General features: G+C 40.1%; 2 long non-coding RNA genes and 1 pseudogene across 2 annotated transcripts; all 3 read left to right on the top strand.

Annotated features, from left to right (window-relative positions):
• The first annotated feature begins 41,448 nt into the window (after positions 1-41,448).
• Positions 41,449-53,853, top strand: LOC146686380 (uncharacterized). The gene is made up of 2 exons (XR_014916854.1): positions 41,449-42,248; positions 50,433-53,853. It is a non-coding gene; the product is annotated as an uncharacterized LOC146686380 (long non-coding RNA).
• Positions 47,195-49,280, top strand: LOC146686382 (uncharacterized; annotated as a pseudogene).
• LOC146686381 (uncharacterized) lies at positions 49,336-49,745 on the top strand. Its single transcript, XR_014916955.1, has 2 exons — positions 49,336-49,480; positions 49,571-49,745. It is a non-coding gene; the product is annotated as an uncharacterized LOC146686381 (long non-coding RNA).
• Positions 53,854-72,089: the final 18,236 nt, after the last annotated feature.

The following is a 72,089-nucleotide window of genomic DNA, read 5'->3' as shown; positions in this document are numbered from 1 at the left end:
TCTTTAAATGGTAAATGTAACTACCTTTTCAATACAGAAAGAGCCTCTATTGCTGTGATACTGAACAGGACCCTGAAACGTTTCTGTCAGTGATTTCCTGCCTTTTCTCTTTTACTCTCTGACAAAACAACAGAGAATGTGAAAGTTGATCTGATTCCATCCCCAGGTATTTCACTTCCAAGAACTTTTTGAAGGTACAGAAAAAGTACAGAATGCCCAGTAGAGGAAGCAACACCAATTTGATGCTGTCCATGGTCCTGAAAGTACCCTTTAATTGATAAAACCCAGACAGCTACGTATGTCACATCTTTCATGCCTTAGGAAAAGCCCACAGGCCTTCTTCACAGACCTTCCTGGATCCCTAAATCCTTTAAAATGTATGTGCATTGTATATTTGACAGATCGTCTTGCCTTTTGAAAGTTTTTATGAAGCAAACTCTTGGTTTTTAACTGATCTGGCATAAAAAAAAACATTCACAGGTGGCTGAACACTAAAGTAACATCCATGTTGGGCTTTGCTGCAGAGTTGCCAGACAACATAGTATGTGGTGGGTTGCTGAAAGATCGCTTTTAGCACTGCAGTGTGGACGCAGTACACAAACACACAGCTCAGTGTTTACTGTGCATGTGAAGGCTTGTACCTGTCCTCAAACAAACCTGCCAGATATAGAAAAATATAGTGTGGTTTTGGGGAAAAAAAAGTGTCACGCATGTGCAACCGCCTCTCCCTGTCCATGTTACATAATAGGACTGTTGATGGCTGGCATCATTATCGGCCCTGTCTATGCCAGTCTAAAAATATGGTTCAGGGTTCCAACAGTATGTGGCATTTATGTAAGTGAAGAGAACAGGAGAAGGGTTTGGATCACAAGCCGTTTCTGTGACAGTCCAGAGCCGATGTGACAGAGAGGACGAGCGAGGAGAAAAGATTCAGACTTGAGTATAAAGGGAGCGGGAGGTAGCGTGTGGGAGTGTGTTGAGCAGAGAGCCACAGAGAGAGTAGCGGTGGGGGTGTGGAGGCGGCGGAGGTAACTCAGCTCCATTATCATGCACACTTCAGATATCCCTGCAAGGGCCACCTGCAAAGAAACTTTCACCCATCTGCAGCGAATTTCTTCAAACTGTGATTCATCTATTACAACACTACGCTGCATAAACAGCCTTGTGCTGTTTAATTTTATAGTCCTTAAAGGTATTATTCCAATAAAGCGTATTAAAAACTAATACTACTCTCACAGATATTGAGAGAGGAATTCAATTAAATTTGAACATCTAAGAAAAGTTTCACAAATTAAAGGAAGAAGAAAATGAAAAATTACAATCTTTGCTTTTAAAGCCCCCAAAAAGCATTTTTCTCATTCAGCTTCTTTTTCTCTTAGTTTCATCTACGTCTACAACTAATGAAGAAGTCCCCCCCCCCCCCCTTGATTAAACAAGTAAAGCATTTTTTATTATGCCTAAACCTTGTGAAACTTCCTCCACCTGTCAGAGTTTAGCATCAGCTGAACCATGGTCCTGCAGCTGTGTTGTGTGCCTAGGACACTTCAGGCATTAATCACATCTGAACAAAGCAATCCAGACAGTTACTGAATTATCAGATAGTAATACTGACATTGAACTTTCCAAAACACAAACTGGACGGTGAATTGTGTATGTGTATTGCCATTTCAACCTTTCTCAAAGTACAAAAAACACAGGTGCAGAGATGTAAGATACAGGTTAAAGGTTATGTTTGTTGGATAAACACTACAGGAAAGTAGCAGCCTAACAGTACTTGCAAAGCCAAAGAGCACAGTTTTTACCTACTCCATTATTTTGTTGTATCCCAGATTACACCCATCTCCAACAAGGGATAACCTCTATATTTCTGATTTGTTCACAATATCACAAATATTAGGTGTTAACATGACAAACTTCATTCTTATGAACATGTTTGAATTGGGGAGGATTTTACGCCATATGCTCTTACTAATGCAACCCTCCCTATTTATCCAGGGTTCGGCTTCGTCACTGGGAGTAAACTGTCCCCCCGCCTCCTGTAGCTGCGTTTATTAGAGGGTTTGTGTGACAAAGGAGTATGCTAGGGATAAGGTGAGATGGAGGCAGATGATCTGCTGTAGCAATCCACAAAGGAAGCAGCGGAAAAAGAAGAAGGAGGAGGCGAAGAAGAAAGGTAAACTTGGCAAATCTGATCTGTGATTCAAGCTAAAACCTCATCATTTTACCTTATGGTCATTTCTCTGCAAAGAAAGTAAAAGAGAAAGTAATTTCTCTGCATTGTTTTCTGACATCATCACACATACAGTAAATCGTCACCATCAGGTAGCAGCGTGCAGATATGTCGAGGTAATTCCTTGTTTATCAGAGTGACAGTCTTCTCTGCTCCCTCAGCTGTGTTGTGCTTACAGATCAGACTCCTTGAAGGGAATCTACTTAAGATTAGAGCAGCATTGTTGGCTGAAAGTTTCCCTTAATTAGCATGCAGTTAAAGTCAGTGATAAGACCTTACTGTCACTGCAGCATCCCTAAGCCCTGAAGATGTTTTCCCTACAGTTAGTGTTTTGTGAAGATAATAGGGATGATTTACCTCCTGACTGACTCCCTGATTGGCTCATTCTGCAAAAAATATTTGACAATTCACACACAGTTACGCATATTATCAGCTTTTTATTTGAATCTTGGTATTTGCAGTCCTTTGGAGGGCAGCAGCGCAGGAAGTTATCATAGACTGTCTTGCACGTGTTGCAATACCACATTTTAACATACAGAAATCTGCAAAATGCTACTCAAGGAAATATTATCTGCAAACCCGAATCGTTAAAATACAAAAAAACACCCCAAACAAACAAACAAACAAAAAAACCCAACAACGACTTATCACAGCTGAAAATACAGAAGAAAAGCCTGGACTGTCTTGTCTTGGTCTCGATGACATCTCTTCCATGGCCTGATGTAGTGATGCCACACTGAACATTGAGCCCTATCGGCTGTAGCACGCCACTGAGGTGGAAGGGCGCACGCTCTGTGTAGAATAGAGTTACCCATTCTTGACAAATTACACCTGGTAAGCAAGTCTGAAACACGTTACCTCAGTGTTTGTAAGATTTATGAGCACGTCTGCATCCACATCTAATTCACTTGGATCTGGCAGACACGGCAGAAAGTCAGCAATGAAGAAAAAAAAAGGAGATTTCCTCAACAGTTTTTTGTGAAGACGTGTGCACTTCCCCCATCATTCAAAAGAGGTTGTAAAAGTTAACAACCTCTGCATATAATAGGAGTGCAGTAAACATACTCTGACATATGGCAGGTTATGCTGATCAAAGCCTTACGCTGGGGTGTAGACGAGGAGGACATTTAAGCTTTTTTTTGTTTGCCCTTTGCTCGTTTAAAAATTAGGAGGAAGGATTTAATACCACTCTAATCAGGCTGTAACATACAGATCTAAGTATCACTGCACACAGGGTGCAATGCATTGTCCATATGAAGCGATTCACTTCTCCGGCTGCACAGAGCCCATATACTGCTGTTGTTCTGCTCGTGTTATCAGAGCTCAGTGGACTTGGCTGAATTATTCAACGCTCCCAGCAGCATCTCTCTCGCTCGCGCTCTCTCTCTGCACCGACCTAGTTTACATCAGGAGTTTACACACTGGGCAGGGGGCTGAACACTTGCAGCTCTGTAGTCTGGACTATAAGGAAGAAACTCCTGCATTCACCGCTCTCTTCTGACAGCCTTTTTTTCAGCTAGAATGTAGAATTCAATTTTATTGAACGTGTCATATCCGTGGAACACTGAAGATTCCTAAACGTATCCATCATAGTTGATATAACAATAGCGCTCATGGTGACAAAAGGCAAATAGGTTGCAGGACTTAACTTTGAGCTCCATCCAGAGGCACAGTGTTGGTTCAACCACCTGCCAGGCTGACAGAGGATAAATGTTACGCCTGTTAAACAGACCACCAACATCCCAAAAGCTCTGCTCAGTGACAAGTCTGATGGTGCTTACAGCTCTGCTTTGACCTGCCAAGACTGTTGAGCCCAAATGAGCTTAAAACGCAGCGTGAAACACAGGCTGTCGACGCTCGTCTGCGAGCGGGAGGCTGCTCTCCGCGAGCTCTGGATTCATGAGTGTTTGAGAAGTGACAGTGCAGATCTGTCACGTAAAAAGTCATATTTTGGAAGTTGTCAGAACCGCACATGTAAATTTAACCTTCTCACATCCCTCTGAGTACTGACAGAGTGCCGTTTGGAAAAACGATGTTGACTTTAGCCGTGTTTTCTTTTTTGCCCCTAACTAAACTGCGGGTAGGACCGCAGATGCCAACCACTGGAAAAAAAAAAGAGTTAATGAAATTTTCCCTAGAGAGAGAGAGCGAGAGAGAGACATGAGAATCCAACAGAGTAAAATTGAATTGGGCAGCTCTGAGTTCAGGGAAGCCAAGGTTAAGGAAATGCAACAAAGTAGTGTAGTGTTTTCATAGAAAATCAATACTGTGCTTCTCATTATTGTCCTCATACTGCTGTGTACAAGGCGAGTCAGATTCACTGAAGGAAAAAGCTCAAACCCAGTGCAGCCAGGTTGTACCAGAGCACCTGGCAGCCACTTCAGGCCAGGAAAGGGAAAAAAAAGGTCTGTTGTTACAAAAACAGCAGTTGGGGACATTATTTATATTTTCTCCATTTAATGCGCTCCTTTAACTTCAGACTTTCCACAAACTATGTTTAGTTTTTGGAGACATTTGGAAACGTCATTACTCTCACATCCCATATTTCATGGCATGGCTCACACTTTCTTTTAACCTCTGGCTGACCTCCCATTACCTTCAGCTCTCACAGTGTGACACGGATATCACGCTTCAGGTTAATATTCAAATCACATCTTGAATGTGGTGAAGCGGTCTATCCTGCCAAGTGTCTGCTAATCTATTCTGGGCAAAAATGAAGTCTTTTCCACTATTTGCCAAAACACACACACACACACACACACACACACACACACACACACACACACACACACACACACACACACAAATAACAATAACTACATAAAAACACACAAATGTTATTATGTAAGTATATAGATATTATAGATTATACACTATTCAACAACATATTATTGTTGTTGTTATTACTAATAATATCATTAATAATAATACCACCACCACAGCTACTATTACTACTTCTTAATAATCAGAAGAACATAAAATAAAATAAATAAATGAAGATAAATGACAATATTATTGAAAATAAAAATAGAAATAATGATAAAAGGGATAGCAGGAAGCTGGGAAAACTATGACCTTGGACTGTGGGGATGGCACAGTGTGATCCTCATCAGGGTTACCGTTTCATAGCGTTTATATGAAAGGTAATTTTCAAAGATAAGGGATGTTCACCAAGTAAAGTTTTATAAATGTAAATTTAAATCATACACATAGTGTCCTGATTTATTTTAGAGATTTTAATTTAGATATTATATCTACATAATGTTGCTGAATTATGCTTTTGTAAAATGCCTTCTTAGAACCAAACTGAAGGATATTAATTTTGTGTTAGTCAAAGGTTTTATGAAAATGAGCTCGGCAGCTTGTACAGTTTGGTGAAGGCTTAACTGGTTAGTTTCCCGTATTGTGATTACGTTTCCTGTACTGCACAGGCTTTTGGACAGGATGTGGTATTCACAGTCAGTATTAGGTTACATCAAAGGTACCAGACAACCAAATGTTAAGATGATGGTGTTGATTAGATTCACATAACCAAATGTTACCTTTTATACCAGCTTTATAAAGCAGGGCTTCATGAGCCTTCTGACTTTTGGGGTTTTTCCCTGAGAGGTCAAACCTACTGCAACTTAAGAAATATTAAAACGCTGCTAAAGCACACAAACACAACAGAAGTTCAATAAAACAGAATGGAAAAAAAACTAAACTAAAAACAAACAAAAACACAACAATTCACAAAACAGAAGTGTTTTTGGTGACACAATATTGTGATGGAACAACTGCAGAAGTGACAGGTTAACAGTAACAAGCTAACATTAATGATCTGATTGAAACACACAGTTCCTGCATCTTTTTCGCCCTCACAACACCGATGAATCATCGGCTTCTTTTAAGAGTGTCCCAGCTGTTCTGTTACGTTATTGTTGCCCCAAAAATAATTTTGTTTTTTTTCTACTTTGAAGCATTTTTGATTCATTGGTGTTTTCTTAAGTTGCAGTGTGTTTGACCTCTCAGGGCTAACCTAGCTTTAAGTAGGAGGTGTCAGAAAAGTTATCACAAGGATAATCGACTAGCAAACCCAGTTTTTGATGTCACCTCTTGCTGTGAAGCAGAATTCACCAAGCATTAGTGTTACGGCCCAATGGCCACCAGGAATATGGACTCAAATGCAGACAGCACACGGAAGCATGGGGAATGGGTGAAAGCAACACTTTATTTACAATTAGTGAACGAGCAATAGTGTAACTTAAACTACACAAAGGAGTCTTAAACATGAGCGATGATGGCCTAAACTAACTGAGGTTAGCAGACAATCTGGCGAAGAATGATTGTGAGCGCTGGTCTTAAAAGCCAGCAGCCAAATTACTTCCAGGTGCAGCCTGTCAGTGATGATGCGTGACTCCGCCCAGAGGAGGAAATCACTGGCACTGTGGAAAAAGCCAACACTCACCGGGACCATGACAGTTAGATTGTTCACCCACTAAAAGGGAACATGAGTGACCTGGGTTTAGACAGTCCTGAGGCCCATTAGTTTTACTCTAGTGATGTATGTTTATTTATATAAGACCAACAGGACTCAACCCAACAAAACCATTAAAGTATATGTAGACAAAATTTATAATGTAAGTGCACAAAAGCAACTAGCATGTTTTGCTAATGCCATTCACATGTATTGTTATTCTGCAATTGCCAATGCAGGTTGACGGCATAATGAGCAACACCTCTGCTGCTAATAAACACAGCTGAAGGTCAAACTACCCCTTGTGCTCACGTCTCAAAACAAAGGACGACATGTTACCTCTTTAAGTGCAACCAACAATATGTCACACTAAATTAAATTTCCGATCCACGAAGGCCGGAGCTGCTGCTTGAGCCCCCTCAGACACTGACCCTCTTTGCCGGTCAGTGCAGCCAGCTCGGGGAATGAAGTGAACGAGCCCCAGCCGCAAAAGGCCAGCCCTGCTTAGCTCTGATCTGTGCTGCCAGAGCTCACATCAAAAGGTGTTATTACCATATAAATGAGATAAGGTCTGTGGTAATTGCTGTCTGAAATTAAAGCGAAATGACCGGCTGTGGAGACAGTTTGTCTGCATGGGAGGAAATCGTGATGCTTTACAGTAAAGTGACTCCTAGATTAACGCTCTTTTTTCTGCAGCTATTTGTTGAAACATGTAGAAATCTACTGTACTACGTGAAGCATCTTGTTAGAATATTTACATAAATATGTTTCTATTCTAAAATATTAACCATTAAATGACAACATTAACGCTGGTAAACTGTCAATCCCACTGAAAGACCAGTCACATTCAACTTAGTCCCCATATTAGCAGTCAGTAAATTAGAGCTTTTTTAAGTGCTAAGTGCTTGATAAGTAATTACATCTCCTCTGAGGTGTGTGTCATTCACTGATTTGTTGTGTCAGAGTATGTTATGGTGCTTTGGTGCTGAGAGAGGGGCATTGGCATTTATTGGTTGATGGAATAGCCCACCTGGGATAAAAGCAGCCATGACATTTCAGCAGTGGAGCAGGGCAATTACCCCGGGTGTCAGCAGCAATAGAGCAAGCAACAGCCTTCTGTTGTAGTTCAGCTCATCTAGTCTTTGATTTGTACATAGATTTCTCTTGTTGGACATAAAAGAAAATCATTTTTTGTTGTATTTTTAGGCTAAAAAAATGAACAATTTAGCTGTATCTACTGCTTTTTCAGCATCATACCAAAAAAATATACATTTCTTATTTTTTTGAATATGTACTTTGCTAGCATGTGCAAAAAGGGGCTAGCTGTTTGCACAAATTTCTATTCTTCATGGGAAAAAAACAAACAAAACAAAAAACTCCAACATTAAACATAATTAAAATAAATAAACGTATAAGAAAACACAACATTAATATGTAAAAAAAAATTACAAAAAGTTTAAATAATTTAGTTTTTCATGGTTTTATGTTTGCCCTTCTCAGACGTGAGAAGGGTTTTTTATTCCAGCTAAAAAAATAGACTCACTGTAGAATAACCTTACTTAACCCTGACTTAAGGCTATGCCTCCAGAGGAGTGAATACATTTAAAAACATTAGGAGCCCAGGCAATTCAGGCATTTGACTATCTCTTGATAAGAAGCAAGCTGTGAACTATTGATCATATAAACTTTAGTTCCATATAAGGTCAAAAACAATTTCCCAGGACAAGTTACGGGATGTTTAACACTTTAATTGAACCGTATCTTTAATTTTTAAAATCTAAATCTTAAAATCTTTCACTTTTTGCAGTGTTTTCTACCTGTGATACAGATTAGACGTTACATTGTAGCCTTGCAAGGCCTAAGATCTAAATGAATAACCCTGGCTTTTTTGGCGACCTTTCACTGCCATGAAGCCAGGAATAAATACTTCCACTAATCATGGCCCCATGTTTCAATTACCTCCACATCATAACGCTGCGCTCCTCTTCCCAGAATTCTGAAGGTCATGGCAGCTTTTTACTACCACATGCTGTCTAGGACTTTTTGTGCTTGACCTTTCACTGTCTGTCACTTTGCAGGATAACACCAATCACTCCGATTGCATGTAAGGTTACAAAATGAAACCTTAACTATATTTTGCATGGTATCCATGGTGTAGTGGTTTACATATTTACATCACAAATAAAGGTTCCCTGGTTTGGTCTCGGGAGGAGACACCAAACCTCTTTGAGGTTGCATCAGGAAGGGGATCCTGTGTAAAAAAAACATGCAAAGCTATCTGCTGTGGTGACCCCTTGTAAATAAAGGAGCTGCAAAAAGTAGCTTCTTTATGTTAGCCACACAGTTCACCTTCAGTGTTGAGTCTATCATTGACAGACTGAAAGAAAGACAAGTTAGCATGTTTTTTTTTAAAAAAGCAGGAAAGAAAGAAGGCAAGAGACTGATTGTGCCTGTGATGAGCTTTACTTGACTGATTCCCTCCTGACAGGATCTACTCATTAATCTTTTACATCTTGCCTGCGGTTATCATTACTAAGAAAATCGTAAGACTGTCTTCCCTTATTTTGACAGAGACACTTACTTTCATCTTCACTACAAGAGACTTGTTGTTTACCAGCATCCCACCCACCTCTGAATTTCTGCTGTGTTTAGCAAGTCCTCCACTGAGAGACGTCTGGACTGACAAGCACCTCCTCTCTACTTTTGTTTTTGGAAAATGGGAGCTACAGCTTTATGCCCTGATTGCACCAAAAAGTCATGCATTTGAACGTGTGTGGATAAAATCAACGTTGGCATTAAAGCATTTTTTTTTAATTAAATAAGCTGACATTAAGGTCATGATTCTATGATGTAAAGATGTAATCTTTTCATTTTACTCATGGCAAAAAACACTCACAAGCCAGGTTTAGTTTACCTCTCCTGCTAAATCCCTAAACTACGCAGTGGGATGCTGTTCAAGACAAATAACATCAATGAAGGCAAAATAAAATAAAATTTGATAATATGATTATTTTTCCAAGCGCTTAAAAGTACAATTTCACACTTATCTAAAGTATTGCGTTATCGGTCCTTCTAATGAGCTACACCGGCTAACCCAAAGAAATGTGCAGCTAGCTAGCTAACATTAAACTTCAGTTGAAGGGGATGCCATTAATGTTTACATCCTGTGGCAGTGTAACAAGTTCTCATCACAGTTAGACGCAGGTTTCCTTCTGCAGTTGGCAGATGTCGTTTGGGAGAAATATAACCCCTAAATGAAACTCACAACAAAGTTTGTGAATTCTTTTCTTTGAGTAACTGGGTCATTATTTCTGGAGAGAGTGATTGCTGCTAAGCTTTTAAAATGTTTTTCTTTTTTTTTTGTTTTCGGTGCTTGGAGCACCACAAGTCCATTTAGTTCCATTAAATTCAAGAGGGAGGCCGACATTTCTACAGCCAATATCTCAAAAAACTGGGAAACTCACAACAAAACCATATAGGTGCATAAATAGCAGAAGGAGTCAGAGAAAAATACAGTACTGTGCCAAAGTCTTAAAACCACCCCCCATTTCTTTTCCAGTACACCAAAAAAAATGGGAAATAGGTGCGATGACTTGTTGAAACATGTGCGAACATACATGGAAATATGGTAAAATAAGGCAAAAACAGAATTTGTAGACTTCTTGAAAGTCTTATGATCACTTTTTTCTTCAACACAGCCTGAGCCCCCTTTTTAGTTTTCTCGTAGTTCTTTAAACAATCTTCAGGAATAGTTCTTCAGGCTTCTTGAAGGACATTAAAACCTTTTCTTTAGATCTTGGCTGCCATTTGTTTCATATTCTGTCAAGATGGTCTCACTGTGCTTTAATAATATTGAGGTCCAGGCTTTGGGGGGCCAATTCATGACTGTGTCTTCCACTGTGTGTTTTTCTATCCAGATATGTGTTATGCAGTGCTGTGTAACAGGCAGGTTGCGGACACAAATGCAGAACCCAGGACTGTGAAGCAGAATAGAGCAAATCCCTCCCCCCTGAAGCCCCCCCCACCCCTCACTAGTAGAGAACACCTGTCGTGACAATAAACAGGGTGATGCAGAGAGTGAATACTCTCTTAATAAAGAGAGGATGGAAACAGGCGGGATCACAGCTGATAATAATCAAGGCAGACAAGACAAAGGAAGCAAAATTAAATATGGCGCACACAGGACAAAGATTAAGAAAATAAAACAGGAAGTTACTAAACACAGACTTGTAGACAGACGAGATGCACAGAAGACAAAACACAGAGTTGGTACTAGACCACCCATGGGAACATAAACAATAACAATAAACTGATCTGCAAGGCCAGTAACATTGTAGATCCATCCATCCATCCATCCATCCATCCATCCATCCATCCATCCATCCATCCATCCATCTCCTTCCAGTTGTCTATTTCAGAGGTGCCTGAAGATATAATTTGAACTCTAAAGAACAAAGTCAGGAAGGAAAATGTAAAGAAACAAGGGGTAGCTCAAGACTTAGACAGTACTGTATGCAGATGTAATTTGGGGGCAAACTGTCCCCTAAAAAAACAGAACAAAACATGACTTAAGGGAAGTAATCATCACTGTAAACAGCTTCAAAGAGCAGATCCCATATGATTCATTCATTCACTGGAATTCATTCACAAATTCTGAGCACAGTCACTATAGTGTTTGTACATTCGGCATGTCAGGACTGCTGATCATTCACGGCGCACTCTGAGCATTATGAATATTCAGAGCAGTAGCAAAATGTCACCGAGCTACCCCATAACAATAATGGAGCTTGAAGTCTGCAGACAAGTGGGCATGAACTGAGGCGAGTTAATGAATGTAGCTGCCTCTACTTGATTACCTCGGATGACAAATGTTTTGAAAGACAACCGCTCTCTCTGGCCTCAGTCCACATAACACAATTTCTTTTTATTTTTTGTGACAATGCTGAATTCAACCAGAGGCAACACGAAGCAGGAAGGTTATTGTTTCACTTGTATAGTGTTTTTCAGTCCAAAAATAATGATAGATTCCTACAAATGGACTTTCCTTTTGTTCACTTTGCAAAGTACCAATGATGCATTAATTTAAACAAAAACAGACGCACGATCAAAAGACAAGAATGGAAGTGTCCGTATAATACATAAAGCAAAATGAGGTAGAGGTACAGGCAGTATAATTCGATAAATGTCCAGCTCAAGCTCAAGTCGAGATATGTGGGCCAAAAACCACCTAATAAAAAAACTGTTCCTTGCTAATGCTAGCCTGTGTGACAGAAAATACTAAATGATGTCATTTGAAGGTCTGGCTTGCTTCAGGAATACGGTCCACTGGCTGAGTTTATTGTAAATATAATTTATACCTGACACTTTCTCGCGGTTCTGTCACAGGGAATCTCGAAGCTGGAGCATTACCGGGAGCTGGCGTCAGCCTAATTACTGGGAATAGTGCCTGTCAGGAATTTAGGGCAGGACCTGCAGTATGGAGCAAAGATTAACATAAAGAACGGCGAGAGAGATTTAATAGGATTCTCAGCTTTTTGATGACAGTTTATACAAGAAAATGCAGATGTAACATATTTATTCTGACAACAAATCAGCTCTATTTTATAGGCGACTGTAAAGCCTAAGACATGCTAATTCACTCTGATGTATATACACAGTCTCAAAGACTAACACGCACAAACACCATTTACATGCGACCAAATTTGCATATAGACAGACACACATTTCCCTGTGTCTTCTGCTTCATGCACAACCACAGAAAATGCGCGGGCTATTAGCCGTCACAGTGATCCAGCAATCATTTTAAAAGGGTTAACAGTGCTTTATATAATGGTTGATACCTACTTTGGGAAAGCAACTCTTTATGTAACTAATTAGCATATTTGGCTCTACTGTGATTGCATGCTGTGGCAAACTCAGATCCAGCTGAGGTCCTTCATGTGTCCACATCGAAGACCAGATGAGATCCACAGCGATTCTATGCTTTCTGCTCAGCTCAGCTGATCCAGGTCATCTGGACCTTTTACCGGATGGCCGAGGGCCAAGAAACAGAGAAAAAAAAAAACTAACTCAAACAGACCCACTATTTGTAATTTGAAAGTGAAACAGCTGTCGACCTTGCCAGATGTACTTCTCGAATGAGACGCTGTTTTAAAAGTCTGTCTTCAATTGACGTTTCATTGATAAATATGGTATATTTGGGGGTTATTTACAGGTTGAGTTAGCCAAGGTTTGCTGTTGGAGTTGGAGAACAAAATTAAATATTAAACCACCGCAGCATGCTGCAGGGCAAAACTCAGTTCATGCAGTAACAAAAAGCCTTTTTACGTACCCTCATCTTTCAGCCTCATTTTTTTCTGTTATTACTATTAGTTTTTGATTAAACTCATCAAGACAAAGGCGGACACTGAAGTCTGTCAGTCGTCCTTCACGTTTGCAACAATGAAGTGTCAGAGCAACTGAATACATTTAATCAAGTGCTACTTTGAGGTAAAAGTGCTTAATTATTTGGACATTCTTACTTACTTTACACTTTATTCAGCTTTATTTCCAGAAGACAACTATTGTAACTCTTAATCTACAACGACATAGACAATGACAGGGGGCACTTTAAAAAACTACTTCATGTGTTGTTTGATGAAAACTATACTAGTAATGGAAAGAAAAAAATAAATAAATAATGCTTATTAATGTTTACTAATTGTTTAATAAGTGACTGGTATACATCTATGGACCCTATGTGGAAACCTATAAAACGATAATAAATAAGTATATTCCATTTAAAATAGCAAAAACTACAGAATAGTACCAAAGCTGTTTAGCACAATTTTTCGTCTGAATGAAAAAGTGTGTTTTTTAAACCAGAAAGCGGGAAAAGAGGGTAAAAAAATTTCTAAAACTGGGGGAAAACAATTTGGGTAAATTTAACTGAATGACTAGGAAGGTTAAAAAATAAGGAAGAACAAGAAGAGGAAGCTACTTGTAATAATAGCTTTATTGTTCATCAAACAGATTAATGAAAAAAACCAGATTAATATTGAAAGTTTGATTTTCAGCAACTTATAGCTCAGTATGCTTGTAACGTTCCTCCAGTCTTTATTCCTTCAACATGGATGACAAGTACAAGAGGCAGTGAATGCAGGACAGAACGGAGGCGAATACACTCAATTAAACCTCAGAAAAATATTATGAACTTGAAATTAAAGTATAAATAGCTACAGGGGGTGCGGCAAAATAAATTCCTTCCGGGATATAAAATAGAACGTTTGCTGTTGTGCTGTGCATCAACCGTTCTGGATACCAATGAAAATAGATTTCTACATCAAAGAGGATTTTACATTGCACCTAAATGGATTCCCCTGCAGGGACAAGCAAGAGATGCTAAATTGCACTTTCCTTATTTCTAGTGTAGCATTAATTAGACATAGTGAATAATGAGCTGAATATATAAAATATTTTCTTGGTGCCATTGTGATACTGACCAAAGGAAAAAAAAAAAGTAGAGTGTCGTGAGGAAGCCAGCAAAAAAAGTTGAAGGCTTTAAACCCAGCATTTGGTCTAAATTATGGGCTTTTGCCTGCTCCTGCGTCTGCCTATAACATGTCTCAATAAAGCCCGCTTTGTTCTTTGACTAGGGATGCCATCAGCCACTGTGCATAAATAAAATCAAAGAAGCTGTCCACCGTGATCTGCATTGGATTTAATGTCGTTTCAGTAATAGTAGAAAAAGACGCATAAACATATGAACATGATGCAAGACAAAATGTCTAAAAATACAACTTTAGTCATGCACTGATTTTTAATTAAATCTTTAGTTCCAGCACATTAGGCCTCACTGAAATACCTCACTGTTCGATGGATACAAATTTAAACCGACATTTACTGTAACCAGAGGATAAAAGTTATCATTTACTGGGAATATAGGAGGTGAAATCTCTCATAAATGATTGCAATTAAGTAAGTCACACCCTTTTATAACAAAAACACGTGTTCTAACATAGTCAGTATAATATACAGAATAAAATACTCCATGCAGTATTATAATAATATTGGGAAGATGATGCAATAATGGAGATAAAATGCATATTAAATACGATCAGTTTGAGAGAGTTATTATTCCACAATGTAATGTTTAGTAGAAGTTGAAGTGTTTCATTAATATTCAGTTTGACAATAAGTAATCATAACTATGTGATGATTTTGTATTTGTATTTAACCTTATGTTATGAAAAACTACTAGTTCATACTACATGCAATTAATGGATTTACCAGGGAACTACTGCATGTCTCTTTCCATCATTTGGTGGAAAGTTTGCATCATTTAGAGAAATATCTCTTTTTTATGTTGGCTTATAAGATAAAACCTTATATTTATCATTCCACAAAAGCAACGGTGCTATTATTTGGTTGTAGCCTAAAGAGTTATAGCTTTGCCCTATGAGATCCTTGAAGCCCTCTTAACTAAATGTGTTTGTATTTTTTATGTTTCAGTGCCAACCCCTATTAGTATCATGTCACTAAGTGCCCTTGACTCCAGTCAAACAGTGCCGCGCCTGTCGGCGATGTCTGGGTTGTATTTACAGTCTCCCTCCCTAAAATGCAGCTTTGTACAGTACTGAAAAGATCAAATAAAAAACTAATTTGACAGATGTTTAGTTATTCATCTGAGGTCAGCTAAAGAAGATTGCGAGTCCCTTGCTTATCTGCAAAACAACTCCTTATAATATTACTGAAGAATATATACTTACTGAGGAGACTATGGTAGAATATTCAACAGAATGTGAACTGAAATAGTCTGCATGGTTACATTAATGGTACAATGTCATATGCAGTGTAATACCCAGTGCTGTATTACAGTAATATTGGCAAGAGAGTGTGTAAAATATAGTTCCTATGTCTTTCTGTGATGACGGCTCTATTTTACACACATGACTACTTATAATTCTTTATAATGTCACATTAGCTGCTCTGTGAAAGTCGTGTGTGGGTGGCTAAATCACACAGGCATTATATTGTATGAGCAAGTTCATTAAACTATTAAACACTACTTTCATGTCATTAAACTCGAGAGTGAAAAGTACTCTTCAAATATATTTCACAGCGGTGGGGAGGTCTGTTTTTTTTCCCCTCCCAAGTGTTTATCAGTAATTTTATGCATTACGTGATCGCCTGTGCATGTTTCTGCTCCGCTATTATGCTGTAGTTATATTGCTAAAGGCCAGAGGAATTATAGTACTTACATTTTATTAAAAACTACAGCACAGAGTGTGGCCCCCCCACACTCCCTAGCAGATCGTTACATGGAGAAACCTTTGGAATACAAGCGCGCTGATCCACACAGGTATGCACACGGGTGTTCACTGCTCGTAGACCCAAATTACACCTTTCTTGGCTGCTACTTCGAAGCACATCTGTCCTGCGTGCTGCACAACAACATTGAATATTTAGTATTTACTGCTGTTTACACTTAGCTAGATTAATGCGATGGTGTTGTGTTTAGTATGTTGCTTTGTTTTTGTTTTTTTTGTCTTTTTTTTTGCTTGTTTTCTATTCTTCTTTCAACAGGTGATCCAGGAGATTTTTATTTTTTTTTCTCCCCCCCTTTCTCACTGTCCCTCTCCCCTTCTGTTTTTCCCCCCCTTTCCTTCCTCTTTCTTTCTCCCTTTCCTATCTCTCACTCATGTCTGTCCCGTCGGTAACATCTGAAAATAAAATATAATAAATAATAAAAACAAAGATCGACCAAATGGACCAATACGGCAATGCCACGATGATCCATTTGGCAAAGTAAATCCATTGGGCATCCTTGTTGGTCTTCAGACAACAATTCTGATGGCTAAAGAACCAAATGGGACAGGCGAAAAAAAAAAAGAAAAAAAAAAAAGAACTACAGCACATGTGAAGCTGAGGTGAGATCACTAGTTTAAATATGAAACCAGCTTTTTCAATCATGATGCTGTTGGACAGTTATTGTGAAAAAAAAAGGCTACAATAAGGTCTTAGAAGAATTTATAGTTGTGCTTTGAATTCTGGTGCAGCAATGGGTGTTGCTCTATCAGCCGATTTGTGGCACAGGTGAAGTTTGAGCAGGTTTATTCTTCAGGCAAGAAGAGGTTCATCATTCACCATTGTCTCTTCAAACTTGGAGGACCCTCTATTAGGGGCGTTTCTATGATTTCTTGAGTGGGGTGGCAGAGGGGGGACAAACGGTGTTTGTGCTGGGGGGTGGGGTCATTAATTTAACAGTATATAATTGTAACAAACACTGAAGTCTGTGCTCTTCACTTGATGTTGTTCTCTGTTTTAATGTATAGATTTTGAAATCCAGTTACTTTGATTTTTGAAACCATGAGCTTTACATAAAAACAGACAAATTTAACCTAATAACAGTTAGGAGGCTATAAATCAAAAATGAAGCAAGCCCATCACATACAGCAAAGGTACAGCCACAAGTTTTAAAATCAGTATTAGGTCACATGGAAGCCATTGTGAGTGTGAAAGTAGTTTTATGCATATTACTTTGCAACAAGGAAAAAATGTGATTTCACATCTTTAGAACTTTATTAACTAACTTTGTATGCCAAAAAGAAACATGCGATCTGCAGTTGAGTTGTGACTCTGCTGTTTGAAAAAGTGACACGTTTTGAAATATGCAGATAACAGTGTCACACTTGCATTATCAGTGGGGGTGCACCCCATGCCGCCCTTCTAGACTCATCCTTGCCGTCTATCTGTGAGAGTTTTATTCATCTTAAAACTGATACATTTCTGGCTACAGCTTCACCCCTGGAGTTCAGGAGAGCACTCAAAACCTTCAAGTATTTCTTACTCATATGTTTTAAGTAATTTGGGGTTTGTCTTGGAGTTGTTCTTCAGTGTGGAAAAGTTAGTGAGACCTGGAGCTGAGGCTGACAGAGTTGAAGATGTTTAGGTTCTCATTGGAAGTGACCAAGATGGATGAAATCGAAAATAGGAAAATGAGTACATAAGAGAGACAGTCCAGGTTGAGGCAATTGGAGACAGACTGGCAAGGCTGAGATGGACATATGCAGAAGAGGGATAGTTATGGAAGAGGATTAACCCACAAAAAAATAAATAAAAATGGGGATGCCTTTTTTTTTCAGAATTCTGTGATTAAAGTCAGATTCCTGAGAAAAAAAGTCACAATTCTGACTTTAATCTCAGAATTCTGAGAAAAAGTCAGAATTCCCCATCTCTGTTTTACTTGCATGTACCAGTTCTCTCCAGTATGGTGATGTTTAGCATTTTTGCAATGCAAAGGGATGTGGTGATTATGGTTGCTTTAGAGGCAGTGCTTGTAAAAAACATCTTTGTGGAGTTTGGGACTCAGTGTTGCTAACAATGTAAACTGGAGTATGCCAGCGTGCAATTTTGCACACACTTGTCAGTTTAGACATGTCGTCATTAATGGATTTGATGGTGTTAAGTTGTCTAGTAGACATCTAATCCTGTGAAGGGTCTTAATAAGGGCTCCTGGCTTTCCCGTGTGATTTTCCCAAGAAAAAAAAGCCTGGGATGTTACTAAGCTTAAACAAATTTGGGTCTCTAGTCAGCTCTTGGAACATAGGCAGGCAGTTACTGTCACTGAAGACATGTTCAATGACCATGTTCTTCTCGTGTACTCCTCACTTGGAGTAGTGCAATAATTTCCTAAAGCAAAATTCAAAGGATCAGTATTCCTCTGTGACAGACCCACTGCCTACTTGACTCCATGATACATCCACTGGTGATGCCTATGTCAGCTGTGATCTGTATCTGGGGGCAGAGCCTGAACTAATAGCCAGTGGTGCATCGCCTGGCATGCCGCTGAAGTTTACTTAGGATGTCCTGCAGGGTTAGTCATTAGTGCAAGCATATTATGCAGACAGAGTTTTTCTCTTCTCCTAATTGAGGTCACTTCTGTTGGCTGAATCTTCTTGCTAAAGGTAGACATGGAAGCATTATACAGAACATACCTAAAGTATTCCCATATTTGGATGGGTCTGGAGGACACTTATGTAGTAAGGGTGTTCTGGCTTATTGCATTCTGAGAAGTGATTTGTGTCAAATTCAGCAGTCTGTTAGCTTACTGTGAGCTTGATAATTAGTATCCTGGAGCTCCTTTTAACAATTAGTTAATGCTAGTGCTAGTGGTTGAATCCAGAGTGTTTCCGGTGACCACAGCGAAAGCTCCACCAGCAGTTTCCCAGTCATCTTAATTCTCCCAAAGCCAAAATCATCCCAACATTTTGACCAGGTGTTGATCACCACTTAACTTTGGTCTTGTGATTGTGCTCCACTTCTGTAGAGGAAGTCAGAATTTCATGAGGACCGATTAAGACATTCAGTCCTGTTGATGAGTAGAGCTGGAGAGGCAACATGCTGTCAGTTCCTGGATTGTGGCAAGGCAGCACACTGTTGGCTATGGATTGCCCAGCTTGAGGCGGGCTGTGGGTACCTAGGGAGTTGCAATGACCTATTCCATAAGGAGCCACAGGCATCTAGCTCTGCACCAATTGAGCTGCAGTAGACTGCTGTGTTATGTTGATGCTACAGAGGCCTCTCTGGTGATGTAGACATAAAGGACACATATATAAAGGACAGACTGATAATTGTGCGGCCTAAACCTAAAATGGTGTGATAAGAAGATAGAAACCAAGACACCTAGTTCTAGTAACCTTGCACGAGTTGCCAGGTTATTGCTTTTTGCAGCACTCTAAAAACCTTTCCTAAGGGTGAGTATAATAGTGATACTAGTGCTTTTTGGTCCAAACACACTATCACCCATAACCCATGGTAGGCAACCTTATAGCTACTGATCCTCTGGGAAAGGGGAAATTATATTATCATGTGGGCAAGAAGATTTTATTATATTATATTATTTAACCTCTAAAATAGCTGAAAACAAAAAAGGAGTGGCAGTGACAGTAAACTGCTCTACAACCTGATTAATTGCAGAAAAATATTTGAATGAAAAAAACCTTTTCTGTATAATTAAAAAAGAGAAAGCGTCAATAACTTCACGTTGTGTCCTGGCTTTAATTCTTTGTCTCCACCTTAAGCTCTGCTTTGAGCTAGGCAAAACAGGTGAGAAGTGCTGTGGCATCCAAACAGAGAAAACCTTGCTTGTTGGACCCAGAAAGACGTCCTGTACTTGGGTCAGCAATCCTTCTACCCCCTAAAAAGTGCAGCCAGAGTCTCTTTAGAAAGATTAATGACCATTGATCCCCGGCACAAGCCACCAGGGCAGCAGACTACTGTTTTCCTCTAGTCCCCACGAGCAGTAAAATCCTCATTACACACCTTCTGAGTCTTTAGGTTACCCCTCTGCCCAGCCTGAACCAAGCCCAAGGACAGCCGCTGATGTTTGCTTTGTTTAGATTTGTCCGGTGAAGTGTGTTAATGTAACTGATGTTTGCATGCTCAGCAGTGTACTTTATTACAAATTCCTCAAAGTCTGAATTTTAAAAAAATGTTGCAAACATTTTCTTTTAAGTAAACAACGTGATAAAGCAAGATGAGAAGGACCTGAAGCCGATGACCAGCGTGAAACTGAGAAAACTGCACAGTCTGAACTAAATTACTTAAAGAGATGTGCTAAAAAAAACACAAAGCCGAAAACAAAACCCCTGGAGACCACACTATACCGCAGGCCCGCTCATTTGCTGATGAAACAGGAAGCATGTATAATCCTATAGTTTGGAGAACTCGCAGTCCATATTTCCTTCTTTGAGCATCACCTTCGCTATCAGATGAACATTTCAAAAGCACAAGAGGCAGGAGGTCACCACCAATATAGAAATGAGACAGCAAATTACCATTCGGCAGGAATATTGCTCCTGTAAATCAGCTCCAGCGCTCTTCTAATCTGTGAATATCCGTCTGACTTCTGCCTAACACGCTATCTTTGATGTTGGTAGAAGGTTTGAAGCGAGAATGATTAAAATATAACAGCAACTGTCTCCAGTATGCCGTTTATGTCTTCTTAAAAATCACTTGTCAACAACCTAATTTTCTTTGGAAACCGATATCTGACTGACAAACAGCTTAACATGTGTTGATAGTGACTGATCAGTTGTGTACCTGAAAAACACGATACTGAAGACTTTTCATTTTGTTTATGGTTTGATGCCAATCTCAGTTTTGATGACGCTGAGCAGGGATGCTGTGAAAATTGAGTGAAAACTGTTAGTGTCTTTGAAGTCTTTTGCACTGTATCTAATTGCAATGTCACGCTCCACCTCTTCCATGTCAGAAATGAACAAGTCAGAAATAGATGGGTGCTGTCTGTAACAGTTAAAGGGCCTAATGGGCAAATCCTCCATCAGATATTTATTGAAATGACCTGTTTTAGTTGGTAATTTGCCATTTAGCTGATTAGATAGTTTCTATCTTTTGTTTCAGACTTCTGATGTCTTTCAACTGACTGTTGTACATTTTTAAGGGAACGCATTCAACCTCTGCATAATGAAAGAACACTGAAACAACAAAAACAAAACATCAAACTAATTTAAGTTTTAAAGTCCACGATGATAGCTGGGCAGCTTTCAAACTAGTGGAGACTTCTTCAAAGATAAATGATGTGTAAACCATTCAAATCGTGCTACAGTTTACTTTGACCATTATGTCACAGTAACTGGTACCAGATACTTTTTTAGTACCTGGTCAGCCAGGGTTCAAAATGATCAGAACAGGTACTAAAATATGACGTCATGAGACTGCATGCCACCTATTGGCTGGTCAGTCTCGATGAGTTGTGAGAGTGTCTCATTCACGAAAATCAAAACCGCCCTTTTTGAAACCCGGCAATGAGGGAAATGGCTACAAAAAATGACGATGCGGTTCCTGAGTCTGACAAAAAGCCACAGACCAAGCAGCAGGTATATTTGTGCCTCCACATCCACCTGTGTTGCTATGACAACAACCACGCACATTAGGAGGTACTAAATTGTAATGGAAAACCAGTCGATCCGAGTCGAGTCGTGGCGAGTCGAACCGAGGAGGTAATAATGGAAAAGAGGTTTATGAGTCACTACAAGTCATCACGGTCGATCCTCACCCAACAAAACATGAATTTTTCATGTTGAAAAACTGAGACTGACTGTAGAAATTGCATCTCTTTCCCTCACATTAACACTTTTAAGAGATTAAATGTGTAGTTAAGCTTATTTACACTGACATAAAGGGGAGTTTGACTGGTCTAGTCCACTTAAGATCAAAGTAGTCTACAATGTACAATGAGTTTGACATCTCTGGTTTATGTGCTTGAGTCATAGGTGCATCATAAATAAGTAAATAAATAAATACTTGTTTGTTAAACCTTGAAAACCCCCAAACACAACATGTTTATCCATCTTGATCCCTTCTGTTTTGAGTTACTGCTGTGGTGCATCCATTTATAAGTAAACAGATGCATCCCGAGTAAACATACAGCACTGACGTTGCTGAATGAACTGCGTTGTTCTCGGTCTATCCAGATGAGTTGATGCTACTCAAAAATTGACCTACAATGCTGACATCAGTGATCTGGAAGTGGTAATGGTGTGTGGCTAAATTTCCCATAAAATCAGCATGAGGAAACACGCTGTCACAGCAGCCTGATCATTAGCACACCAAACAAGGAAATGCTCTGATGGACACTAATCATTCAAGATCAGATGCATTTCAATTAACCAAAAGCATCTGCTCCCACATTCACTCTGGTGCTTTGCCATATGTTTCGCAACCTCAGTGTAGCACTCACGAGAGATGGATATACCACCATTTGTTGCCAAAAGAGGAAACTAAGAAAACAAGATCAAAATCAATAAATTCTGACAATGATGCTTCTCACAGGCTCAAGCATATGCGCCCTGCCATTTAAGGATTCTTGAAAGTGACTTTGAAAACTGTAACCCTAACAAGTAATTAGTCTAACAACGCATCTCCAGCTTTTTTTTTTAACATATGGTAAACCATGAATTAATGCTTGTGTCTGCTCAGTCACAGAAATACTCGTTTTCAACACCACTAGAGATCTTCTTCACCATATAGATACTTGTTGTGATGGAGGCTCATCATTTGAGCTTCAACACATGATATCTTTCATATGATGGCAAAAGGAAATCTGAGTCTTTCATTTAAATAATTGCTTTTGTTCCTCTTTTTGTCCCAAGTTAATTAGCAAACATTTTAGCTCAGAGACAAAAAAAAAAAAAAATCTGCTCTTATTAAGTGGGATAAACAGAGGCTGTCAGCACATCTTTACAAGTCTTACGTGTAATAAGTAGCTCTGTAACACAAAATAAGCTTGGCTGCTTGTAGCTGCTGAAGCTCGGCGAAGGTTTTCATCCATAGCTGAACAATTTTCTGCTCCTCTGGGATCCTTTGCATCAATTCAATTTATTTCAGTAAATGGACCAATTCATCAGGGAAATTTGGTATGCCATTTGTGGTTTTCATCAAGCGATACCTTCCTTTGCTTTTTTTCCACTAGGAAAAATATGGATTAAAGACTTATGCAGACATCTCAAACATACAGTATGTTTGCATGAGATGGTATTGTGTTCTTACAGCCTAGAGAAACCAAAGAGCTCAGTGTTTGTGGGCATTAAAATAACAAGTACAATCAGATGTTTACTGCTCTTGCTGTGAGCTAATAGTTGCATGACAAATTAATTTGAATTGGTTGATACCGGCTCAGATAATAATGGTTGGTACTTTGTACCCTTCCAAATGTCCGTGTGTGATACGCTGCTCCCTGCTGGCCCACACTGACAAGCTCGTGTCATCCCTGTGACATTTCCAGAGCCTTCACATTTCATCAGGACAGTAATTAATCACTGCTGAAACAATGTGGTGGCCTGGAACACCGGGGTTGCCACATCGCTGAGGAGGAGAGCGAGTGCTGCCAGGGGCCTCGTTGGCACATGCCAAAGCGTTGCCATGGTGAAACCTTTGCAGCATGGAGGACCATCATCCACATGAGCTGGCATCCAACATCTGCTGGCATCTCAGGGACTTAAACGTAAAAGGCAGGAGTCAGATTTTGCAAGTGTACGATACAAAATGACCATATTTAGTTGACAGTTTTCCAAATAAAGCAATATTATATTATTATATTAAGCGTGAACCACTCCCGGAGACCTTGAATTGGATAAGTGAGAAAAAATGGATAACTATTTTCACCTTTATTAGATAACAAGAGACTAGACCAAGTGATACAAGAAAGTAGGGAGAGAGAGAGGAGGAAGACATACAGCACTCAGATCAAAATCAAACCTTTGCATTCAGCCTTGTGGCATATAGTAGTTTGCATCCATTTATTCTACTTAAAGAATAATTTCAAGATAGTTTAAAGTATCTCCTGTGTCCTACAATTCTCCCTCTGTATCACTCTGGCAGCATACGACCAATAATTATATACTGAGATGTAAGGAATCTGTTTTTGTTTTTTTTTTAATCTAGGAAAGGGAAAATTTTTAAGTAAAAGTACAAAAGTTTGTAGCAGTTAGAAGTAAATCTAAACATTTTACACTCCTTTTAAATTAATTAATTAAAGACCTAGAGAACTTCAGATCTGCATTTAAATACATCTTACTTGAGTAAATGTACTTGTTACCTCTGGTGTCTTGTCAGGGCAGTAAAACATAGTGTACAAAAGATGAGGCATGATAAGGAAACACAGCCTCCAGGCAGAAGTAAAAGCTGAAAGAGAGCCAGATGTGCCCCAGACTTTCACAGTGTATTAGGTGTAGGAGTACAAATAACCTACTTCAGGTCTGTCAGCTGTGCACACATTTTCTGAAATGCCACTTTGAATAAATCAGATCCATAATAGCGACTTATTTCTGAGGAATATCCTTATTTCATGACACTCACTATACCGTTATGTATGGAGCGAGCACATTCTTCTGCTTTCTATTAAATTCAGCAATATTTGGCGGTTATTTTGGCTTTTGCTTTTTGCCAAAGTTCATATCTATCACCGGCTTATCACCTTGTCATCGTGACCTTTTCACGTGTTGTTCTTTGTGTGTGCTTGTGTGTGTGCTTGTGTGTGTGCGCGCTCTTTATCAGGCAACATTAGTGCCATATCTTGCTTGCTTTTAATGTTAATTGGCAGTGATCTGTAGAAAATGGCTTCAATCCAGGACAAAACAGCATCAGATGACACTGCATTACAGGAGGATTGTTGCCACAATATAACCGTTGCAAAATAAAGCAAGGATGCGGCTGCGAGATGAATACTTACTCCCACTTTGCGGTGTTCATACAGCATGCAGAATGAAAATCATAACTCCCCAAGTCAACCAAACAGGTGAGGTCAGATTATTATCAAAGCTGCTGAACCAGAAAGTTGATACAGTGCGCTGTATGTGCTCAGGGGGGAAGACACTGACAGTTCAAGGCCTTTGAGTCTGCAAGAAAACAGGGAGCTTGGTAGAAATGCATCTGCAAGCACTAGAATTATTAACATTTAGGTATGCTTACAAGACAGTATAAAATCGAAGTAAGCAAAAAAGAAGGGAAAAGGGCTGAAGCAGTGCTGTGTAGATGGACACTCGCATCCACACTTTTATTCACTCATTTACAATTCATGTCAAGTCACTACCGCCTACCCCCACCCTGCTGCTTGACCCCCTCCATCTTTTTGAGAGAGAGAGAGTCAAAAGAAAAAAAAAGAGGACACAAAAGCCTTTGGGTCAATGCAGATCTTCTATTTGACCTTCACATAAAAGTCATCATCAAGCAGGCTGTTTTTGACTGATTTTTGACACCATTTAAGAACCCATTCTGACGTCATGTCAACAGATGCTGTTCTATTCATCACGATTCGCTTAAGGCACAGCAACATGGCTCAAAAGAGTGGACCAATAATTATGGCCACAGTTTGGCTTCGACCTAAACACATTTCCTGCTGTTTAGATCAGAAAATGATTTCATGACGTTTTGGCAGTTTTGATGTCACTGACAAAAACAGTCTTGTCTCTGCGTTTGATATCGTTAGATTGAAAATATTTGCTCTAAAGGTCAAGGTTAACCTCCTAGGACCTGGCTTCCACATATCTGGACATCACATTTTGGGATGTCTAGACCAAAATACAAAAATTTGCTCTATAAGGGTCTGATTTCCACTTACGAGGACATTATAGTGCCTCTGTTCTATTGAAATTTAAAGCAAATATCCTCATATGTGGATCGCATTTCTCTCAGAAACAACAAACAAAGTTAAAAAAAAAATCTGGTAATTCTATGTTTTTACATTAATCAGGTCCCAAACAGCCCAAATAGCAAAGAGAAATTAAAAATGCATGCCATGGAAGAGTTCGGGTCTAAGGAGGTTAAAGTGAGGGTTTCCAGAAAAGCTGTAATTTCCATCAGAAACACTTCCAAAAGAATTCTGGTTGCAAATGCTTTGCTCTTTGAAGTTACTCACAGAAAACAAAGAGAGTCCGTAAGCTTAAAAAACAACCAGTACATCTTAATCTAATTGCCGCTCCAAAAATATAGTACACAAGGTGGAAGATGTTGAACAGAGAGATGTGGTAGTAAATAGTGTTGGCATGAACATATTAGTGAGAAGTGTCAGGCCATGCTGTACACAGCGTGAACATGATTGGATGCGACTAGTCAGCTGATTGCCGTACAGCTGCTGTCTGAGCCAATGATGGTGAAGGGTGAAACAGCCGATGTCAGTGTACTAATACAAGCAGAGCTGTTCTGCGCTTGAACTGCTTCAGCTTCTAGTATCTATTTGACATAAAAAAGCACGATGGATGACAGATGCTCACTATTGTCAGTGATTAAAAATATAACAGCAGTTTTGGTGTCACTAATTAACTCCATATTACTTGACTCATGCTTCTACTATTTAGTATGCATAAGAAATCCAAGTGAGCTTGAAGTTCAGACCTGAGAATAAAGATTTTAGACAGTTTTTAATTGTTTGTAATAGATTTTTATCTGGTAATCAGCCAAAGTATTGTAAAAGCACATCTACTCTGTAGTAATAAGAAATGTATTTCTTTTAAAGGTTTTATGGCCCTTTGTGTGTGAAGTTATTCTGAGTGATCTTCCTCTTATTTGGTTATTTCCTGTTTTATTTTGGTAATTTGTGTCTAGTGTTTGGTATTTAGTTTACGTCTCAGTGTCTGGCTTTTGCTGTGATTAGTTATAGCTGTGTTCCTCTCCTGTTTCCTCTTCCCTGGTTACGTTTATCGTCACTGTTTTCTCTTGCCTTTTGTTAAGTTGGCCCACTAGCTCTGGTTTTCCTTGTGGTTTTCCCTGAACCTAACCCTTTTTCTGGACTGCCTTTTAGGAGCTCTTTTCATGGAATAAATTCTGGATTTTGCATTCACCCTTCGTCTACTGCGTCCTCAATCTTTCACCACACCTCGCACAGATCAATCTGACAAAAGGCCCTTTTGTTCCCATAATTTTCTAGTTTCTTACTTTTGTCTTTCTCTTGTTGTTTCCAAGCATTTGACTGCTTGATGTGACATGTGCGGGATCCACTCTAAGTGTACTCACACCAAGTGGTCCGTACTGTGCTTGAGTAAGTCCACTTTGTTTAACTAATCACCAGTTACTATTTATGTGTCTGGTAGAGGGAGAACTTGGACTTGAACTTGTTAATAGAACTTGGACACTTCCTCATCAACAGTTGACTACAAAATAGCTGTCTTGAGTGATAAATCCATTAAGTAGGTGACAGGATATTTCACCATTTACTAAAATTGTCCTAACTAAGCCAGAACAGTTGAGCTGCTGAGACAAACTGAAGCTTACTTGGGTGAGTGTAACTGTGCTATGACTACATCCTTACTCTGCCAGATTGTCTTTGCTGACTGAATGAAATGCTCAGACATTCCTCATGTTAAATTCCCTTGTACCTGACACTTGTAACATCAAGTAAAGACTGCCTGTTTGAACTTGTACCCGAGAGGTGCGCTGCTAAGCAAGATTAATGGGTCATTGAGGAATGTTAAGCCTAAATCCAAGCTATCAGTACATTGTGGCAGTTGTTAGTCAGCTAATGAAATGTGTGTTCACTTTAATTTTTGCTGGTGCAACTAATAAGTGAAGATGAATGAACCAAGTTGTCTGACCTTTTCTGTCTTTCCCAGTGTTCTTGGGGGAAACTGCGAACAGGAGGGCAGGCAGGTGAGATGTCCAAGCTTTTGCTATTTTCAGAGTGCTGCGGAGAGGCATTGAGCGGAAGGGGGGAGCAGGTGAGTGTTCAGCAGTAGTGTAATGGTGGAGTAGACCAGTGTCAGTGAAAAAAACAGAAAAGCAACAGGTGAGTTTGACCGCTGGTCCAAAACAGAGGTAACATCATGTGGCAGCAGATGATCTGGTGGAGAGAGGAAGTCTGAGCAGGTCTTACATGCAGGTCTGCTGATTACTGCTGATGGCGAGAGGAAGTAGAAGCAGGAAGCAGACCTGGAGGACATGGTTATACAAGCTGAAGTGGACCATGACCCGTTGACTCTTTTGATTTCATTCAGGCAACCTTATTTGGAAGAATTTCTTGAAAGTGACTTTAAGGGAATGACTCCAGAAGATAACCAAGCTTTTTGATCCGCTGCTATCGTGGGGCCTGGGTCCTCTCTTGATTGGCTAGGCAAAAGTTTAAGTTTGCTTCCTCTTGATATAGTGGACATTTCTTATTGGCGTTATTTCACTTTTCAAGCTTCCTGTAGTTGGTGGATTGGCAGCTTTAGTACTGATTTAGTCAGACAGTCTATCCCTTGAACCCTTCAAGGCAGTCTACTGACTTGATAGATGAGAAATGAAGAAGCCAATCAATAGAGATCACAGCTTTAATGAAGAGTGATTTTAATTGGCTGACTGTTATTGACATGTGCTTCCCTTAGCTCCTTGGACTTACAGCCACACAAGTGCCTGTGCTGCGACTCCTGCAGATGAAGATTTGCTGATACTCGGCTCTTAGGTGAATGAAATGATGGCTAATGAGGGGTGACAATAGCAAATCAGATAAACGTTTATTGGGGACATTTTCAAAGCCCAAGCCTGCCAACGGTATGTCTATTTTCAGGGGCTGTTAAGAGATTGATAAACACACTAGAGATGACAAAGTGTCACAAAATTTGTTCCCCATAGTTTTAGACGCATCCACGGTCTGGCTGTTAAAAAATATTTGCAATCAATAAGAGCTGCAACCAAAGAAATATGTTTCTGCTAAAACTAAAGGTGATATGAATCAGTGCAGGGGCAGAAAGCATTTACAGTTCTACTGAGACTAGAAAGAAGCATCTTGGGTTTTAAACCAATTAGTCGAAATGACAGTTGCAACATTAGCTCTAATAGACATCCATTTGAGCTTTTATCTATAAACACAAGGATAATTGGCCTCATATTATGCCTTTTTCCTGCTAATATATTCAGCCGACTGACATTTGTCACTTTGACTATTTCTCTGATCTCTCTACAAAAGAAATTAACAGGAGTGGGTGTGAGATTTTCTCTTCTTCTGAAATCTTCAGGAAAATATGCAAATGCTGCAGATAATTATGAAATAAGATCTGGAAAATCACTTCAACTTTTGAGACACGCACAGTCAGCAGCAAGGGAATGCCGGTAAGATTAACATGGAAGACCCCTCTTCTTATTACATTAGGGGTGCCTGAACAGGCTGTTTTAATAATGCATACTCACTCATGCATATTCTCAGCGCTCTGTCAAGTACAGTGGAATTAAACAAGTTTATCATCTAAAAAATGACACGCTCCACATCAGCCTTTTTCACTGAGCAGACCGCGAAAGTCGATGTAGCCTGTATGAAGATATTCAAATATGACTGTTATCGGGAGTCACTAAAAATTTGTAATTTTCTGCTAGGATCAGTATGTTCAGCTTAACAGCACAAGAATGGTTTTGATACTGAGGGAGAAACTGAAAAACTGCATTTCAGAGTTTGAAGGGAATAAACTGGTGCTCCAACTGAACCACTGTTAACAGCATATATATATAATATATCAATGCATTGATCCTTTTTATGCTTAAACAGCTTAGGAGTCAACTGGAGTTTGTCTGTCTCACATGGAAGAGGCAGACACACTCTGGAGTGGTCACCAGCCCATCGTAGGGGCCTCATGTGTACATATAATATTTACATAATTTGATAAAATAATTGTTAAATACATTTGCAATATCCAAAATACTTTATAGTTTGCTGGAACAAGCATGACTTATTTTCAAGATTTACGGTGCAAGGTGGGCTGTGTACCTATGTGTTCATCTTTGTCTCAAGTTTCATTCCTCCATCTTTGCTGTCAGAGTAGGATCAGAGTAGGATAATGACAATAGATTATTTTTGTTTTTAAGTATTTTGTCTTTTCAGATTTTTAATATGAAAGAAACTGAATAAACATTCAGTTGAAATTCATACATGTTGATTTTCTGAACATGTTAAAATGAAGCCTGTTTTAGGAACAAGGTTCTTTCAGAAACACTGCTGACAGTAGCTCATTTAAAATAAGAGTGGGACAAAGTCCTATTAAGGCAGAATTTTATATCTCTTCAATATATTATACACACCAGTACCAAATACAGATTTTTCTGTTTAAATTTTACTCAGTAGAGTTACTTTGTCATGGCAATACTTACCAAATGAACATGGGAAAGTAAACCTGCAAAGAAAGAATAAGTGTGGATACTACAGTAGAAAAAAAGCACTAGTAAGAATATCTTACTCCATGATCCCAAATCCTAGTTTTGATTATGAATGGGAAGGGGGAGGTCTTTATCAAAAAGAAAACCTTTAAAACGTATGAAAATCCAATTAAAATGTAAAAATAAATACACTCCTTCATATATTTTTTAAAGCCTTTCAGCGGACCAGATTGGAGTCTTTGTTGGGCTGATTCTGGCCCCCAGGCTTTATGTTTGACATCTCCCTTCAACATAAAACTTGATAATAGTACTGTAACTTACTGGATACTGACCTTGCATACAGCAAGTATGTAGTACTGACTAAAAACTCTGAAGGTTCAAAGATGTTTTTTCTCTTGTGTGTGTGAAAAAAATTGAGGGTGAGCGAGTGGAAGACTTATCTTGAGGCTGGATCAGTACTATTGCTAAACCTCCTAAATCACCCGCAGTTAGGGGAGCAAAAGAGAACAGATTGATGCAGGGCTGCGATTTTCTTATTTCATTTTTAATACCTCTATCGGATCCATGCAGGATTTTGTTGCTGTAATCCCTTGGCTAGATATCCCTGTGTTCAATATGTTAATATCTCCCACCAAATGCATGATTCGTCAGACAGACTTGGCAGATGGGCTTGTAACCATTTCAGAAAAAGACAGATGTATCAACACGTCTTTTCGAAATCTCTGTGTGCTTTTCAACAGTCTAATCATCACCCGTACAACAATAAATGCATGCATTAGCGTGTCGAAATAGGGCACAGGGTGCATTGTTAGCAGGACCAGAGAGTTACCCCAGAAGATTTTTCCAGGCTTCTGAAACAGGGTGCACAGCAGAAAATGAACATCACATTGTCACTACTCAGAAGACCAAACATAAAAGAGGCTTTTGTATTTCTGAATTGCCAGAATCATTTCTCAACACATTATTTTTTTCCAGTGAGATAATGATCTATTTCTCAGTTCCATAGTGTCCTACTTAGCCTAGTTATCTAAGTTGGGGAGAAAAAATAATCACTTGATGTGGAGGATGCTTCTTAGCCATGCTAATGCCTCTCTGTCCTTGATTGTTATCCTTATTATTTAATGGCTTAAGGCCAGTTTTCTTAAAGAAGATGATTTTTATTGCATTTCTATATGTGAGACTTTAAATGGGGGGTTTGTTGAGTAAAACGCGCCCTGATGCTGGTGAAAAATCCACCCGAGTATCAAACTCATGTTTGGCAAACATTGATTTCAAAGAGAAACAAAGACTCTTCTCTACATTCTCATTCAGGCCTCAGCATTTCAATATTGAATAACCCGTGAGCTATTATGATGCTTTGCAATGAAACACATGATTTATTACTGCACCTTCTGTTGTACCATCAGAGCCCCACAAGACACGAGAGCTGTTAGAGAAACTCTTCTCAGCAAAGTAAAGCCAGTAAGGAGGCTGCTTTTGTCTAGTTTTTCTTCTATTACAGTTTTTTCTGAATGCTTAAACCCTAACTGTGATTCCTGTAGCACAATTTCTAAAACTATTCAGACTTATAGCAAAACCACTCACTGAGTTTGCAAAACTAAAAGCACAAAAACTGCTTTGCACTCAGTTTGCAATTTTGTAACACACACTTTGCAAAACTGTAGGCACAATTCACTGCACAACACTCAATTACCAAATTTCCAACACACTCCTAGCAAAAGTATACACATGTATGGCTATCATTAACACTAATTTGCCAACTGTCTGGCACACTTTCACATGTGAAAACTTTTTTAGATAATTAGTTCACTTTGCAATCAGCCTAAGCACTATAATACAGGTAAGCTGTGTGTGCGGAGTACAATGGAGGGAGCAGAAAGAGTGAGAAGTAGAGGAGGCCGAGGAAGAGGACGTGGAGGTGAAGAAGTAGGATGAAGAGGACGACAAGGACAAGGAGGAGCAAGAGGAAGACGAGGAGGGGGGAGAGGAAGATGAGGAGGGGGGAGAGGAAGGGTAGGAAGAGTAAGAAATAGAATTGCTGATGACATCAGAGCTACAATAGTGGACCATGTAATCAACCGTGGAATGACCCTGAGGGTAGCTGGCCAACGGGTCCAGCCTAACTCGAGCCGCTACACTGTAGCAAGTACCATAGGGACATCTTGAAATGAGAATCGGTTAGTACAGTCACTTTGCACAAAGATTTGTAGCACTGCCATATGCCAATGAGAAACACACCAATACCATTGATGTAAAAATACTGAAATTGTTACTTTACAGAATTGCTAGATGACCAGATGCTGGGGGCAGAGGAAGCATGTTCACTGCAGACCAAGTAACCCATATAGTCATTATGGCGATTGCAAATAACCCTATACTTGGAAATAAACACTTGTGTTTGTTTTGATGTGTTTGAATAAACACCAGTACTTGAAGTTTGGATCCCTCTATGCTTATGGATCTATGACAGAAGTATGAGCTCAAACTGACATAGCCTACCTTGTGCACAGAGAAAGCAAAAGCCAGATGTGTTTTGTATTCATACCATCAGTGTGCAGTTGGCGCATTGTGTGCTTAGTAGATGATGGCTTGTGTGTACTGTTTGATACGGAAACACCATTTTTACGAAGGTGTGAAGAGTTAATCTAGCTGTGTTTGCTTTTGCAAGAGAACTACAATGTTTTGATTATTGGGTGACAGGTTTTCTTATTTGTGTGAAGAGTTTTGCAAAATTAGCCAATAGTTACAAAAAATGTGCTTAAGCAATCAGAAAAAACTGTAATCAGCTGCCTCAAAGTTATTAGGCTGATTAATTTACAGGCTATTTTCTACCAGCAGCTGGTGGTATTATGACATTTTAGCAATTTGATACTCATTGATTGAGTCATTTGTGCTCATAAGATTCACAGGACGTTTATGCGCACCGTCTACATCAGTTTGGAATATGACAGCAGATATGCGCAATATTTCACACATGCGTAAATGCTGGAAGAACTTCTCACAAAGCCAGATGTTGCTTACCGTATCTGTTAAAGTCGTAATGTAGCGCGTGCCCGCTGGCAAACAAGGATGGCCGCCATAACTAACTTTGAAAATTGACAACAATATTCAACGAGCTTAACATCAAAGCTGAGTGCCTCGTGTCCTTTTATCCCAAGACTCATGCTGATTGATAAGGAGGTTTTGTTTGTGGTGGAGGAGTACAGACGTTATAGTTTTGGCTTAGACTGAAAGGACTATCTTTATACGGTACATGCACCTATAAAGGGAAATACATTTTAATGCAGAAGGCTTCGGTGTCTCAGGATGTGCTACCATGTGCACTCTTCTTTTTCATGTTCTGAGAATAAAGTGAAAGCATCGAGTGTTGCAGTCTGATGATGAGCAGCTCTCGAAAAACAGACTTTCATGTGCACAGGCTCACAGGTTTTTGATGTACGTCTGGGTTTAGGCTCTGAGGATATTAGGCTAGCCTTTAGAGAAAGGCTGATAAGGTCAGACAGAGACGAAAACAAAGGTTTGTGATTGTTTGTTATCGAGAGAGATGCACGTGTTTATCTGTGCTTTATAGATGGGATTGCTTTTAAGGGGTGTAGCCATGTACAGGTTTTTAAGGTGTTTACGGTAAAGGTGTTATGCCACTCTCTATGTCTAAGCATCAGGTTGTTGTGTTTTGGGTGTTGTGACTTTTAAAAGTAACTTGGAGCATGGTAAGACTACTAAAAAAAGTCTACTACTTCTTGCTCATGTGTTAGCAAGTTGATGTTGGTAGCTCATGGATTTCCCTTGTAGAATCACCTTTAGGCTAACTTAAATATAGCTGTTGCAATTTAGCAGCTGTAGCATCACTTTCATTATCACTCTATTTCATCACCAGCATTGTGGAGCTATGCTTGGTTTGCAGGCTCTTCTTTAAATTTGCAGTAGAGCTCTTCACAGCTGATGCACTTACAACCAGACCTTTATCTGGATTTCACTTTGATATTGTTTTTGTCCTTTTCACCCTCAAATTCAAACACGAACGCTTCCAAGCCACTGAGGCTGTCCTCGGCTGTCTCACTACCTGAGCAGATGTTCACTGCCTTGCAACAGACTGTCGACCTGTTCAGGGTGTCCCCCACATTTCAGCCTGTGACAGCTGGGAAATGCTTCAGCCCAACCCTGACCCTTAACTGAATAAGCAGAAGAAAATGGATGGATTGGTGTTCATTGATACTAACATGCAGCTACTTGGGAGAAAAATACACCAGTGTGTTTGGGGAAGTTTAAAAAATATATTTCATGGGAACAAAAATCTGATAGATGTTTACCTGTAACAGATTGTTTTTTTTAAAAGGTAAATAAAAATATGGATGACTTCAACAGGTAAATATGTTACATTTATTGTACAAAATTACAACTTAAAATGACAAAAAACCCAACTTTGTATCATGCTACACTATTATGCAAATGTCTTGAGTTACCCCTCATTTTTTAATATTTTGCTAACAAAACTGAAACATGTGCAAACATACGCGAAAATACAGTCAGTATACAGAAAACAGAGCCCGGTTCTAATGTGTTTTAAAGTCAGCAATTCTTGTGATCAATTCCATTCTTCCTGTATGTTCTTTGGCAATCTTTCTTCTCGTTTCTTCAGGAATAGTTCGCCAGGCTTCTTGAAAAACATTCAAAGCTGTTCTTTGGTTGGTAGTTGTTTTTTTTCTGTTCTCTGTCTGATCCCACACTGCTTCAGTAATGTTGTAGTCCGGACTATGGGGAGGCCAATCCATGTCTGATAGTATTCCACTTTTTCTTTTTTTTTTTTTTGCATTTGAGGACTGTTTAGGATCACTGTCATGCTGAAAGAGGAAGCTGTTGCATTCATAGGTCCTGTGTCAGGCTAAATTTCTTCTTATGTTATTTATATTAAAATATTGCACATCATGCCAAGACATGCCATGTTTTCAGCTACTAACTTTGGGAAAATACCATTGTGATACAAAAAATACTAAACTGTGTTTCTGTTGGCATGTTTATATGGCCACTGGTAACAAAGTGTCTAAAGATACAATTTAAAATTGACTTTTTGCTAAGCTGTCAAAAACTTTGAACAACCTTTACAAAGCCTGGAGAACTTAAAAAAATTATAAGAAAAGTCTGGCTCTGGACTGCATATATAAATATATATGCCATCCCGTTATATACTTAGTGAGGAAAATATGAATTGCATCAGGTCATTATTGCTGATTGAAATAGCTGACAAGCCAGTTTAGCATCTGGTATCAAATCAGTATTTCCTGTAGTTTTAACTGTGCAAAAAAAATTGTGCTTTGAACAGTTTGTTTTTTCCCACGTCGCTTCTGACAGGACTTCTGTCATAACAACAAAAAAATGAATGTGTACATTGATGGAATAAATAATTAAGTCTGTGGTACTGTTCCAGGTAAACCATTATTTTTTATTCATATTGAAATGTTGTACTCCTAATTGTAACATTTGCACCACATCCATCATTTTAAATGGGATACATAATTTTTTCATTCAAAGCCATATGTGGAGGATAAAATCTTGACCTAGGGGCCAAATCAGACTTCCAATGAATATATAGGATCTTATTTAATTATGAAGCTGCACAATGAAATAATTGAATGAAAATGCCAATGAGAAGTAAGCAAGCTTTGAACAATCAAGCTTAAAAGCATTACTACTAGTAGCGATTTGGCTTTTTTTTCTGTAGGTCAAGCATTTTCCATTTTTTTTATTCTATCAGACGTTTTGAGCACCCGGGCAGGAGAAAACACATCACAAAACTTTTGAAATTAATCTTTAATGGCTTTTCTTGTCATTTTGCATTCTTTAGGCTACACACAGCATCAATTTGAGGTTACTGCAGGGTTCAACAGGAATGCTTTTACATTGTCTGGCCTCTGCTTGCGACCCATCCATCTTTCTCAGAGAATGAGGGAATAAAACATGATTCAAAGTTTGAGTTTTTATGTCACTTGTTCTGGCATCTGTATGACCAACACGCAAAGGACTGGGATAATAGGCTCTCTGACTAGAGGACACCCATATGCTACTGTCATGTTCTCTTCTAATTAGGATTAATCGCTGCCGTGATATTGCCTTACTCTGTTCTTTAAACATGCGGTCCTACGTTCGCACTTAAATTTCAGAATTTTCTCTTTACTGTGCAAGAAAGACAAAAGAAAGAGTGGAGACTGAAGAGCAGGGAAGATATCTAGACATCCTTCTTTTAGGCCCAGCCAACATTTTGTGGTTTTTCAAACCTGCTAGTGTTTGATGTCTCTTCAAGGATTTCTGACACCAATAGAAAAGGTTTACTGGACTAAATTTATTTCTACATTTCTTCTGAAATCTGAAGCTTTTGGACTTTGATATGGACTGATATGTGGCGTGTTCAGTGTTTGTAGAAACATTTGTTCATACAGCAACTTTCTGGCTCCTCAATAATTAATGAGATGGCAGCACTGAGCTGCATTCACTGAAGGACAAATTGGAAGGTACAGGTTGAACAAGTGAATACAAACAGAGAAAAACAGAAGCGGTGAAGAAAAAAAACTAAAGGCTTTAATTGCTGATTACTTCTCCATTAATCTCGATTGTGAGGACCCTCAGATTCCATTAGCTTTAACCTTGAATCTAAAACAAAACACTAAGAACATTAAGCTCGTGTGGGTGAGATATGTTCTCACAACAATTTGCAACAAGGTCTTTGTGTCCTTAGGTCTGCCTCATGCAATTGAAGCTGGAGTATTTTACTGCATGATATTAATAAAAGTGAACTCTCAAGGCTTTGTGTGTTTGAAGACTGAAGCCAGTGTCATTTCTTTCTGTGTGAAAGTGAAACCTTTACTTAAATAGCTGAATATGCCTTAATTAACATTGGGGGCACTTGAACGTACACTTTAAAACTGCATTTTAGGTCGTTTTATTTAGTCATCCAAAAAACATTTGGCAACATTATGTGTATTAATTGTGTTTCAATTCACCTAATGAGTTTAATCAGTGTGCATCCGTGTGAGTCTCGGCTGAACCCTGGGAAAAGATCTCTTTAACAGTTAAATGCCCTACTCTGTTCACAAACCTCTGGCTTATTTTGTGCATATACTGTATACACTTCATTAGCTTCACCTTGCTAGTACCAGGTTGAACCTGCCGGTGTCCCTGCAGGTTTTAGATGTGTCCTCGAACCAACACAGCTGATTTAAATGGCTATATTAGCTCCTCAACATGTCCTGAAGTTCTCCAGAGGCCTGGTAACGAACTAATCGTGTGATTCAGGTGTGTTGACCCAAGGTGAGATCTGAAACCTGCAGGGACACCGGCCCTCGTGGACTGAGATTGCCCACCCCTGTACTGGATCATGGAGGCTTTCCCCATCTTTTCTGTTGTTATAGCAGTTGCTGCAGATTTGTCAGTTGCACATGATGTAAATCGAATGCTCCACCACATCCTAAAAGTGCTCTACTGGACTGAGATCTGGTGACTGTGAAGGCCACTTGAGTACAATGACATCAATGTCATCTTCAAAAAACCAAACCAGAAGATTGATAACCTACAGTCATAGGTATGGACATGGTGAGCAGCAATACTCAGGTACGCTGTGACCATCCTCAGGGGTCCAAAGTAAGCCACGAAAATATCCCTTGCACTGTAAGACCACCAGCAGCCTGAACCATACAAGGCGGGATGTCTTTCATGCCATTTACCCTAAAATATGACCCTAACATCTAAATGTCACAACAGAAATGGAGGCTCATCAGAACAATGTTTTTTTCCCCAATGTTCCAATCTCTCTTCTCCAATTTTGTTGAATGAACATATGAATTGTAGGAATGGCACCTTTTTGCGTTGTATCCCTACTGCATCAAGGTGTGACATGTTCTTTTTCTGCATAATTTGGTTCTGTTGAGTAGTTATTTGTGTGACAGTTACCTTCGATTCAGTGCAAAGCAGTCTGCCACTCTCCTCTGACCTCTGGCATCAATGAAGCACCCAGAGAGCTGCCACTCACTGGATATTTTCTCTTTTTTGTAAAACCTAGAGATCGTTACGTGCCAGTCCACCTGGCATCAAGAACAGTGCCACATTCAAAGTCACTTAAATCTCCTTTCTTCTCCATTCTGATGCTCAGTTTGAACTTCAGGAGGTCGTCTTGAAGGCTAAATGCTTCCATGTGACTGGCTGATCAGATATTTGCATTAACAAGCATTTGAACCTGTGTACCTAATGAAGTGTCATTGGTTTAATAGACTTTATATTGTTGAAACAAAGCCAAGTTGAAAGCAGCAAGTGTGTGACGCTCATAGCTTCAAATCATTGTAGAATTGAGGTGGATATGAACACTAATAATTATTCAGTCCATCGCTAACACAAAGTTATTCGTACCGCAGCTTAAACAATGGGACATTGAGCTGACTGGAGGATTAAACACTGTCAGTTCACTCTGTGGACGGTGTAAAGAGTGAAGACACACACTGCTTAATAACAGTTTAGATGAGTACAACTGCCTGAGGCTGTGCACAGTCTGATGTTTGCTTGTTTGAATGCAAATTGATGTGAGACCAGAGATGATCATCATGCAGTGGGATTCAAACAGATGACAAAAACAAATTCGATGGGCCCTGATTAATTGTTATAAATACCCACGCAGGCAACGACAGTCTAAGTTAGTTAATCTTGAAGCACGGAGGGACAGAGAGTCGGCAGTAAAATTATGCACACCGGTGGTTTCACTTTGGAGGGAATGTTTTCTTTACATTTCCATTTTTATTGCTGTCCATTCCGGGTCATTTCATGTGCAAAGCAACGTCAAGCCTAAACTAATTTCTTGGCTGTTTCACATTCGAAACATTTCCATTAGCAGCCAAACTCATCCACGTAATGAAATATTGTACAAATAAAAATCTATTTCCCAAGTATTTTATTTAATTTCCTCTTCTGAATTTCCTGCAATGTTGCTGAAATATAAACCGTTCACTACACTCCAAGTCGTTCAAGATATTTTTGTTAATTTCTCAAATTGTTTCTACCTCTAAGAATTAGGGGAATGGAAAATGCTGAAAGAAACATCTAAAACATCTTCACTCTCCACAGTAATAAAAACAAAAGCAGGATGGGATCCCAAAAGTCATTACGAAACTTATTAAGATGCAACATTTATTCTGTCCTCTTTACTTGCAAGATATATCACTTGCAGAAAGCCAAAGGCCGAAATGTAAATTGATGAGTAACTATAAATATTCAAGTAGTAAAACCGCCTATTTCTTTAAATTAGCAATGGGCGGCATGTCCTCGGTGAGTCACTTACTCTAAAAGGCATAGGGATAAGTCTTTTTACTCTCAGTTCAAATGCTGAAAGACTGTGTCCTTCCCTCTGGCCGAGGTGAAGTGAGAAAATGGGTACAGAGGGAGAGGAAGGGATGGGACGGATCACTCAGGGAAGGTCCGTCATCCTGGTGTCAGATTCCACATTAAATGTCCCGGAGGTTATTCACGTTTGATCAGTGTATCCATTATGCGCTCCTGTCGCCGGCGCTGTGTCACGGATGTCCGAAGGCAGTATAAGTTGTGGATTTTCAGGATGAGGAAATACACACACACACACACGCACACACACACGCACACGCACACACACACACACACACACACACACACACACACACACACACACACACACACACACACACACACACACACACGAGCACAAGCAGATATATGTTTTTACTACGTGCATAAAAATGCATGTGAACAAATCATCGTCTAACACACATATACACACCCTCAAGTGATAGCCGTTAAACCTGAACCTACATATTCTCTGTGTTTTCATAATTTTTAAATGTGTTAACTCACAATACAACTGACCTGTTCAGAGTGCTGGTGCTGAGAAATATCGTTAGCTTCATAGCATAATTGCCTAAGTCATTTGACTAAGTCAATGACTTAGGCACTTATGCTATGAAGCTAACGATATGTAGAGCCAGATTGCATAAACATTTAGAGAGAATAGCTTATTAGCATGCTCTGCAAGGAGCCTCAGTTGTATATCACAACACTGTCTCAGTGAAGACTGCAGAACTGCAAGAACTGAACCTGAATTTAATGTTAAAATTGACTTTAAGACTTATTACATAAGACTTTTCTACAGAGTCGTTTCAACTCCAACAGAAGGACAGCTGCCATCGTCCTGACTCTCCATACCCACAAAGGACAGTGCTAATATGGTTCAACTGACAGACTGTATATAAAAGATGGGCATAGCTATTTCATCTAAAAGCTAAAAACAATTCACAAGTTCCTTTTCTCTCTTAATGGCCTCTTAATTGCTCTGGCTGCAAACATAAGTAAAAAAAAAAAAGAAGCAGGATAGGATTTAGGGAATGGCAACCCTTCATTCTGAGCTTCCCTCATTCATCAATCACAAGGCAGTAAAACTCTCAAATAAAAAAGAAATAAATAAATAAGACTTTAAGCTTCTTATATACAGCCTTTTGGTACACTACTGTTAACAATTACCATGAAAAACTTCCACTTTCCCAAGATTTACACTTACTGATGAAAACAATCTACAGTAAAAACCTGGTTAAATGCAGGCTTTAAATACATACATATGCCTGGCATTAAAAGTAGCACACCTCTCCTTTTTCACACGCTTAGACTCTTGCATGAATAGCTACATTATTCAATCAGACACCAACTCTCTCGCTCCCCTGTCCAACTTTGACAGGAGCTTGTGTTTTGCATACACACAAAACACAGAAAATAATTGCTTGACACACACGCCGACCGCTGGCCAGCTTTCTTTATTTTACACAGCACACTCTACACACATGCACACAGAAATGTCTCCCCAAAACACACTGGAGGAGACCCTTACCCCTCATCACGGCCCCTGTCACAAACGCTACTTGTCGTCAGGCGGTGTGTGACTCCCCTGAGTCGGTTGCCGAGCAACCGTGGCTACATTAATATGTGCGATGGGAAAGGAGCAGGGGATACCTCTTGCCTGTGGAGCGAAAGCAGCCACGACAGCGTCAGTGTGAGGCGACTGGTTCCCTCTCACCACCCCCTACCCCCTCCCTCTGTCTCTTTCTTATAGCCGTCCAACGTTCACGCTCTGCTCAGTTAGTTGGGGAAACACACACAGCCGCCGTAGCAGGAGAAAAGGTATATTAGGTTGCACATCATGTAGAGCTAACAAGGGCTTCCACCACTTTAGCGGGGGTGCTTTTTAAAAAAATCCTTCTTTTAAATTTTTGTATGAATCATGTAAAAGCCAAGGTGTCTGCTAAACATATCTTATGCCGCTGAGCAGTAAAAGTTTTCTTGAGAAGATGAGCTTTTAATAAGGGTTGACAGGTTGTCTTGGAAGGAGAGACAAGCCCGAAAATCTCTCTTTTTTTGTAAGCTTTGCGGATTAAAGACAAAGGAGGATGGAAATATTCGCATGAAACAGCTTTGTTACCCCCCACCCCCATCCTGCCCATCAACTGACTCAATTCTTCAACTTGACATCATCCCTTCACACAGACAAGAAGAAGAAGAAGAACAAGAGGAGAAGAGAGAAGCAGAGGTGGGGAGGCAAACAGACGGGAAAGAGGAGGAAGAGCGGAGAGGAGGTGGGCAGCACACTTTCAGCTCTCACAAGGCTGAGGAGGAGAAAGTGACAGCAGCTAGAACTTGGCCACACTAGTGAGATGAAATTTGGAGAGGAGACGCTGCAGCGCTCAAGGAGACGACATCTAAAGAGAGCCCTAAAATTGGACCGCCTGGAAGGCAAGCCAGCAGTCTCTGGATCCCGTCCACCGCTTCCACCCCCAACAGCAGAAGGATGAGAGGGGTCGACTTTCACCTTAGTGGCCAGGGATGTCTGTGCACTATGGGAAGGCATCCCCTTCCAGCATGTCCAATGCTATGTTATTCCTGATGCTTTGCAAGGTAAGTCTGCTGCAGTTCCACTCTCATTCTAAACCATTAAACTCAAAAGGATTTACATCTGGAAGCTGTCTACAAACAATTTCACTGCAGTTACTCCACAACAGTGCATGGCTAGGAATTTAGTATGCAGCATGATATATTCTTTATAAATGTTAGATATTTACAGGCTCAGAGTTCTTTGCATGAAATATTGACTAAGGGTACCAGACACCCCTTGAATCTTGAATAACAATTGAACTATTGTCTTTTTGTCTCTGTGCCTTTGCTATGAAAAATCACCTTAATAGTTAATAGCTTCGGAGTTGCACCTCATCTATAATGTTATCAAGTTTAAATATTTAATAAATGGGTTAAAGAGGTAAAAAAAATCTTTACATTTTTTAAAATAATTACAAAATAAAGCATTCCAGCTTTTCAAAGCATGGTATGGAGAGGCCAATTACATAACAAGCCATGAAAACGCAGAAACTTTCCTGTTTCTCACTTTGGTATGTGACTTCCTGAGTGCGTGAAATTAAAAAAAAAAGGAAAAAAAAGCAAATTTAAATGTTGTCAGTTCAAAAATAGGCCTGCCAATTTCTTCTCACTCACAAAACAATGAGTACAGGTTACGGAAAATGGGTCACGCTCACTTGAGAAACTATTTCATCTGATTTTCTTTCTCTGTCACTCTTCCTCTTTCTTGATTGGTCTACATTCATTCGCTGTTGAACAGTTTTTGTTCTCTACGTGACGCTCACTAGTTTTTGTGTTTTTTGTCAGCGTGTGATGGGTGTCAAACCCATGTATGCGCGCGTGTGTGCGTGCGTGTGTATACATACACACTCGGGAGGGGCTGGGAGCCGTTTGATTTAATTCCATTTTAAAACAATGCCAAAAGCGACTCTGCCTGTCAGACTCGGTTAGCATCTGGAGTTGTTTGACATGCTCGGGATTATTCAAGTGGTAAAAGGTTTTACTCTTGACTGATCTAATCTGAGGATGTTAGCTTCCGTTAGGTGTAGCAGGAGCGTCCAGATTTATTGTCCCAGGTATGGATTCTTGCTATTTTCCCTCTTTCTGTTCCTGTCTGTGTGTCTGTCTGTTCTTTCTATACGACTGTGTATCTGGATGTGCACGACTGAAGAGCAAGGTTTGAGTTTGCTATGAAAAAGAAAAAAAACCTCCCAAAATGATGCTTCAAATTTTGAAGGAAAATTTGTTGATCCAGAGATGCTGCTTTTATAACGTTGGATAATGTCGGGACCTTAAGTGGCCCTGCCAGTGACAGACCTGCTCGGATTAATTACAGAGACAAAAGTGAAGACGTTAACATTTTATAATCACATAAAACAAGCTTGAGTATAAGAATAGAAATCAACTCTGAAATATTGAATGCCCTGCGCCTTAGTGCACAGTCAAAAATAATCAAGAGAATTAGAAACTGATCCAGATGATAATCTCTCATTTTGATATATTAACCTCAGCACGTGTATACTGTTAATGACTTCTGTTTCATGCTTGTTCTGAATGATAGAGCTCTAAAACACACTGCCCGGCCTTAGTGTTAAACAGACAGAGGAAGTCATTATGGGCAGTTAATGATTATAGCACATCGCACGATGCCAGCACCGGCTGCCTCTTGAAACAGAATGCTCTCGGTTGTTGGCTGTACAGACTGGAGCTGTTGAATGAGGATTCACTGGAAGGCATCCAGAGGGTTTTGCTGCGCTATGCACAGCTGTACCTTTCGGTGAAGCTCTTTACTTAATACACAGGTTTTGGCAGAGCCTGGAACCTCGTACTCACCACCACTTCCACGACCACCTCATCTGCCTCCCCTTTCTTCTCCCTCATCATCCTCAGGCACATTTCTCTCCTGTTTTTTTTTTTTTTTTTTGCTGAGAATGTTTATATCAGTAGCGAGCAGGCTTCTTTATGCATGAGGGCACATCCAGCGCGCCACACAAAGATCTCCTTTCAGGTTGAGGGAAGCCCCGTTTATAGTGCTCCCCGGGAGAGGCAATCAAATCCCATTGTAACAGGTCAGGGGAGGAGGATGAATTTAACATAGAAACCGAGCATGACGTATTTTTATGTACGTCAGGAGCAGACTGTACAGTGTGTGGATGATTGCAGCAATTCAGAGTATCCATGTGGGATGTTCTGCTTTAGAAAAGACAATCATTTTGATGGTCTTATAAAAAGTCCTGCAGCAAACGTCATGTGACATTTACTTTATGAAAGGCATTTTAACCCCCCCCCCCCACAGGTAATCCTTACATACAGTACCCCCCAATAAAAAACCCCCACAAAAAAACCACATCATTCATGCATACTTCTTTGGTCCATAAAATCCAACTTTTTTACAGTAGCAAGTACACTGAATTGAACCTCTTAAAATGAAAAAATCTGACTTTATCTTACTGTAATCAACCCAGTTTAATCTCCCTCGGCTTCCCTCTCTTTGTAGTACATCAGCCTTACAGACTTTGACATAGTGTAAGTGATTCCTGGCAGGTGATGATTTCTGCCAAGGTCTTTTTTTTCCTCAGCCAAACCGTCACAGAATGCAAGTCAGAGAAAAAAGGACAGTGCTTACAACACTGATATAAAACCTTCTTTGTCCAAAGTTCCTTTAAGAGGACACATAAATTCTTTTTAGAGGAAAACAAACTCTGTAATTTAGCCATAATAGTTGTGGATTATAAGTGATTAACTTTAGTAAAACTTCTGTGTGAACTTGGATTAATCTGAAGAAAAAAAAGACAATCTGGATTGCAAGTATACAGAAAGTAAAACTGATTCAACCCAACGAATAAACACCAACCATTGCGATCACCAAATGACCTCTTATTTGACGAAGTTGATGGCAGTCAAAAGTATAAATATCTGCTAACATGGATGCTGTGAATTTGTTTTTTCTCAAGCACAAAAAGCAATAAACATGCAAACGTAAATGCAATGTAAATCTAATCTGATGTTTTGCTTTGGCAGTGTGCTTTGATCCAAATAGGAAGTGCTACCACACACAAATAATAAAGGTTTATTCAGGCCTGTATTTAATATTGCAAGTCTGTTCCTTTTCAAAAAAGACCATAAGCCAACGAGGTACACTGTGTACCTTGGTTGAACTTTAGGTAACCTCTACCTTCTGGAAGTCAGAAACATTGAGTTTATTGAGCATCAAAGCTTTTTTACTTAGAGGAACAGCTTCCTGTTAGAAGGTTTATTTTTAGTTAGGTTACATGCTTTTCTGTTGTTATTTGACATATAAAACCCACTGACCCGCAAAAGGAGCTTTTTCTCCTGAGAGGTGTTTGGATGCCAAGTTGCACAAGCTGCTGCGCCTACGGGCTAAAAACATACTGCTAGTATCTAATACTGCACCCTAGGCTACACAAATCGACACACACACACACACTAAAAACTCACACTTGAGAGCGCTAGCACACTCAGAACTTGTTTGAGAGCAGTCCCAGTGTTGAAGAAGTACCACTGCTGAATAGAGGCTAGTGCAGAAATATCTGCTGTCTTTTTGTTTTCACTCACTAGGCTTCAAAGACGAGCCAAACAAAGGGTTTAACCAGATGTTAGCAATGAACAAAGCAGCTAGTATTTTATTTATGGTAAAATTCCCCCGTCCTCTATTGAATTCATGTTTCATAGTACATTAATAATATCTGTAAAATGGATAAAGCATTGTGTACTAAATGTACCGAAACTGCGTTATTTTTGTACACAGATTTGAAGAACATCTCACCATATTGGAATAACCTGCAAAATATGTATATATGTCTATATATATATATATATATATATATATATATATATATATATATATATATATATATATATATATATATATAGTACTTAGCAAATTCATTAAAATACCCCCAATGTAAGGCTTATCACAGCTGTCCAAATTTAACAGCATTGGAAATTACCAAAGTCATTTTTAATGTTTGTGTAATGGTTAACCCACCAATATGCAGAAGGTCTTTATAGTAATTATGAGTTTTATATAATTACTGTGGTTATCCATGACATTTAAAACATATTGTTTTACAAAAAAGTAAAAAAAAAATAGTAAAAATTATAATTACTTTTTTTGTCACGGTCTGGCTGGCAGACCGTGGGGATGTGGGGAAAGGAGGACCCAGGCGGGTGCTCTATGTATAAACAGTGTGTTTATTTACAGAGTGGAACAAAAACAACAATAAATCCCCGTGTTCCCCCAGACTCCCGTGTCGTGTCTCTGCGTGAATAGTTCGTGTCTCTGTGCTCTCCGCTCCCGTGTCAGCACCCCCCGGTGCTCGCTGCTCTTCGTGCCTTCCACGCTCCTCCTGCAGGAAACAATAGACGCAGCCGTCAGGACACAAATAACCGCGGGCATACACTTACACACATTAACTCAATTCAATGGGACGACTAACGTGGAGTCTCAAGGAAATGATCCCGCGTCGGTGGGAGCTCCAAGACTCTCCTAAGTAGCTCCCCCGACGAGCCCTGATCAGCAGCAGGTGTGTGGCTTCGGGTGTGGCCAGTCCCTCCGCAGGGCCACACCCCTCAGGCCTGCAGGTGGCCGAGCTCCATCCTCCAGGCACACCCGCAGACATACACACCCATACCTCGCCTAAACATATGAGTGGGACACAGACTAACACAGCACAGAGAAACACACATATGTACACGCACAGAGAAGGAGAAACGACACCAAAAATACATAATAATAATACACAGGTCCATGACTGCCCAGGGATCCTGGGTCGCCCAGTCCCAGGACCCTGACAGTAGAGACACGAACTATTCACGCAGAGACACGACACGGGAGTCTGGGAGAACACGGGGATTTATTGTTGTTTTTGTTCCACTCTGTAAATAAACACACTGTTTATACATAGAGCACCGCGCCTGGGTCCTCCTTTCCCCACATCCCCACGGTCTGCCAGCCAGACCGTGACAGAATGATCCCGCCACGCATGGACCCAGCGGTCTCCGAGGAGAGGCTCAGGAGGGAAGTTATGGACGAAGTGTACCACCTATGTGAGGTGTGGTGGGAGAAGCCAGCGGAAGGTTTGCGTCGCGCCGTGGAGAGGCGGCTGCAGGAAATGCTTTTTAAATTCCCCTGGCTGGTGGACTCCCTTAATGCAGTGGTCCTGGACTTCCTACTTTCCACCCTCCACCTCCACTCTCCTCCTCAGGCTGCCCACCAGCTCGGACAGCTGGTGGATTCACTGCCTGAGACGCCGGCCCCGACGCCGACACGGAAACGACGTTCGCGCCGCCAGCGTTCCTCACCGCAGCTAGATCCACAGACATCTCAACAGCTGGCTGTGGTGAGTCATATGGACAATTCATCGTCACTCACCTCAACTGTTTACTCTGGGGCTATGTTTATACGGTCAGCTGCCCGTCCGCTTTCGGCTCAGTTACCTGCTCAGCAGCCACCTGTAGCTGCGGCACAGCCAGCTGCCCAGCCGGTAGCCAAAGCGCAGCCCAGCTGGTCGCTGTACCTCCAGCCGTCACCTGCTGAATCATCCCCCGCGACATCTACCTCACCGCTTACAGTTTCATCCTGTTCACCATCCACATCACCCGCTCAGCCATCTTCTCCACCAGCAGCAGCCTCCATTCCACTACCCACTCCAGCGGCCTTGTCCGGAGAGAGCGACCTCACACACGTCCAACGCCTGATGGACTGGGTAACTCACACCACCAACACAAGAGCAAGAGTGGTGGGATTAAACGCCATCGAGGCAATCCTGGAGGGAAACCCCTACCTCGGCCAGCTCAAGGGAGTTTCCGCCTGCCTTTGCACCCTGCATAAAGCCCGGGGGGTAGTGCAAGCTCGGGAAACCTCAGACTTCGTCAGCTGCAGCAGGAGCTCAGCGAGCCGGAGGAGCCCGCACCGCCAGCTGTGGAGCTCAGCATGCCCGAGCAGGAGCTCAGCGAGCCGGAGGAGCCCGCACCGTCAGCTGAGGCGCTCAGCGAGCCGGAGGAGCTCAGCATGCCCGAGCAGGAGCTCAGCGAGCCGGAGGAGCTCAGCATGCCCGAGCAGGAGCTCAGCATGCCCGAGGAGCTCAGCGAGCCGGAGCAGGAGCAGCTCAGCGAGCCGGAGCAGGAGCAGCTCAGCGAGCAGGAGCAGCTCAGCGAACCACCAGCAGAGGAGCTCGGCGAGCGGAAGGAACAACCGGCGCTGCCAGCAGCCGAGGAGGAGCTCTCGCTGCCAGCAGCCGAGGAGGAGCTCTCGCTGCCAGCAGCCGAGGAGGGACCCGCTGATCTCCGGAGCCGGAGATCAGCGGACCGGAGGGACCTCCACGTCTAGCGCGGCCTCCTCGCCGTCCACGTCCGGTGCGTCCACGTCAGCGATCGGCGCGTCATGGACCTGGTGCCACGCCTCGCTGTTGCTCACCGGAGCAGCGACATTGCCATCGGACCCGTGGCAGGCCACCAGAACCGTTCCGCCGCCACCGGACCCGTGGCAGGCCGCCGGAGGAGCAGCGCCGCTGCCACCGGACCCGTGGCAGGCCCCCTGAACTGTTTTGCTGCTGCTGCCGGACCCGGGGCCGTCCGCCGGAGCTGCTACGTCGCCACCGTTGGGCTCGAGGTAGGCCCCCTGAACTCTTTTGTTATGTTGATGGGCCGCCTGAGACTGTTTTGTGGCGTTTTTTTCTTTTTGTTGCTCCGCTGCGGGATGCGCGGTCGGACTCTGGGACTGTGACCTTGGGGGGGGGGGGGGGGGGGGGGGTTGTTTTTTTGGGGGTTTTTGCTTGTTTTGGTTCTGCCCTCCGTCCTGGACCTCCCGCCGCCCGCCCTGGGTTGGTTGTACTGTTTTTGGTTTGTGTTTTTGGGTCGTCGGGAGCTGACCCTTAGAGGGGGGGTACTGTCAGGGTCCTGGGACTGGGCGACCCAGGATCCCTGGGCAGTCATGGACCTGTGTATTATTATTATTATTATTATGTATTTTTGGTGTCGTTTCTCCTTCTCTGTGCGTGTACATATGTGTGTTTCTCTGTGCTGTGTTAGTCTGTGTCCCACTCATATGTTTAGGCGAGGTATGGGTGTGTATGTCTGCGGGTGTGCCTGGAGGATGGACCTCGGCCACCTGCAGGCCTGAGGGGTGTGGCCCTGCGGAGGGACTGGCCACACCCGAAGCCACACACCTGCCGCTGATCAGGGCTCGTCGGGGGAGCTACTTAGGAGAGTCTTGGAGCTCCCACCGACGCGGGATCATTTCCTTGAGACTCCACGTTAGTCGTCCCATTGAATTGAGTTAATGTGTGTAAGTGTATGCCCGCGGTTATTTGTGTCCTGACGGCTGCGTCTATTGTTTCCCGCAGGAGGAGCGTGGAAGGCACGAAGAGCAGCGAGCACCGGGGGGTGCTGACACGGGAGCGGAGAGCACAGAGACACGAACTATTCACGCAGAGACACGACACGGGAGTCTGGGAGAACACGGGGATTTATTGTTGTTTTTGTTCCACTCTGTAAATAAACACACTGTTTATACATAGAGCACCGCGCCTGGGTCCTCCTTTCCCCACATCCCCACGGTCTGCCAGCGAGACCGTGACATTTTTGATTACGATGCCAAATTAAAGTTCTATACTTACAGCCCTGAATAGAAAACTTAGTTTAATTGGTTGAATGTTATGCTTGTCCAGTGTCCAAATTTGCGTGTACAAATGCAAAATCATTTTGTTATTTGCCGAGTTAATAACAACATGACTTTGAATTTCAAACAGTTTTCTTTTGACAGATTTCTAAACTATTTGTATTTACTTGTTTTTGTGATTTCCCGACAGCATTCAAAATCCAGATCATTCAAAAGAAAACATATTATAGATAAATCATTCTGCTTTTTGTTGTTTTTCTTTAAAGCTAAAATGTTCCAGCTACTTCCCTCCATTGTATTATTTATCACTAAAATCTGACGTTATTAGCTTTCCAGCCTTTTTTAATGTATTAAAGAGAAAGCATACAGGAGAATGGTGTTTGTTTACTTTCTGTTTTTCAATGATTGTAAATTATTGGTGCCTAAGCAAACACCTCACCAGCAGAAGACTAGATTTCCTGTTTTATTGCCATTATCACTGTCCACCACACACTGTGCAAGGACCCTATTCAAGGAAAATGAATAACCAATTGCATTAACTAAAACATGGATTGTGTTTGTCTTTTCTCCTTATCTGCCTGCTCCAGACTGGTCTGAGAAGAAAACTGCAGGCTTTTCCAGGGAAAATGGTAAACACTCTCTACAGTGATGAGGAAAAGGGAATCCAAGACAAGGAAAGTAAGGAGGAGACCATCTTGGCCATGCTGGGAATCATTGGGACCATTCTCAACTTGGTCGTCATCATTTTTGTCTACATCTACACCACCTTGTAGGTCTTGAACTCTTATTGTGCTTCATTAGTGGACACAGCAGAGCACATCTGAGCTGCTTCAGCAACACTATGTTGACTGAAAAGGAGAAAAAGATGGATGGAGAGAGGAAGAGGCTGAACTGTGCTGTTGCCATATGGCACCAGTCCTGCATCACTTCAAACAGCTGAGACTATAAGAAACTGGCTTGTTCCTCTCCCTTTACAGGTAAAATTATCCAGAATTTCTGGTCATTTTGACTTGTATATAAATGCATGAAGCAAAGTCGAGAGACTGAAAAGATGAGAGCTTTCACTAACACGTGGACTTAAAACAGCAGGAAGAGTGGACATTTTTGAATAATACTTTACAAATGCTTTTATTAAATGAATTATGATTTATTGTTCTGTTTTACATCCATGGGATAACAGTTCAAATTGTAAGTAAAAATTAGCTTTTGGTTTGCTGTTTTTTTTTTAACACAACAAATTTCCATTTCTATGAGATTTTAACAGACAAAAGGAAGAAAATGTTATTCTGATTGATTTAATGTTCACTTTAAGACTGTATTTGTCACCAGTGTTTGCAAAGTATTGACCGGACGACATTTACGGAGACTATTATTCCTGAAATTTAAATACATGCAGAGTTTTAGGTTGTATGCTTGTACATTTACAGGTCAAAACTGAGTCTATAAATGGTATAATATCAGTTTAATGTGCTGAAATGAATCCATAATGGTTACACTTGACATTGTACCGAACATTAAACCACGGAAGAATACTTAAATTGTTACTTAAATTAGTTAAAAGCAACGTCGTTATCCTGTAAGTGTTTAATTTATCACTTCCACTTTTAAAGGCCATCCATATAGAAAAAGAAGAACCGAGAAGCATATTTTACTCAATCAGATGCAGCTTTGAAACTTCATAAAGCCTTTCATAAATTTGTCAACATGTACAAAATGTTTCATAATCTTTATGTTACTTATTACTATAAAAAGCTCACTCTTCAAAGTAGAAAAGGGAAAGCGACAGCTTGGGCTCTCAGTTCGTGCATCACTAAATCAGAACTTGTCCATGATTACTGTTTGCCTTAAAACATGAGGAAATGTCTATTTCCGCAGTGTTTATCAGGTTAAAAAGACTTTGTGAAACCCTTGTTGTACATACATATAATGTTCGTATTTTATGGGTTTATTGGTGGTAATTTTTATAAAAGCATCCTACTCTTGTCTTAACCAACATGATTACTACAAGATATTTCCAGACCTGGGCCAAACAGCTTACCTTGAGTCATTTGTGTCCATTTTCAGAGGACGACACTGGACAGTACTGTGAATCATAGGAAATTTACATGACGGCAAGAACCTTTAGATTAGCTTTTGGTATGATTCTTTTTCTTACACTGACTAAACTAACACTGTGTCTATTTTAAGGCCTCGTTCCATCTGAGAGCAACCATGTCAGCTAGAAATTACATTTACATACAACTAAATTTCAACAAGAAGGGAGTGTGTTGCTGACTGACTTAAGTTTTCTTTTTAAATATTTAGGAAATGCTCTTTATTTATTGAACAAGTGGTTTAGTTTAGGTTTACACAAAGTTGAGGTCAGCTGCACATCCAATTGAAAAAGTTAGTTCAAGCTGCTTTAGCATGCATGCATTTGCTGTGCACCTCCAAGCATCTTGGCAACCCACCTTCACCTCCAGCATTGCCTATGACTATTTATATACGCAAACTCAAAGATGAGGCGGTCCCAGACAAAAAGAATCTTCTTTAAGCATGACACAACAATGTTGATAATGAACTTAAGTGTAACACGTGTAGTGACAGCATATTTAATTTTTCACAAAAATATTTGGCTTTGGAAAAGTATATATAAATGCACCAGCTACAAAATTGTTAGACTGCTGTTTTGGCACTCTGTGTCAACACTTTTGATGTTTCATGTTTAAAATCTTCTGATTCTTACCACTGAACGAAAACAGTGACACAGCCCGCAGTCAGCCAGTAAGGCTGAATAAGAATGTAAACCCCAGGCTGTGGTGTCGCGGTCCAATTTGGGTCCTGTTGTCTATGTCGACTTCCTTATGCTGACTGAACATTCCTGCAGTGCTTCACTCATTAAAAAAAATGATATTAACATATAACCATAATGTTCGTGAGACAGGCTTATTGTCAGACACACTGGACAAAAACCGATTAATTCTACTTGACCCAGGACTGGAATTAAGAAACATTTTGCACTTAAACATGAGAAGAAAGTGTGTCAAGTTTTTTTTCTTCTTTTTTCCACATTTGTGAGTCTGACTGATCTGGTCCAGCTTGTACAAATCAAATCAGGTCAGGTTATGTGACAGTTTGAGGTAAAAGTGACTTTCTGTAACATCCTAATTTAAGAAGCACTGAAATTCAAGAATTTTTCTTTATATTTGCGTTGAAGGAGGGAGATAAATATTTGAGAAAAACATTTTGTTTTAGAGGCAATGGTAGGTACTTTTTTCCTGTGCTTCCAATCTTAATGCTAAAATGACTGGATGCTGGCTGTAGCTGTCAGACATGTAAGTGATATTGATCTTCTTATGAAACTTCCAGCAAGAAAACTAGTAAGTTCCCAAAGTGTTGCACTATTCTTCTAATAAAACTAGATATAAGAGATGAGAAAAGGCCTCCAAATAACGATGTACAGTTTGTAGAGAATGTAAGGGTAGACAGGAGGCTATATTATGTGAAAAAATGTCATGTTTGTGCTCTTCAGTCAACAACCTCTTGATTTCAGAAAGTGCCTGAGATGAAATGTCTCGACCTCACCAGTGGAGAGGTGAAGGAAAGAAAAATAGATCGCCTGTCATACAGCCAGATGAGTGGAAGAGGTTTGCAGAAAAACATGTATCCTGATGGGACTGGATTTCCACATAGCATAGTTAGCGATGCCAGTCATTGTTTGTCTGGGCTGAGGGGCTCCTTTGTTTCACAGAAAGGTTTTAAAATGAAAGCTTAGTAAGCACACGGAAGAGTCTTATGAATGTATTTATATTTGATGTTAAAGTTGATTATTTCTCTTATTCTTATTGTTTATTTATTTTTCCTAAAGCTATGTAACCCGATGTATCCTTATGATTTATTTGTGTGTATGCAAAATCTATTTAAAGTCACTGTAAAGTCTCTTGTGGGTGACAAATGGAAGGGTTAACAGTTTTTCAGCCTGCAGTTTTGTTAACAAATATTAAATAAATACATCTAAAAGTGGTTGCATCAGGTCGTATAATCTTAATGCAGAGGGATAAGGATCCGTGGTTAAATATTCAGGTATAAGCAGCTTCATTCATTAAACATGATATCCATCAATTCTGAAAGATCCTGTCAATATATTAAATAATATATAGGTACGATACTGTGCAAAATTCTCAAGCCACCCCCGATTTCTTTAAATTTTGCTAGGAAACAGGAACAGGAACTTGTGCGGGAAATTACTGAAATATGAGTAAATGTACACAGAAACAGAGGCTATAGAGATAAAAAATATACACCATTCTAATAACCTCTAAAAAGGCTTCTTGAAGGACATTCAAAGCTTTTTTTTTGGACTTTGGCTGCCTTTTGTTTTGTTCTATGTCAAGATGTTCCCACACTCTTCCAATAATGTTGAGGTCCAGGCTTTGGGGAGGCCAATCCATGACTGACAGTGTTCAACTGTGTGTTTATCTGGTATGCTTTTACTGCATTGGCAGTGTGTTTGCTGAAAACATCAGATCAGCTGCTTTCACCTGATCAGAGGGCCCGGTGGCGCCGGTGTCCGGCAGCCTCGCCTCTGTCAGTGCGCCCCAGGGTGGCTGTGGTTACAATGTAGCTTGCCATCACCAGTGTGTGAATGTGTGTGTGAATGGGTGGATGACTGGATGTGTAAAGCTCTTTGGGGTCCTTAGGGACTAGTAAGGCGCTATATAAATACAGGCCATTTACCATTCAAAATAATATTGCATAGTGGCTGAAAATCGGACAATTTACTTTTCTGTGTTCATAATTCCATCAGTTTTAACAAGCTCTCCAACAGCACTCACTGAAACGTCGCACAAATCATAACAGAGCCTCCACCGTGTTTTGTAGATGGCTGTAGACACTGTTGTGCCTGTCTCCTGACCTCCACCGTACATATTAATGACAGTTTGAACCAAATCAACATCTGGACTCATCACTCCATAAGACCTGATGTCAGTTCTTGTGTAATCTGGCGTGCATCAGTCTTTTCTCTGTGTTTCCCTTCCTTAAGAATGGCTTTCTGAACACCAACCTTCCACTGAGAACATTTCTGATGAGGTTTCAGTAAAGAGTAGACAGATCAACTGAAGGGCAGGTTGCATTTCTGCTTGAGTGATTGATAGGACAGGGCTAAGTGTCTAGCATTGGTAGCCAATGTAAAATAAAACTAACCTTCAGAAAGCCTGAAGAACTCTTTCTTAAGACCTTTCTTTTAAAAAAATACTCCTTTTCTGTCTCACAGAGAGAGAAACCCCTCACTTACCAACACTGAAAAATATATTTTACCATCTATAATCTTTTCATTTGACAGCTTTGTGAGATTTCAACAGAACCTCGAAGAAGGAGATGGATGAGAAAACTAAATCTTTATGAGTCTACAGCGTTACATCCTACGAGACGTACATCCGTCCGGCTGCAAATCAATCTGAAAGATGGAGAAAAATGGAGAGAGCACAGAACTAGCAGGACAAAGACATAGAAACCATATTCCTCTAAACAAATTTATTTTTATTTCATCTCCTTTTAGTTTGTATCTTTTGGGTCACATGCAGAGAGTCGTGTCAAAATAATTTTCCACTCCATTAAGAGTGCTCTATGACAAGTAACACAGTGGAATAATCCTGTTGCAGGGAAAAATGGGACTAAAATCAGCTTGACTTTGCTTTTTCTTTAAATATAATGGATTAGGCAATGAACCAAGCGAGAACTGTGCTGTTTGAGGAACCCCAGCTGCTTAAATTCACACATGCCGAGAAGCCTGCTCTAAGCTATTGTTTCACCTGGATTCAGGAACAACCACAGTCCTCTGTATCTGAACGATGATTGGCGAACAATGTGCAGGATTGTGGCGCATCCCAGATGGATGATTCAACCGAGCAGATTGTCCCATCTCTATCTAGCTGAGCTGACACTGTTTTGATGGTTTTGCAGAAGCTTCGCGGACGATTACGCCAACCAGCACACGAGCCACACCGAATCAACACGACATACTCATGCCTGACGATGTCAGGCTGCTTCTGTTGTTACTCAAAAAGGAATTCAACCTGTGGCAGCAGCACACATTAATATTTAATGCCACTTTACAGAGCATGGTTTCCAGAATATCTCAGTCACTTTCTTCCACAAATCCTATCAACAAATCACATATATTTTTTTAATACAAGTTCATAATTTTGCACAACTGGAAAAAGGGAAAAAATGATACTCTGAATAAATAATAATGGTTATTTTCTTCTTAAATACAACCTACAGATCCACATCCACCTATAAATGGATTTAGTGATTGATTAAAAAAAATCCTGATGTTAATTCTTAGATGTCACCTGATATGATTTTGGATAGAAAACATAAAAACAGAGCTGATCCTGCTTCACTTTTGTGACAGTCGCCTCTCAGGCATGTCAGCTAAGAGACAGGTACCAAATAGGAATCTGTAACTGGGAGCAGAAACATTACCTCGCCTGTGATGGTTAATGCTTAATACCACTGTCACTGTTATTCCCCTTTCCATGACACATGTAGTGCCAACAGCTGGATGCACACAATTGCAAATTCTTTGGGGTTGTCAAAAATGATTCTGGAAAATGTATGAAATCACTAACTGAATGTGAAACCGTCTGAGAGAGAGAAGAATAAGCATGACGGTTAAAAAAAATAGCACCTAAATGAAATATTTCTAGAAATGTATTGAAGACTGTGGAAATAAAAGTGGGACATCTGGGGGGGAACTTCAGGTGGAAATGATATATCTTGACACGGTATACTTTTTATCTGCATCAGAGTCAAATCCAAACTGAGAAGAGACAAGAAAAAAAGGACCCGAGTCATACTGATTTCAAGTACAAAGGTGACCTCCAAATCGTTGATTAAAATAAGGAAAGGAAGCAGTGGCTTTTCGGCCTGTCCAGGTCGAAGTTCGCTCCGGGTTTTTGATGTTGTGATCCGGATCTGCCCTTCGCCTCAGTCCTCCCCTCAATTAGACTTCTGAGAGGATTTCCCCAGCAGATGTGCCCTATATAGATTTCTTGTCACAAAGAGTGCACATATCCAGCTGCGTCTCTTCACATTTATTCATGCAGAGAAATAAATCCTGTGATCAAAATCAGGAAACAGGCTTGAAAGCCGTGACAAATCCTGATATAAATGTAAAACTCGAGAGTGGAAAGTGTCAAAGTGTCAGGTTCAGCTTGACTGTCAGAGATTACAAATCTTTTTTCTTCTTATTTTTTTTTTTTGCATGGAATTCATTTAAATTGTACTGACCTCAACCTTTGCCAGGTACAAAAGCAATAAAGATGATTTTCAAAGGACTTAAGCAAAGAGTTTCAAAGTTACAAATTCAAACAATAAAGAAAATTAATATTTGATAGGAAAGATATAGTATGTTATTAAAATTTGATTTAGGCTTCTTAAGTGCAGTTTGCTTTCTTAATGTTGTGCAAAACACAATGAATTGGTTTTAAAATACTAACTAGGATATATTTCTTCAAGTAGATTAGACTACAGTTACTACAATTATGCAGATTCTTGCAAAGAATTAGATGCAAAGGTGCTAAAGCTGGTGGTGGACCCAACATGTAGTCTCTTTAGCAAATCTGTCTTAGGTTGAAGACTGAAAACATGTGGGAAACAGTCAAGCTACCTTAACAAAGTCTGCTGTTTTTATCTTGAGTTTATTCTGTAGAAAAAACTCAATATGCTGGAGGCTTTCTTGGCCAGGACAAGTTAGTTGGTAAGTGGCAAATGGACTGATACTGCTATAGCTCCTACTCTAACTCACACTAAAAGCACTTTCTCACAATCAGTGTTGGGACAGAATACGATCACAGAATACGTGCACCAAAATGTAGTTTGTAACATATTTGGTTAAGTTACTCAATGTGAGTAATGTATTCTAAATACTTTGGATTACTTCATGTATTAAGATTTAAAAATCTAGTTGGTATTGCTTTCAGATTTGCACGATTATTTACAGCTAGCAGGTTGTTAATGCTATCCATCAAGTCAAACAGTCTGCAGTCTATGAACTAACCTCAGCTAACGCCAGCTAACAATGTTAGCTTGGTGGCGAGTAGCCTTCAGTAATCGTAATAAATCACACAGCAATAGTACATCGAAGATACTGAAGTGACACATAACCCAGGTAGCTACCACAAGGTAGTTGCAGTAGGCTAACTAGTTTTTTAAAAGGAACTTGCTTCCAGATGTTTCTTTAGGTTGGAGTCACTTGACCCTGAGAGCAGCTTGGTTGCTGGCAAACAGAGTCTGTACTGAATGGTCAGATTTCACCCATCCTTTTCTTCTTTAAATGTGAAGTCGTGTTGGAATTTCCAAGTAAGAAATGCATTCCATGCCCATGCTCTGCTGGCTTTGTTGTGCTAGCTTCGGGTCCATTGTGTAACTGACGTCACCAACATTAACGGAATACAGTTACTCATATCTTGTATTTTAAATACATAACAACGGTACATGTATTCCGTTACTCCCCAACACTGCTCACAACAAGCCTCATTCGCGTATTCACACACACACACACACACATTAACATAAGTATTTTCTTTCTGTACCTAAGCACCTTGTCTAACGTTTGCATATACACTTTGGTGTTTATGCATTGAGAGTAACTCAGAGTACAGTATCCTACACAAAGATACTTTGACATGCAGAGAGATCGGACTGCCGACATTACGACAACCCACTCCACCTTCACTCATGATGAATAAGCAAGAAGGAACACACTAAAGAAATAAGCCCCCTTAAAATGGCAAGTCCTCCTCTTTTTCTTCATTTCTTCAGTTTTTCCTGTGTGTTTTTTAAATACAGATAAAAAGTAAAACATATATCAACTGGTGACGTTCACCGCGGCGCTCCCAGCAGTAGAACCAGGTCGGATCCATTATTAAAGTGCAATTGCACACATTTCAAAGAGGGTGCTGAGTATGGTGTAATTAGTATGGAGGCCTCAAATAATTAATATGGATGCAGCTTTGTGGCTTTCAACAGCAACTTTTGAGTCTGTTGGGTGCTCTGTTAGCTGAATTAACTACTGAATATCAACTAAAAAACCCCAAAAACAAATGCTGTGTTGCCAGTTGAAGTTATTCAAGTACCTCTCCTTCATAGTTAAGGTTAGCAGAGTAGCAGCATTTAGTTGTTCAGCACCATGTTTAATATTTGTAATTTGTTCCACTAATCGCTATCTCGTTTTTGTTTTGTTTTTTTAAACAGAAATATGCACATCACTTACAATACGAGTGAGTCAGCTGGCCCCCCCTTAGAGAGGTCAGGTCTCTCCTGCTGTCATTGGAAACTTTGCACGTTATCACTGCTGTAGTTTCACGTTTGTCAGCCCTCAGGGGCGCCCTCCATTGGCCTAGGGGCCCAAGCAGTTGCCAGCCTTGCCTGGTGGCAAGCATTGCAGCATTGCCTGTGAGCTTTATTGTCCTTCAATGTTGTTGTATTATATTTTGTAGATAGCTAGGTGAGAAAATAATATTTTCTTTTAAAAAAGTGATATAACCTGGCCTGGTGGAGACTTATTTTATGTGTGAGGCTTTGTCTCAGTGATGCCAATTCCAGACATTTCCTATATCTGGAGCTGCTGGCTGCAAATATGAAATCCATCAGTCATCTCATCTGAGTCTCAACAACAAAGTGGATGAGAGAGAGATGAGAGACACCTCACATGGTGACTGCTGAAAGGTAAACACATATTTCAAAGAATCATTGTGTTACAACTGTAATGGCGCTTCTTCATAACTGAGAAAAAACTGTCTTCTATCAGGTTGACATCAGGATCTTTGCTGTTAGTAGTTAATTTATATGTCCTTTGAGATTTTAGTTTGATTTAATATGAGTATAATTTTGCTCCTAAATCCAACTACTGCAGAGTAATGAGAGGATAATGTCATTAGTTACCCCTCTTGCTAACCTAAAAGTTCTCATATCTCACACACACACACACACACACACACACACACACACACACACACACACACACACACACACACACACACACACACACACACACACACACACAGAGCTTTATTAGCAGCAGATGACAAAGACGTCGGAAGAGAAAGTCATTAGAAGGAGAAGATGCTTCAAAGCAGTTTGTCTTACATTTAGGATGCCAGCCAAGGATCCTCACTTTACACACGCTTTGTCGTCATCCTTATCTTTCAAAGTGGGTCATCGTGATCAACGCAGTGAGCAGAATATAAAACTTTATTAACCCTGTGTTTTGTATCTTAAAATAAGTATATTTTTAGTCAGTCTGAAGTATTAAGAAAACACATTTTAGAAGAAGTTAATTGCTCATTTTAGCCACAAGTTGTATTCAGAATTGTCCATAAGAATGTAAAGGTTTGTGTAAAAGTGGCTGTTAATTATTAAAAACTGTTCAGCCACACAACCAGGTGTGATGTGCTGAGTGACTATGATTAATTATGGTAATATTTACACTGGATCTGGTGTTAGAGAGAGGCATGATTAAATAGTTTTCTTGTCAACTGTCAGCCAACTTTTTCCTTTTTTTTCTTCTTCTTTTTTTTTTTTTTAAATCCAGCCTGATCTGCCTAAGCGCGGCGTTAGCCAACTGTAAAGTCTTTGGAAAGATTTTCGCTTGTGCTTCGGAGATCAAGCTGCATCTCAGATTACTGTGCTATAAATTCTAAGCTAGACTAGACAAAGTATGTTATTGTTTACAAGCCTATTATTATTCAGACCTTTATCAGTGAGATATAGCAAACTTGACCTCATGTTTTTGTTTACTGTAAATGAATGCACAGGAGACATGGACACAAACTTCACTGTTAAAAAAACCCTAAAAACCAAAAAACCGAAATGGATGCCTACATTGAAAAGGACAGATCACAGCAAGCTGTTTTTTAATGGGCATAGGAGAAGAAAAAGTGTGTGTGTGTGGGGGGGGGGGGGGAGGGGGGGGCAGCTGTGTTGTCTCAAGCTGAGACTGGACGAGTCAGCTCCCAGTATCTGTCACTGTTGTCTAAACAAAGACTGCTGATTTGATCGATAGACTGCAGACCACTGAGCCTCTGGAAAAATGACTGCTTTGGTAAAATATCTGAGTATAAATGAAAGGGCAAAAGAAAACTATAGATTCAAATGAACGCCTCTGTTTTTTGTTTTTTTGCACTTAAGCTTCAGCGTTAAACTGCGAAGGCAGACGGTCAGAAAGTACAAGACAGATTTGATCTGGTGTGAAATCAATGCTTGCTAACTACTTACACTGTGCTGGATAAGCTTAGCAGAATGGGTTTTGCTCTTACTGTACTTCTCACTTTGAGTCTGATTTGTACCCAGAGGAGAGGAATGGATGACTCCTTGGCCGAATGATGAAGGCCGTGTGGAGGCGAGGTTTAGGCAGAAAAAACCCACCAACCAGACACAGTCGTATTCAAGGGCTGACACACCCCAGTGCACTTCAATCAGTCCAGTTGTTGCAGTAGCACACACACGCTGTGCAGTTGCTGAATGTACATTCACTCATTTCTGCTGTTTATAACACATCTCTGGCACATCCAAGGGGCATCTTATGTTTGTATATATATATATATATATATATATATATATATATATATATATATATATATATATATATATATACATATATAGTGTTCTCAGTACACATAAAAATGCCCTCTTTAGAGAGTTTGCTTTATGAAACAACACAGATTTCAAACACTCAAAAGATGAGAGTGTGCATTTTTTAGTTTGCAGTGGGCTTTGGAAGCATGCTGCAATCAACTGTATTTGAGCTTTAACTCAATCCTCACATATGTAATTACATAATTGGACTATATTTCCATGAGCATCATCACATCATATGATTTATCTTGGGTTTTCTGCACTGGGTTTCCTATGTCATGAAGAGAGAGTTCATAATATCTTAAAAAAAATGCTACATTGGAAATACTGACCTTTGATTCATCAAAAGCAGAAAGTATGTATATATTTATATATAAAGCAAAGCCGATTAAATAGACGAGTTACAGCATTAATAATCATCATCATGACTCTGTTCGCTCGAGTACTGTTTGCTAATTGAGTGGACACCTCACCCTGTGTTTGCAGCAGCAGCAGTCCACTCCAGTTTAGCACAGAGTCATATTTTAATGGGGTCACAGAGGCTGTTTGCTCGTTGGATGCGTGCACCTTCAGCAGAAAAACATTCACATTGATTTGTTCAGCATTAAAACAATACTGCGAGGAGAAAAGCGGGATTCTGAGGCAGACGGGACAAGTATGCAGACGACTGCCAAAGAACAGAGACGACATCTTCATAAGAGCTGCCAGGGTAGATTTTTAGGTCCAAACTCAAATCTCTTTCAGAGCGGAGGCACGCTGCCACCTGCTGGTGGTCACTGAAAAGCTTAATTCACTAAGGATTTAATGTGTTTTGTGCATTAAAAAAGAGAAAATGAAAAAAAATCTAAAATTCATGCATAATAAATAGACATGCATACAATATCAATAGTGTGATCTAGTGGTGCTTAGAATACAAAAATACATATAACTGAAACTCTACAAAGCCTCCAAAAACAAAAAGTCATTGGAGTGTCAAGCATGGCTTTGCTGTTAGATTTGGTTGCATGACATCGTAAAAAGCTCCAGTTCACATATATTACATGCACAATGGCATATGAGGATATTTTAACATTTCATCCCACCAATGTTTGCAAGCTGCTGACCTCTAGCTGATACAGAAGGTAACAGCAGATTGTCTTGACAAAATCATCTTCCTGTAATTGACACAGCAGTTAGCAGGACCCTCCAAATGTGCAAGTAAAATCATCTGTTTACCTTAGTGGCAAGACTTGGTTACACTTAAGTCATTTTTATTTAGTTCAAACACACATGTTTGACTCAAAAAGCATAAAAAATTCATTTGCCTCCCATGTTTTGTTTTGTTTTTTTAAATGGTATCATAAAACCATGACCCCATTTGGAAGAGAAAAAAAAACAAGGGAAAAAATCATTAGAGAGAAAAGTCTGACTTTGTGCCTGATCTGTATTCAGGCCTTTGTAATGGTGTCCACTCCACTTGGTGGCACGTTGACAGACTCCATTGATATTCACCAGGGTGAGCGTTTGATTTAAAAAGGTGGTGCTCTCCTCAGAACCAAATCTCATTTATGATTCTGTGTTCCCTGTAATATTAAAGTTAAGGGAGGCACTTTAGAAATGACACAACACAAATCTACCATGACAGCTGAGGGTTTGTCATCTCAGACCATGCTTGGAGAAAGAAACATGAAAAGGATTTAACTGAGGTTAGGTCTCTTAACGGCACTTTAAAAAAAAAAAAATCACTAAGTGGGCTGAAATTGCCCATCTTTCCAGGCAATCATGTAAAAACCCCACATTTAAGCACATCCTGTAGATAATCAGGCACTTTAAAAAATTACAAACCAGCATAATGCAACCAGCTTTAGAGGACTTAAACTCGGGACTGAAAAGCTTGACTTATAGAGGAATATTATCAATTACATCTTTCTTTGTAGGCTGCTTTTTTTAACATTGTAAAAAAAGCAGATTTTTATCTACATGCAAGCGTAAATTTAAGCACAATCAGACATCATTCTTAAGCAAGATTACGTGAAGCTGAATGAGAATAAGGAATAATTTGAGTTAATACTGCACCACTTCATGCTTCTCAAAGTTCAAATGAAAATAAAGACATCAAACATTCAAGAGAAGCAGCATCATAAAGATTTAAACATTAATGCAGCTAATAAATATGCCATCAACACCAGCTGAGCAATTTATTAATGAGGTTACAAATGGGCATGACCTTGCAATCATCCCACTTCCTCTTTAAATGTCTGGTCAAATACGAGTCTTACACGAGGTAGGACCTCTGGAGTTTGTCATTTCCAAACGCGTGTTCATTTCACTTCCCTGACAAAATTAGAGGTGACAATCTTTCCATTAGCTTGGGCCGAGGATGTGTCACCTTCTGGGGATTAATTGCTAACATCTAGCATCTTCATGTATACATCAATAATTAATAATCATTAATTGCACCTATTGCGTGGCTTCATCCCGCCTTATAAATGAAACCACATTATGTAAACACTTGAAACATTAAGAGGGTCAGAAAATGTTTTACCTTCATAAGAGTTGTCTGAAGCTTAAAACATTTAGCGTGTTAGGAGTTAGCAGTTTTTGGAGACTTAAGCCCTCCTCTGTTGCCCGCTTGAAGATCTACTTCTCTGTTAACCACTTGGGTGACATTTTTATGCGACATACTTGGGTTTCTGTGCTGTGGGTGTGTCTGTTCAGTGATACTGGTGATTGCTTCTGAGAATCACTATGCAGGTTTTTTATTTATTGTAAACAAACTGTTTTTGTGGCATGACACATTTCATTTTAATGGTGCTGTGTGAACAATTTAGTGGCATCTATCTGATGAGACTGAAAACCTCATTGTCTTCTCGGTGTGTAGGAAAAGACCGGTAGCTACAAAATATACTCGCCAAGATGCTCAAAACACATTCTTCTGTCGGTTGGTTGTTTGTATGCAAAGAACCAATTTTAGATAGTATCTTGTGGCTCTTTAATACTAACACCCCGTTTCAAAAACTCAACATTTATTTCCATTTCTTTCTTTGAATCTATGAAAAATGCCAAATATAACACAGCTTGACAGGCATAAAATATTTCTTTGGCACCAACAAGGTGATTCCCAAAAAGCTATTAGCTGAAAACTTGGCATATCTCACCATGATACGCAGTATGTCCTTGAAAGATTTGAGAAAATTGGACAAATGGAGGACAGAAGAAGAAGTGACAAGTTTAGAAATGATCTACAGGATATGAACAGTATCTGTCATATCATTAAAAATCCATCAAAGACCTCATACAGGATCTGAAAGATGCATCTGATCCTTCACTTTATCCATTTACTCGTTACCAAAGCATCATCAGAAATGGTTTCAGTGGAATGGAAGCAATTCTTCAGGAAAGGAAGAATGCTGTGGGATGCCAAATTACCCAAGAATTGGACTGAAAATCAGTAGAAATAGAGCTTATAGGGTGAAGATCTTATAAATCCAAATGTGAAATGTTTTGGTTTAAATCACCATCAGTATGTTCAGATGACATCAGGAGAGAGTATTGTACAAGTATTGTACAGCCATCTCTAAAACACGGTGGAGGCTTTTTCATGGTTAGCACTTTATTTCAGTGAGTGGTGCTGGAGATCCTTTAAAATTGATGGAACTACAGAACACAGCTTTTGATCCACTATGCATCAACATCTGGAAAACATCTGATAGGCAGCAGCTTTATCGTTCTATGGGGTAAAGATCAGACATGGATTGGACTCCCCAGAATCTGGACCCAAGCATTATTGAAGCGTGTGGGATCATCTTGACGGAGAAGGAATTAAAAGGAAGCCAACATCCAAGGAAGAGCTTCAAATGTTGTTCAAGAAGCCTGGAGAAATATTCCTGAAAACTGCATATAGAAATTACAAAAGAGCACACCCAAGAAAGTTCAGGCTGTGTTGAAGAATAGCAGAGTTCATGCCAAATATCGACTTCCAAGCCACTAAAATTGTGCAGACTGTTGTTACTGACTGACTTCTATGACTTCAGGGCTCAGTTAGTTGACATTGTTTATCCTTGGGTGTAGTCAACACTGCAAATCTTCACGACTGGAGGGAATGACAGGAAAGGAATCGTGGTTATGTCTGTGTGTGTGCATGCGTGTGAACAGACAGGGTTGGTGACCTTTTCAAAGAGCTATCGTTTAATCAACCCTGACAGCCTTTTAGAGACCACTTACCATTCATCTGGTCTACAAGATTAGACCCTCCAGTGAAACTACATAGTGATCGAATCATGGCCCCCAGACAGCATAGTGACAGCAAGAAAACACAAAATCAATATTTTAGTGGCGACACTTCATATTTTAGGGGTTCAGACAGCAACAGGCAATAGTCTTCCAACCATTCTTCTTTTTCACCTGATTACTATAAGGGCTGTGAGAGGCAGAAGATAAAGCAGGTCACCAGCCCACAACACACACAACCAACTTTTTGTTATGGTTGAATACTACTGGAAAACTGGGACATGTTTCTTAGTTTTCCTTCCTTAAGTGGAACAACCAAACAAAAATCCTCTGAAAGTAGTCACATACAAGGACTGGACTGCAAATAAGGGAAAACGCAGACAATGACCAAAGAAAAAAACTTTTAAGGACCTTCAGAAAGACTCAGGACTACTGCTCAAGACCAGAACATCTTTAGAAAGTTACAGGGAACGTCATTGGAAGCAAAGCATAAAGAAATGAGGGGTAGTTTAAGACTTTATCAAAGTACTATAAGTGATAATCAGGATCATTCAATTCAGGAGACATTCAGAACTTTCTGGAAACATTTAATGGAGCATCAGTACAGGATGTTGTAACGCAGTATCCTAAAAGCCCTGAGGGGAACAATTTTGTATGACCTACAGGAAAGAATATGAGAAGATTTTCTTTGTGCCCCAAATGAATGAGGCATCCTTGTGACTAACAGAAACCATAGGAGAAGGTGATGTCATTTTGAGAGGATTTGCAAAAACAAAAGACAGGTTTTAGGAACATTCCCAATTTTCTGTAATGTTTCTGGAAATTCATCAACTTTGAAGAACATTACCCAAGTTTTTTAGCAGGTCCTGTTCTACTTGTGAAGCCAGTGTCAAAGCAAACAGTGTCCTGGGTGCTTGGATTATACAGTCAATATGTCTATTCATCTATAACTTTGAACACTCTTTTCTATCTGCTCTTTCTCTCCTCACACAAACACTCCAGCTGACAGGAGTAAGATTGAACCGGGGACATTATGAGTCTAAAATGACACTCAGGCCTCAGCCCTCAGGACAACGAACTGAGAAAAAAGTATTTCAAGGTTTAATATTTCAAAAACCGTCAAGGTCAGTGTACAAAACTAACCCACTAGGAGTAAACACACACATACCACTTGCACACACAACCCTGAAGACTGGTTCACTGTGAGTGCTTGGTTTCACGCACCGCTGCTGCAAACATGAGAAGTGCATACCGGAAACAGGCCGACGAGAATAAAAGCAAGAACACCAGCATGGGGCACGCAACTACTTTTCTCTTTGTCTGAGGCAGCCTCTCACCTACCCGGCTTCATGTTTTTCATATTAAATATGAAGCATTTACACATCCACGCTGCTTCTTAGTCTTGCATTTTAAATAAAAAAGACCAATTCCCCTGTTCTGTGAAAAACTTCAAAAGCTCATGGAGAAATCAGGCATCCCTGCTCCACACTTCTCTCCAGGCAGACTCGTGCAGTGCATTGATAGTACACTGAGGAATAAATTGATGGAGTTACATTTGGATGAATAAATTAGTTGGCCAACTTGTACTAGAATACATTTACATCCAGATGAGATTAAAGCCCTGACACGCCAGCTCATTACTGGCCTCTAAAGCTTCCTCCAGACGTCATCACCCAATTGCATCCCACCTCATTCAGTCGGATTGCTGTGACTGTGGGAATAATATGTACAGTAACTGGCTGATTGAAGTGATAAATTGCAGGCAGGGAACACAGAGAAGCTACCAGCCAAGCATAATGAAAGCTAGATTTTTGTTTTGGCTTCCCTTCATTGGCTTCCTGTTAAATCCAGAATTGAATTCAAAATCCTGCTCCTCACATACAAGGTCTTAAATAATCAGGCCCCATCTTATCTTAATGACCTTGTAGTACCATATCACCCTATTAGAGCGCTCCGCTCTCGCTCTGCAGGCCTACTTGTTGTTCCTAGAGTATTTAAAAGTAGAATGGGAGGGAGAGCCTTCAGTTTTCAGGCCCCTCTTCTGTGGAACCAGCTTCCAGTTTGGATTCGGGAGACAGACACTATCTCTACTTTTAAGATTAGGCTTAAAACTTTCCTTTTTTCTAAAGCATATAGTTAGGGCTGGACCAGGTGACCCTGAATCCTCCCTTTGTTATGCTGCAATAGATGTAGGCTGCCGGGGGATTCCCATGATGCATTGAGTTTTTCCTTTCCAGTCACCTTTCTCACTCACTATGTATTAATAGACCTCTCTGCATTGAATCATATCTGTTATTAACCTCTGTCTCTCTTCCACAGCATGTCTTTATCCTGTCTTCCTTCTCTCACCCCAACCGGTCGCAGCAGATGGCCGCCCCTCCCTGAGCCTGGTTCTGCCGGAGGTTTCTTCCTGTTAAAAGGGAGTTTTTCCTTCCCACTGTCGCCAAAGTGCTTGCTCATAGGGGGTCATATGATTGTTGGGTTTTTCTCTGTATCTATGAAGCGCCTTGAGGCGACTTTTGTTGTGATTTGGCGCTATATAAATAAAATTGAATTGAATTGAATTGAATTTTACTTACAGAGCTAAAGAGACTCCAAGGTACAGTAAAAATAAATATTTTAAAAATTGGGGGTTAAGAGCATTCTCAGTTAAAGGCTAAACTGCACAGCTTCTGTCAACAATCTTTGATGATGATCCCTCTGCCGTTTGCAGTGACCCCCCTTTGTTAAAGAAAAAGCCCCAAATGTTTACCCAATTATAAAGAAATATGAAACTGGTTTTCATTTATGTTTCTTTATGTAAGTAAAGGGCTGAATAATCTAAACATATAGATACATGTATGCACTACTTGTTGTGTATTCAATACAATATACTTATACATTTTTTACTCATGTTATTTCAATTAAATCTATTTTAAAGATTAAGAGTCTACATTGAAACTATAAGATGGCAAGTAAGAATAAATACCCAACAGCGTTTAATGTTAATAAAGTTATTAGATCATGTCAGCGAGCTACAACTCTCTGACATATATTTAAATAACAATGTATAAAATATGTATGTGACATTACTAAAGGGGTTATATATAGCAATGCACCTGCAGAAATGTGTAGAGCTTTTGTGTTTCACCTGTTTTATTGATTATTTGTGAGAACAGAAACCTTACTGGTTTGACTTGGTCTTACATGGAGTCGTTTTAGGGCACAGGAGGCAGCTGTGCTTGACAAAAAAGCTCTGACATCCACTGTACACTAATTGCTCGACAGCAAAAGGCAGGCGAACACAGAAAGCTGGTGAAAATTGTTGTATTTATACAAGTCAAAGAGAAGAAAAAAGAGAGTTATAGTCATAAAATGAACAAGAACATGACTAACTGCTTAAATCAGTATCCTCCATTTTCTTCCACTTATCCAATTCAGGGTCACAGGGGGGCTTCCACTTATACTATTCCAGCTGTCTTAGAGCAAAAGGTGTAGTACAGTGTGGACAGGCTGCTGGTGTATCAGAGGGCTAACACAGAGACAGTCAAACCATTCACACCCATTCACGCTTAGGTCCAATTTAGAATTACCCCCCCCCCCCCCCCCCCCCCCCCCCCTGCATGTCTTTGGACTGTGGGAGGAAGTACCCGTGAGAGAACCCACCCACACAGGGGGAGAACATACAAAGTCCAAATAGAAAGTCCCCAGCCAGCCACTGGACTCAGACCAACAAACTTCTTGCTGTGAGGTGGCACGATCATGCTGCTAAGTAACGCAGTTATACAATACAATAACTTACAATTAAAAACACATTATTACCATGCTTACATCTGGTTTTCACTGCCAAAAAAGTTACCAGCAGTGTGAAAACTTGTTGGTATTTTGTGCACAAATACAACAGCTGAAGCAAGTCGGTTACCTTTAATGACCACATAGCCAAGCTGGTGATCCTTAAATTTAATGGCACAGTATTACAGAAAAAAATGTAAATGAAAAATATAACAGTTTACAATATAATAACTCTACTAAATATACCTCTATAAAGCAACATTAATAACAAAAAAGATATATAGCATCATGTATACAAAGTCCAGCAGAGTATCTTCATCAGTGTGTAATTATATGTGTGAATGTTTTGTGTTACACCTCATGAGCAAAGTGCTGAATTAATTAATATTCCAACTATTTAGAATGACTGTTAATTCAAAGGGCATGCTTGCAGAATAAAATGATCAAATTAAATTACTACATTCAATTCATTTAGTTTTATTTTCCTATACTGTCACAGTTCTACAGGAAAAACAAAACACACACAGCCAGTTTGCTGGTGCGCAGGATCAAAATGACAGAGCTAAAATGGCCTGCAGCTTAAAGTGAAAAGACTGGACAGAAATGGAAGGGGAAAACAACACCATGTGTAGAAAGGTAAAGGCTTTCCTACAGGGAAATCTGTTGAAGGGAGGAGGAAGACAGGACACCATGATCGGTGGCTTAAGTGCTCAAACAATCACGCACACTGAGCATGCACACAGACCTCTGAAGCATGCCCGAAGAAGCACTAAGCAAATATACTTACTCAGTTGTTATTTTTCATCTTTCATGATGTAAAGTGCAGTTTATTAAATGCTTTTTAATGACTATTATAAACTGAATCATGGTACGTTAGACTTGATTAAAAAATAGAAGAGCTACAGCTTCTACACCATTTGAAGGACATTGCCTAAAGAGTGGTCACATCAGCACCTGTCACTTCTTGCCTTCAGATGCCTTGTGACACTCTGCACTATCCATGTATAACACAACACAAAGCCATAACCTTCTTCCATGTGCGCCATCACATATTCAGGCAGCAATCTGGCTATGAGGTGCTGGGAGGAAGAGGAGGAGCAGCTGTGCAGAATGAGAAGTGAAAGGTGAAGTCGAGGACTGCAGTCATTGCAGGGCAGGTTATTGTGGACGCGTTTTGGCAGGTATATGTTATAGCTCTGAGAAATTGCTGCTGTTTATTGTTTACAGCTGGCAATAAGGACAAGGCAGTGGTGTCGATGACCTCACGGGTTGATGGGCTGCATTTGGTATTAGATCACAAAAGAAAACTGACCCATGTGGGATAAACGACACAATCAGAACAAATAATTTCTTTCCATTGAGGGACGACTCAAAGGTATTCGTTTAATAAATGTTTTGTAGCTAAATGTTTAATAAATAACTGAGAACATTTTGATTTGCAGTGTAATCTCTTTAAGAGTTCACATTAATCTAAATAGTTAAATCCTAAAATCTGTGTTTTGACATTTATTTGTAGCTTCTAAATAAAGCTTGCCTCTTAGAAAATAACCTTGAACAGGTTACACTGGATTTATTCCTGAATGTGCACAGGGTATTAAAGGAAACTAATACTTAAATGGACTCTAATCAGAAAACAGCCGATGATGCTTAATGCGGCAGGTTTAATCAGAGAGCTGAACCACACATTGTCCTTGAATGTAGGTCTAGATCAGTACGACCTTTGATTTGGCTGTGATGAGTAAAAAAGTCTCTACAGGTCACAAGTGTGACCTATAATGCTGTTAATGATAGTGGGACACAATTATTTCTCTCTCTCTCTCTCTCTCTCTCTCTCTCTCGCTCTCTCTCACACACACACACACACACACACACACACTCATAACATAAAATTTGATCACTGTACTAGTTGAAAGCAGGTTAGTGGCCTGCCAGCAACACTCAACACAACACTGATGTGTGCCAACGGCTTGGTTATAAAAAAATCATTGAAAATATATGACAGATCTAGAGCTGGATCAATGTTAACATTTAAACCAACACTAACTCACTGAATATGAATGTTGACTGGAACTGATCTGTAGATGTAATGCTGTGTAGCTTTTGCTTGTTGTATTGAAGAATATTAGGGGCACCTTTTGTTTACACGGATGTCAGAGTCTCAATCCGAATTACCCTAACTGTCCCGATCAGCTTGCTGATTGGGTAAGGAGGGTCAGGTGTCCAGGATCTTTTGGAAATTGCATGGTCACAAGTCATCTAATCTTCCAGATATGGGGACTGGATGACCACCAGCAGGTTGTGTGTGTTTGGGTGCAAGTAGGGAACTGTCTTAGGGCCAGAGTGTTATTGATTTAAACCTTGCAAGTTTAGTATTGTACATATAGTTTTTTTTTCTTTGTGCACAGGTCAAACAAATCTTGCAGTACACAAATGTGCAGCGCTGACAGATTAAAATGCAGTGTCAGAGACATGTTAGCATCAGTGATAGTAGATGCTACAGACAGTATAGGTTTATTTATGTTGCCTGAACTGGTGACATAATGAGTTCACAGAGTGTGACATTGTCTATGAGGCCACAAATGAAGTGTGACATCACCTGTAAAGCAGAGCTTATTTTATCTATTAGTGAGACATCATCATGC

This window comes from Copadichromis virginalis, linkage group LG19 (assembly GCF_057382275.1).
Source record: "Copadichromis virginalis isolate Kocher_CV1m ecotype Utaka linkage group LG19, C_Virginalis_male_GT1.1, whole genome shotgun sequence".
In the NCBI taxonomy this organism is placed as follows: domain Eukaryota; kingdom Metazoa; phylum Chordata; class Actinopteri; order Cichliformes; family Cichlidae; genus Copadichromis; species Copadichromis virginalis.
This window is presented reverse-complemented; position numbering and strand designations above follow the sequence as displayed.